Below are 72,089 nucleotides of genomic sequence, written 5' to 3'. Positions count from 1 at the left end.
CACTACATAGCTAGACTTTAAGAATACTTTGTCTACTTGCGTTACTGCATCTGTACAATTATAAAATGACTTGTTATCTTCTTCATTATTTCTGTAGCATGAGCATCTTCATCTCGATCCCGAAATGTTGCTCATCTTTAACACCTCCTTTTTGGAGCTCATGGAATCTTTATGTTCTCTCGTCTCTGCGTCTCTCTTCTGGGTGCATCAGCTCTGCCTTTCATGACTTCACCAGTCTTCTCTTTTGCTCAGTTTTCACACTCCCTCTGAAATTTCATTGAAATGGCCATCATATTGTCGTGTATGCATGTATGGCTTTTGCAATGGGAATCTTACTTCCAGGATTCTCTTTGGTATAGGTGTTCTTACTGGTAATGCACGTGTCTCACACTCTGGCTCCCAACATACAGGCAACATGGTGGAGGAGTTTTGGATGGGGTACTTGGCTCCACCTCTACACATTACTACGTTGGGATGTGTTACTGAGTAGAGAAATAACAGCCTCCTCTATCTGGCCCACAGTGGACCCTACTTACAGAAGTGCACACAGAAGAGGCGTTGCTGGGTGGGTATTGGGGGTGGGGGCAATAGCCCTGGGTATTTTGGTTGTAGCCCCAGATAGAAGCCAGCCCTGAGTCCTGACAGTCCTGACATCACTGTAGCCCCAGATCTTTTCCAGACCTAGCAACAAAAGTGTAGAAACTTTAACAGGAGAAGACAAACAATGACCAAAATGTTCAGATCTTGTTACCTAAAAGCGAGTAGATGGTACTAATGCTGCCTTTACATGCATCACACATACGTATTACTGTAAACAACTTTATGTGTTGAGTACACCTAAGCTTTTTGTCACAACGCGCCGCTCACAAGCCATGGATTCAGCAGGCTTGAACATTGAGCTGTTGCATGTATTTATTTTTTAAGTACGTTTTGAAATTGTTAAAGGGGAGTGTTAGGCCCTGTCCTGCGTGCTTGGCTGCAGGTGAAATTTACCCTAGTGCCTGGCTGCTGCGCGCCCTCAGATGGAATGTTGCCGTGTGTTCTGCCCTCACTATTCCCCAAGTGTCAGTTGGTCAATGTCAGCTATCTTCCTTATGGCGTTTGGAGGCCCGGTGTCTCTGTCCTCTACTTATCTGCACTTACCTGCCACTGCTAGATTACCTTAGTGGCATACAATAAAGGACACTTACCTTGGACCTCCTTCTGCCTCCTGTCCTCCTTGACCACAGAACGTCTATTATGACAGAGCCGTATTAAGCATCGTTTTCTTTTAATACATTTAAGTAATCATCAGCGGACGGCGGTACCAATGTGAACGACAGTAGACTATGGGCCTCATTACGACCCTGGCGCTAAGTGGTTAACGGCGCCGTAAAAGGCTGCGGCGCCGTTAACCACTTAGTGCCTTACTACGAGGTCCCTTCGCGGGACCCGACCTTAAAGGCTGATCTAGACAAGCCGTTAAAGTAGGGACCCACAAAGGGACTCTCGAGGTAAGTACGGTACCGCAATTTGCGGTACCGTACTTACCCCCTTCCCCAGTCCCATTGAGCCCTATGGGGCAAAAATGGGAATGGGGAAGGGCCAATGTTCAATGGGGAATTACCGCCCCGCCAACCTTGGAATGGGGTGGGAATTCCCCATTGAACATTGGCGGACTCGTTACGATACCGGCACCAACCATGGTGCTAATAGCGCCATGGTTTAGCGCCAGTATCGTAATGAGGGCCAATATGTAAATATCTAAATTAGCCCCCATATGAACACTCAGATTAACATCTGTTGGCATCCATTTTAGAATTAATTTTGCAACTGTTACAAAGTATTCTAAAATGGCTGCCGGCAGGAGTCAATCGCAGTGCTAACCTGCGCTCTCATATTTGCATGTAAGCTACTGCTCTATCACCAAGGTGACATGGATGACTAAACGATGCTTTGATTGGAAACATGCCCACAGTGCCATCCCGATTGTACATATTGTTGCTTTAGAATACTGTGCATCATAAGATACAAGAAGAAAATCGAGCCCTTTCTTGAGCAAATGAAATGACTGCTGTTATAAATAGGTTATAACAGCGCTGAGGGTTGCAAGTAAATTGCCAACTCATGACTAAAATAATGTAAGCAAATAATGAATCTTATAAACATCCTTTGCCGGGGGACTTCCTCAATCAGAAACATGCCAGTAAGAATTAAACAGAATGGATTTGGGTCGTCAACAGGAAAGTAAATTACCTTTACTGTGACTTCGACCTTAAAAGTTAAGGAAGAAAAAACTGTTTCTCACAAAAACAGTCTGAGTGTAGCACAAATGGTGCTAAGGAGAAATCTTCTCAGGCTGGATTGCGAAATTATGAGGGTGCCCATCACACCACACGTATAAGCGCAGCTATCGAAATGAGGGGCTCGGCAAGGTTCGGGCAAACATGTAATACAGGCCAGCCTTTTTCTCCCGGCAAGTGCCCTGCTGCTGCACTTGAATCAAGGATTGGCCGGCAGCCTTCTTGCTCTAGACACTAAAGCATGGCTAATGGAGGCAATGAATGGGGTCACTGTCAGCAATCCTGGAGCATCTCTGTCCATAGGGTCAGGGCTCAGGTCAATGCATCTTGCACAAGAAGGCCTTCACTCGCCGTCACAAAGTCCAAGCTATAGGTCGGAGATCTTGTGGGAGCAAATTGCCAGAGTCTCTACTGCTTTTAGATTAGGTTTTGCCCTTATCACTTTCTCATGGTGTCGCTCGTTACAAGATGGATCTGGAACACATTGGAGTCCCTTTAAGCGCAACCCGTCATGTTCAAAAATAGTATCAACTTATCTTAGTTTACAACTCAAACGTACAGGGCATTTTTGGATGGAATTATAGGAATGGAGACCACGCTATTCAATTTCTTCTAACCTGATGCTCTCTTCTCCCCCAGTTGGTATCCAAAGGCCGAAGAGTTGGGGCTACCTAAGAGTCAGAACAGGGTATGGGCTTACTGAAGCGTTACATCATTCTGACGTAATAGAGTGCATCAACTCTACTGAGTGAAGAAGGGAGTTATGTCACAATTTTCCTTCTCACTTCTTTTGTTTCCAATCTCCCCACTTGGCGAGAGTGAGGATCGGGTTTGGGATTAGCCAAAAAACCTTACCACTGGGCTTGTAGCAATGAAGGACGCCAGTCATAAACTGCTGCCCTCGATGGGGAATTACATTCACAGGAAAACCAGCCGGGGTAAGATCTGCAGAAGTCTGCCGTGGTCTTCTTACTGGTTGATCTTTGCTCTATACCTCTAGATGTCAAGAGTCGGAGTGCTTGGCCACCTGGGTGAGCTCCTTGCACTGTCCCTGGACAGCTTCATCACGCCATTATAGGCTGTCCCTCTAGATATCAAGTGGCGGAGTGCTTGGCCACCTGGTTGAGCGCCTTACACTGTCCCTGGACAGCTTCATCACGCCATTATAGGCTGTCCCTAGCTGCAAAGTGGGTGCCACTTTTCTTCATTGTAATTTAGTCTCCCTACTGACTTTCCAATCAGCTGGCAAACTTTGTTAATGCCAAAAAGCCTTGGGGGATTGGGGCCAAAAGAAATTCCGGGGAACTTTTCATAAATCTCGGGTGGCTTGCTAATGGAATTTGATACGTCTGTCAGATTATTTTTCCCCAGCTAACAGGAAGCCACCTACCTATGGGTGGGACCCACACTTCTGTGTTGTACGCTGGCAAGGGTTACAACTGGACAGAGCAGCCCAATGGTTGGACTGGTTGAGATTTTGAGTTCTCTGTGACTTGATTCACCTCTGCATGGCCTCATTGGAAATGCCTTAACAGTGTGGCCAGGCAGAGAGGAGTGCTTGTTGCTCAATGTAGTCAACCGACATTAGTCTCAGAGGATCATATGCCCACCCGGTATCCATCTTATGCCCTAAAATCCACCGAAGACAAAACTAAGGGTGCTGTTTCCAAACAGCAGGAGAAAAGTTCCTCATAGCCAAGGACAACAATGGAAGCGAATGCTTCCCATAAACACCAGCACTGTACGCTGCCACGCTTTGGGGACCGACATATTAATTCACCTGCATGCTACATAGCACTGTACCTTGATGTCTCCTAACACCCTGAACATTGGAGAGAACACATCAGACTCCTCAACGGGTAGTCCCTTCTACCTTTGACACGCTCTGCGCTCCCCAACATGTGACTCCGCCTTCAAAATCACAGGGATGTTTCAATGCCCGACCTGCCCACTCCCTAGGACAGAACTAAGGACCGATCCTTTATCATGTACATTATTTTGCGTGGGTTTGACTAGATTTCTGCAGCCATGGAAAATATATTTCTGTTAGTGACAGTAGTAGTGTTGGGTGAGGGACCTGATGTCCAATGTCTTCCATGACAACGTAAGTACCTCACAGTGTCCAAATGTCAGTGGGAGGGTGCCTAGGTGCTAGAGGCTTCACAAATGCTGCCCATTTCCCTACAAACACCCTATAGAACTATTCGCAAATATAGGGGGGGCAAAGGTCCCCCTATTGGCTCACCTGTGTCATAGGCAGAGCACAAGACTCAGCACTTTGCTAGGGAGACAGGCATCAAACAATCGCTCCTCAGTATAATTAGGAGTTAAATACCCTACAATGCAAAAAAAGGAAGTTATGATATGATAGGTTATTTATAACGTGCTTAATATCCAGAGGTTTCACAGTGCGGACCCGGGGATCGAACTTGTGTCCATGCTCAGTGTCCTCTTGTTTCCTAGGCAAGCATGTTGCCCCTGAGCTAAAAAAAACTGAACATGCTGAAAATGATTGGAGCAGCAATAAGCCCAGGAATGGAATTGGGACAAGCTCGTAAAACATTGTTTGATTCGGATAATAGACGCTGCACCCTTTCACTACATGCATTTAAAAGCTGAGTCTCACAACATAGAAAAAAAGGTGCAACACATTGAAGTGCTCATCTGAGCCAGCCAGTCCCCCGTGAAAGGCCGGAAGGGCCAGAACTGTCTGATAACAAAGTGCACCTTGGGGGCGGTAGTCAGCCTTCTGGGTGGCGCAGTTGTGACATTCAGGCCAACCAATAATGAGGAAGAAAATGCACTTCAGATGTAAAGCCCAGAAAGACCAATTCAGGTTACTTCTGGCTGAATCTGTCCCCAGAACGCAGGGTTGCCTGGCTTTGGAATCATGCAGTTCGTGGTACTAATTGGAGGGAGCAACATATTAGCAGTGATTTGAAAGTGGGAATGGCAAAGGTCAAACTACCTACTCTTGCACCAACTGAGCAACTGCAAAAGGAAATCGGCTAAAAGTGAGCTTAAGTAGGGAAGGAAAGGGCCGGGGCTAAGAAAACAAGTCACCAAAATAAGGAAGCAACACATTAGCAGCGATTAGCAGGCAGGTGGGTGGGGCAGAGTACACGCAACATGGATCCATTTGCACCAGATAACCAACTGCAAAAGAGGCTATAAAGCATCTTAAGTAGCAGAGGATAGAGGCGCTGAAAAGGAAAAGTGCACCAAAAAAGGCACCAAAAGGGTAGCAGTGGTTTTCATGTGGATGGTGCAGAGGTCACATTACCTAGGACCCCTTGCACCAGCTGACCAACTGCAACAAAAAACAGAGGCATAAAGGCAGCTTAAATGGTTAGCTGCTGCAATTGGATCTAGGTTGTGTTACCGCTTCCCCGCCAACCTTCTAATCACTGTTAATCTGTTGGTGCCCTCTTGGTGCTCGTTTTCTTAGTCTCACTGCTTGCTTTCCCCAACTAAACTGCCATCAAGCCTTTTTTCTTTTGCATTTGGTCAGTTGATGCAAGTTGATCTCAGTCATGTGATTTATGCTCCACCCACCAGCTTAGCCCCACCCCTTCCTTTCATTTCTTAACTATTAGATCACTGGGCATCTCTTGTCTGGACACCTGAAGCAAAGGGCACATGAAGAAAAGGTCAGTTCCTGTTTAGTTATGTTAGTGTCTGGAAAGGGCCAGCATTCCTTTCCCCTGCATCCCATTAAAAGCCAGGAGCGTGTGCATCACACCTCACTCACCCCTTCCCATCCTAACATGCAAGCAATCAGTTAGCACCGCGCTCCACGCACTTCCATCTCCCTCTCATCAACACCCGCACGCCAACTCAAACACACACACCCTCATTCTCATCAATGCTCATTCTGCATCTCTACCTGCAGCAGACATTGCTGACTTCACCAGATCTCACATCCTAGATACACTCTTTATCACAGAGACATGGCTCACCCCAACTTCCACACCCATCCTGGACGTCCTTATCATCCCAGGCTTCAGCATCTAAAACAAGGACCACCAATGCAAGACTGGCGGAGGGCTTGCTGTTATCGACAAGTCCTAATGGACATGCACCTGCCAGGAGCTAACCACACATGCATCTATGGACCGCCTCGCTTTCCACTTGCCACTCACCCCTGCTCAGATAGCTACCTTCCACCTCAGCTTCCCATGGCTGCAAAGCAACAAGGCCTTTCTCAGTGAAATCATAGAGCTTTTCACAACAGCCTCACCAACAGCACAACTAACATCTTTCTCTCAGACCTCAAACTGCCCGGACTTCAAGCCCCCAAGAAAAGCAGAGCAGCTCTACTCAAACCTGTGAACTCCATGGCCATAAAGTAAGTCATCACAGAACCAATCCACACCAAACAAGGACAACACATAAAACCTGTTATTTGCCACCTTTCCAGCCATTGCATATCTTCACCTGCTACATTTAGACTGGGCAGTCCATGCAGTCATAGCCATCGTATTCTATCACACACCTCTCCCCATCGGGACTTTGCCAAATTGGCCATTACACTCCACCAATCGTTCAAGAGTTTTCATATGGATGCACTGGAAGTAACCCTCATTACATTGACCTCTACATCCGACCACTGGGAGAATGTCAACACCTAGCTCAGTGCACTCAACCGCACCCTAACTGAGACCACCAACACTCATGCACTACTGAGACTTTGACTCAACAAACATAAGCACGGCACACTTTAGTACACACAGGTACTCATCTACAGTGAGAGTACCATTTGCAGAAAAGAAAAGCTATGGAGAAAATTCCACCAACGGGAACACCTCATCGCCCTGAGTATGCACCATTCAGCATCCAGGACACTCATTAACATAGCCAAAGCAAACATCTGAGAAGCATCCAACATAACCAAATTGCTCTTACAAGTCATGAAGCACTGCCTCAATGCGCTAAAGACCCTGCAATACCACAATTCACTGAAAAAGGCAACACCATCAACAGTTTCTTCACAGACAAGATAGGCCAGATAAGGAAACGCTTTGACAGCTCCAAACCTACCATAGACATCCCTTCCATATCAGCCCACAACATAGCAAAACTGAATTCAGGACAGCTACTCAATGAGACCTCAAAACTTTTGTAGCCCTCAAACCCGCCAAGTACAAAGACAACATTCTCCCCTCAATTTTGAAGTGCATGAAAGGTGACAAACACACACCTCTTCTAAATGCCATCAACGCATCCCTCACACATGGCAACTTCCCAGATGCACTGAAAATGTAACGCTCACCTGATTCCCGTAGAGGCGCCGGTCTTGACTGGGCGTATACCGTATCTGCAAAGGTGATGTGTAACACATGGCTGGCTCTTTGGGCTGGACCTCTGTGCACTGTATGTCTGACTTGAAGGGTAAGATGTCTGCAGATAGAAAAGGGATTAAGGAACTGGGTTATTGAATGTCTCTCTCTTCTTCCCTTTCTCTTCTCCTGTAGAACCCCAAAGGTTAACGCTCTCACCTTAGGTAAGTGAACGCCGTGCTCTTCATCTGCCTCGGGGCAGGGTGCTGTAACCAGTTTCTTCACTGGATAAGGGGAGCAGGCCTCTTGACTTCAGAGGACTGCTGTCCGTCGTTTACTGCACGAACGGTAAGTTTCGAGTAATTCTAATGTCTTTAAAGTCTTTAGTAATGATGTTTCTTGTTTTGCAGGGTTCCGGCGATGGCGGATGACGGGCTGAAGTGAGTTGAAGATGGAGCCCGTGTGATGAATAGAAGCGCCTGGAAGCACGTAAGTAAGCGCTTGTTGCCTGCTTCACGATGCGCTCTAACTGTCTTTTTATTTTGCAGGTACAAGTTCGGAGCGGCTGCAGGGTGCCGGAATACCCACTGGGTTAGATGTGGAAAGGAGTAATGGCACGTGAGTATTAAAGTTCCCCAATGTCTTTAAACGCACCTTGTTTTGTCTTTCAGATGCGGGATGCAGCGCCGAAGGCCTCCGGAGCGTGCGAAGAGTTGGTAAGCTTTTGTCTTTCAGATGCCGGAATGCAGTGTGAAGACCTCCGGAGCGCACGAAGAGTAGGTAAGCCTTTGTCTTTCAGATGCTGGAATGCAGCGCGAGGCGTTGGTGACAGCCGATGGACCAGGTAAGTGAAGAGCTGTCACTGAAGACCGTAATGCTAACCTGTTCTTTCTTGTCTTTATAGGTGTTGCTGAAGACTGGATTCAGGATGGTAAGCCTTTTTCCTTAGGCCCAGGATCAGATGCAGAAGACACGATGAGCGTTCTGCTGCAGAGGATGCAGAATAACGCAAAGCAAGATTCATCCATCGGGTGGGGTTTAAATAGCCTCCTGTAGTGCTTAGGTGTCTCCTTCCACAGCCACGCCTAGGTAAAAAAAGAGTTCCTGCTTTCCAGAAGAGTTCCAGTGTTCTGAATCTAGGGAGTGGCTCCTGCCCCACCCAACAGGAAAAGTAGTTCCAAACAGAAGAGGATCAGAGGCTCAACTGGCAGGCAAGTAAGCAGCATGGTCTGCTGCAGGTAAGTCCACCCAAGCATTATGAGCCCGGCGCTTCCAGCGCTGGGACTGGGCATATTTATGAGCCTGGTGCCACTGGCGCCAGGACTGGGTCCAAAAGGTCCCAATTGGGACTGGTTGGCACTCGGAACCTGGGTTATGGATCTGCTTCCAAGGGAGTTGGGAAAACCCTGACCTTTTGGAAGCAGAGATCATGACAGTACCCCCCCTCAAGGCCCCTCCCAAACCGGGCTTCTCCGGGGGTTTTGGCTTGTCAGGAAATGTTCGGTGGAATCTTTTGATTAGGCGAGGAGCGTGGACATATTCAGCAGGTTCCCAGGATCTCTCTTGGGGGCCGTAGCCTTTCCAGTCAATAAGGTAAAATAGTTTAGATTTGGAGATCTTGGAGTCCAGAATGCTTTTGATTTCAAACTCGAGTTCTCCATCAACTAGGATAGGTTTTGGAGATTTAGTTAGTCGGGTTTGAGGTTGCACAGGTTTTAATAGAGAGACGTGGAAGACCGGATGTATCTTCATGTGCGGGGGCAAGTCCAACTTGACCGCTACTGGGTTTACTATGGTAGTGATGGAATAGGGACCAAGGTATCTTGGGTTGAATGTGCGTGGCCCTTTTAGAGGTAGATATTTGGTGGATAACCAGACTTGATCCCCTACTTGATATTGAGGGGCTTCCTTCCGATGTTGATCTGCTCCTTTCTTGTATTGTTCTTTAGCCCTTTGAAGGTGAGAAACAGCTTCTTTAAAGGCTTGGGTGATTGTAGAATGCAGGCAGTCTACTGCTGGTGTTTCAAGATCTTGGAGGGGATCCAACTCCGAGGTTCGAGGGTGACTGCCGTACAAAAGAAAAAACAGGGTTTTCCCAGTTCCCGAATGGACAGAGTTATTGTAGGCATATTCGGCTATCCAAAGGATGTCTTTCCAAGTTTTTTCAGTTTGTTGCAGCATGCAGCGTAAATACTGTTGCAGAGTTTGATTGGTCCTCTCGGTTTGTCCGTCGGTCTGAGGGTGGTGACTGGTCGATAGTCTCACATCAATTTGAGCCGACCGACAGCAACTTTGCCAAAAATGAGAAATAAATTGACTACCTCGATCCGAAATTAGAACCGAAGGAAAACCGTGCAGTCGGACGATGTTTTCGAGAAATTCTCGGGCCAGAGTTGCTGCTGTTGGCAAGCCTTTGAGCGGAATGAAATGCGCCATCTTGGAGAATAAGTCCACGATTACTAGAATCGTATTGTATCCGGAGCATGGAGGTAGATCGGTGATGAAGTCCATAGAAAGCGTATGCCAAGGGCGAGGTGGGATGTCAATAGGGCGTAAGAGGCCTGCTGGTCTTTCCTTTTGACTCTTGTTTTGGGCGCATACTCCACAGGACATTATAAAGTCTCTGATATCTTTTTTCCAAGACGGCCACCAGAAGTAGCGCTTGATCTTTTCTGAGGTCTTGGCCATACCGGGATGTCCTTCCATTAAAGAATCGTGATAACAAGAGATTACTTTTTTCTGTAAATCTGTGCTGGGTAGGTATAATCGTTCTTGGAAATACAATAAGTTGTCCTTTACTGCAAAGTCCTTTCCCTGCAGATGCCAATTCTGTATGTCTGCTGGAGTTACAAGTTGCCTGGCCTTATCCTTAACTTCCTCTATGGATTCTGTGGCGATTACACCCAGAATTCTTTGTTCGGGAATGATTGGTACAGGTTTAGGATTGATCAAGTGTTCTTCCACTCCCATCCGAGAAAGGGCATCAGCTTTACCGTTCTTTGTACCAGGTCGATAGGTAATTATGAAGTCAAACTCGGCAAAGAATAATGCCCAACGGAGTTGTCTAGAGGATTGGGCTTTTGCGGTTTTCAAATATTGCAGGTTTCGGTGATCCGTAATCACAGTAACGGTGTGTCGGGCCCCCAGCAGATAATGCCGCCAAGCCTTAAAGGCAGACTTGATAGCCAGAAGTTCCTTGTCAGTAATCGTGTAATTGATTTCAGGAGGCGAGAATTTGCGGGACCAAAATGCCACGGGATGCAACTGATTGGTTACCGGGTCCTTTTGTGATAGAACTGCCCCCATGGCAAGGCTTGAAGCATCAGTTTCCACGATGTAGGGGAGTTCGGGGCGAGGGTGTTTTAAGATTGGTGCAGAGATAAATTTAGTCTTCAAATCCTGGAAAGCTTGTTCCGCCTCGGTAGACCATTCAAAACGTTTGTTTTTCTTTAACAAGGCAGTGATGGGCTGGACTATTCGAGAGAATTCGGGGATAAACCTGCGGTAAAAGTTAGCGAAGCCTAACATGCTTTGCACACCTTTTACGGAGGATGGTGATGGCCATTTGAGAACTGCATCGACCTTCTTTGAATCCATACGCACTCCGCCAGGTGATAATATGAATCCCAAGAATTCAACTTCAGTCACGTTGAAAACACATTTTTCCAACTTAGCGAAATGTTTGTGTTGACGCAATCTTTCGAGGACCATTTTCACGTGTTTCCGATGTTCAGATTCCGATGAAGAATAAACGAGGATGTCGTCAATGTAAACAACAACACACACATCTATGAGCTCTCTGAGGACATCGTTCATAAAATATTGAAAGGCGGCCGGGGCATTGCAAAGTCCGAAGGGCATGACCTGATATTCAAATAGCCCATACTTGGTGCGGAAGGCCGTCTTCCATTCATCTCCCTCTTTTACTCGTACCAAGTGGTAAGCTCCTCTAAGATCCAGCTTTGTATATATGCATGCTTTTCTGACTTGGTCCAGGAGTTCAGGGATCAAAGGTAACGGATATCTATTCTTAACGGTGATCTGGTTCAGGGAGCGATAATCTATACAAGTTCTAAGGTCTCCTTCCTTTTTTGGAACGAAGAACAAAGCTGAAGAAGCAGGGGACTTGGAAGGACGAATAAACCCATTTGCCAGGTATTGTCGAAGGTGAAGGTTCTCAGGCTCGGTGAGGGCATAAATTATACTACAAGGAGGAGTAGATCCAGGTATCAGGTCTATCTGGCAGTCATAAGACCTATGAGGAGGTAGAGAGTTAGCCTGATCCTTCCGGAAAACATCTTGGTATTCTAGGTATTCGGGAGGTAACTGGGGAGTCTCTAAAGAAGTTGCTGCCAGTGCAACACCAGGTGGAGGGTGACAAGTAGAGACACATTCTGGAAACTGGACCGTTCTTGCTCGCCAATCGATCAGAGGATTGTGTTTCTCTAACCAAGGTATTCCTAGAATAATCTGAAACTGAGGGGCCTTGATCACATTGAACACGATCTTCTCATGGTGTCCATCTTGACTTACTAGCGTCACCTCTTGAGTGGTATGCGTTACTGGCCCGGAGGCTATCTCCGTACCATCCACCGTAGTAATGACGTCCTTTACAGCCTTGGGACAAAGAGTTAGATTCATCCTCAAAACCATTTCATGATCCACATAATTGCCGATGGCACCGCTGTCGACGTAAGCTTCAATTGCATGTAATCGATCCGGATTATCAGGGCTAATGAGGACCATAGGTGTCACGAAATGCGAGGTCACGGAACTGGTTTTCACGCTCGGCAAGAGGACCTCTATTCTTGTCGGGCGAGGTCGTTTCCCTGCTCAGAGTTTGTAACTTTGGTAACTGCAGCTCCTACTGCCTTCTTGGCAGGTTTCACCGGACAGTCTCGAAGAAAGTGCCCTGAGTTTCCGCAATAGAGGCATAATTGCAACTGTTTTCTCCTTTCCCGCTCCTTTTGTGTTAGAGGACCTTTCAGACCCCCTATTTGCATGGGTTCCCCGGAGTCTACTCCTTTGGAAGGAGTTGGCGGTTTGGAAAATACTCGAGCATCAAACTTGGAACGATCGGCCTTCCTGTTCTGCAGTCTGTGATCTATTTGAACGACTAAGTCTATATAGTGCGAACAATCTTGTGGGGGATTCACTACTTGGGCTAACACATCTTTGAGCTCTCCACGTAGACCTCTATAAAACAGCGTAATCCTTTTGTCCTCAGGCCATTGAGTTTCCACTATCAGTCTGTTGAAAGACGCAATATAAGCCAAAAGGTCTTGATTACCTTGTTGCAACGAAAGAAGCTCATTGTCCAAGGCCTGCCCCTGTGAATGTCTTGCGAACAGTTTTTCCATACTGAGCTGAAAAGCTTGAAAATCATGGAGGACCGGATCATCTTGATTTACTAGAGGGATCGACCAGTCTGCCGCATTGCCACTAAGGTACGAAAGCACGAAAGCTACTTTAGCTTGATCAGTTGGAAAGGCTGCTGGCCGGCATAAGAAATGCAACCGGCACTGATTGATAAATACTGCAAACCTCTTTGGGTCACCAGAAAATCGTTCGGGCGGAGCCAGAGGTACATTCCCAGGTAGGTTGATCTGCACTGGATTCATAGAGGATGTAGAAGGAAGATTTCCCCCAGATGCGGGTAACGGGGTCTGTCCGGCTTGTGACTGTAGCAATTGTCTAGCGAGATCATCTGTTCGCTCCTTGGAAATAATCAGTTCCCTTCTTAGAGCGTTCGTTTCCTGACGGGCTGCATGCACTTCTGCCCTTAGTTCCCCAAGTAACTGGGCTAGCCGGTCGGTATCCGAGGTTTCCATAGCGCCTGGACGGGAGTTTTGTGGTAGGCTTTGCGTTCTGTAACGCTCACCTGATTCCCGTAGAGGCGCCGGTCTTGACTGGGCGTATACCGTATCTGCAAAGGTGATGTGTAACACACGGCTGGCTCTTTGGGCTGGACCTCTGTGCACTGTATGTCTGACTTGAAGGGTAAGATGTCTGCAGATAGAAAAGGGATTAAGGAACTGGGTTATTGAATGTCTCTCTCTTCTTCCCTTTCTCTTCTCCTGTAGAACCCCAAAGGTTAACGCTCTCACCTTAGGTAAGTGAACGCCGTGCTCTCCATCTGCCTCGGGGCAGGGTGCTGTAACCAGTTTCTTCACTGGATAAGGGGAGCAGGCCTCTTGACTTCAGAGGACTGCTGTCCGTCGTTTACTGCACGAACGGTAAGTTTCAAGTAATTCTAATGTCTTTAAAGTCTTTAGTAATGATGTTTCTTGTTTTGCAGGGTTCCGGCGATGGCGGATGACGGGCTGAAGTGAGTTGAAGATGGAGCCCGTGTGATGAATAGAAGCGCCTGGAAGCACGTAAGTAAGCGCTTGTTGCCTGCTTCACGTTGCGCTCTAACTGTCTTTTTATTTTGCAGGTACAAGTTCGGAGCGGCTGCAGGGTGCCGGAATACCCACTGGGTTAGATGTGGAAAGGAGTAATGGCACGTGAGTATTAAAGTTCCCCAATGTCTTTAAACGCACCTTGTTTTGTCTTTCAGATGCGGGATGCAGCGCCGAAGGCCTCCTGAGCGTGCGAAGAGTTGGTAAGCTTTTGTCTTTCAGATGCCGGAATGCAGTGTGAAGACCTCCGGAGTGCACGAAGAGTAGGTAAGCCTTTGTCTTTCAGATGCCGGAATGCAGCGCGAGGCGTTGGTGACAGCCGATGGACCAGGTAAGTGAAGAGCTGTCACTGAAGACCGTAATGCTAACCTGTTCTTTCTTGTCTTTATAGGTGTTGCTGAAGACTGGATTCAGGATGGTAAGCCTTTTTCCTTAGGCCCAGGATCAGATGCAGAAGACACGATGAGCGTTCTGCTGCAGAGGATGCAGAATAACGCAAAGCAAGATTCATCCATCGGGTGTGGTTTAAATAGCCTCCTGTAGTGCTTAGGTGTCTCCTTCCACAGCCACGCCTAGGTAAAAAAAGAGTTCCTGCTTTCCAGAAGAGTTCCAGTGTTCTGAATCTAGGGAGTGGCTCCTGCCCCACCCAACAGGAAAAGTAGTTCCAAACAGAAGAGGATCAGAGGCTCAACTAGCAGGCAAGTAAGCAGCATGGTCTGCTGCAGGTAAGTCCACCCAAGCATTATGAGCCCGGCGCTTCCAGCGCTGGGACTGGGCATATTTATGAGCCTGGTGCCACTGGCGCCAGGACTGGGTCCAAAAGGTCCCAATTGGGACTGGTTGTCACTGGGAACCTGGGTTATGGATCTGCTTCCAAGGGAGTTGGGAAAACCCTGACCTTTTGGAAGCAGAGATCATGACAGAAAACACATTTTCCCACTGCTGAAAAAGCCCACCCTCAATCCAGCTATCAACCCCTCACACATCTACCCTTCATCAGCAAAGTGATTGAGAAGGCAGTCGCCATCCAATTGCACTGAAGGATAATTTGGCGCAACCTCACATAGAACTACCAATCTGGTTTCCGACCCTGATGAAGCAGAGTCCATCACCACCAAAGTTATGAATATGCTCTACACATCCTGGGCAAAGGTGACCCATGTTTGCTTGTCCTTCTTGAACTCTTTGCTGCTTTCGACACTGTGATCATGAAGTCCTCCTCAAGATCCTTAGCATGCACATGGGCTTCGAGAGAACAGTCCTGAAGTGGGCCACTCCATACCTCTCCAACAGAGACCAACTCATCCAGATGGGCCCAAACAGACAACAGTGCAACTCAGTAACCTGTAGAGTTCCACAAGGTTACATCCTGCCCCCTTTTAACTTCAACCACTAAATAGAACCTCTGGGGGAACTTCACACAGACACCGACATCAAGCTACACCAATATGCAGATGACACACAGCTTTACTTAATGATCGATTGCATCAATGACATCCATGAGTTTACCACTGTCTGTCCCTGTGACGAAATGACCACTGCTCTGCCGGAGTAATGGGATGAGAAGTGGCTAAACTGCCCAGTCAGCCTACAATGGTACTGAACCAGCAGTGTTCCCAATCATAAAAGTGAAACAGGTGCATCCCGAAAGCTATACCTCCTTTGCGTATTTCGGCAGCACAGGCTGAGGGCTGGCTACATCCTCAGAAGTGGTATGAGCTAATAACAGTAGCAATCTAATTAAAAACAGTACAATGGTCCAAAATAAAATAACGTCCAATCACAGTTCCTGAAAATATAGTCTTTTTGTCAAACAATAAAATGAAAAGAACTAATTAGAAAACACTAGTAAAACCCACCACTGTAAAACAAATACAGATAATGCAGACGTTTGTGAAAGGTTACTCTGGGTAGAAGAGCAGGGGTGTTCAGGCAATAGATTGGCAACAATGTCACTGTTCAAGGACATGTTTTTGAAGAAAAAGGTAATGCAGAGAGGATTGAAAGTCACCATGGTTCCATGAAAGGGGTCTTTGGGTGGCAGGTCCTCTTCACAGAACCTTTATTCTTGTTTGTGGTGCTTGATAGTGCCAAGCTGGGCCTGTAGGGTCTTTTGGCATGGTGAACACTCTAATCAATGCGATCCCAATGGTGGCTGGCGTTGATTCAGTTTAAAGGTGTGGGCTCCCGATGGTTCTAGTTGGCATTTGAGATGGCGAGATGATGGCTCTCAATGGTTTGGGGGTAGCGATTGAGTTGTTGGCCAGATGATAGTTCTCCTTGGTCGAGTCAGCATTCGAGCCCAGTGAGTCCCTTGCTTCCAGCAGTCAAATCGCTCTTCAAGTCAGCTCCTCCCATGATGTCAAGCCTACAATCGAGTTTAGATGAGTTGATTCCCCCTCTGATTGGTCAAGATGGTATCTGGAGGCCTTGAAGTGCACCAAGGGGTTCGAAGTTTACCTATAATGCCGAAAGCAGGCCCGAGGGTCCCATGGAGGCATAAAGGTTTAAGTCCAGTGAATCTGGCTCAAGGATGTTTCAAGGCAGTGGAACGAGATTTCACTGCTTCTGGACTTCGAGATTGCTGGGAGGCCCAATCTAGGGGGTCCAGGATGCTTCCACTCCAGGAAGTTGGCTGGGACCTACAGGTAATCCTTCACCTCATGTGCACAGAGGCCTGGTTCCAACGCATAGAGCAGAAAGGCCTTGGTCCACAGCATTGCACAACACACCTCATCTGTTGGGTGGAAATATGCTACGGTGGCACTCCAGAGAGAGTAGTGAAAACCTCCTACTCCCTCAGGCTCAGGTGATGATAGTAGAAGCCATCGCGCTGCCTCTCGACCAGTGGGGAGAAATGGAAAGATTATTATCATCTTCCTAAAATATGTTGTCAATGAAATAGCAGTGAAGGTCTTCCTACTGTCCCCGGCCAGAAGAGAGGAGTAGATGCAATTCCAGATAACAGAAGAGATCTCTCCAGTCTAGGGGCAGCGCAAGCAATTTTACCCCCACCCACCCAGACGAGTAGCACAAGCCATCTTACTATCCACGTCCAGGTGAGGGATGCAACCATTGAACTCCTTCTCCCGGTAAACGCTGGTGGTTGTCCTTGCAGAAGGAGAGCACCTCTGCAGGGCATTGAGTGCACCGAAGTGTCTTCTCTTTGGGGCACACCAAAGATTATGGAATGAATGTTTATGTGAACCAAGGGAGAAATTCCATTCCTCGCCCACTAGAAAAGAATGAAGTAACTCTCAACCATGCTAGAGGGGCCACTGGATGCCATGGCACTCTCCGCTGCCCAGGAGACAGGCGAAGCCATGCTCTGTGAGCTGGGGTACTAGGTACAGTGTGCCCTCCCAGGATGCTGCTAACGGGAGTGAGCCCCTATCAGAACAGTAATTCAACAATTTGGCGAATTATGTAGTGCATCATGTGAGATCTTCTCATTTCTCAGTGCTGCAATAATTAGTGTCACTATTATTACAACTCGCGCAGCTTAATGTACTGACCTCGGTAGGATGCAGGGCTGCGTCGACCTAAGCAGGATATGTAACCCGTGTTGCACAGCATCGTCCTGCCCCCAAGGTCAGCATGTTGCGCACGGTGCTATGGATAACATGCATTGCTAAGGCAGGTGCTATTTGGAGTATGACCCCCCTCTAGCACGTTGACATGGAGAATGGCCCCCTTTGAGCCTGGTGGTCGGGAGGGTGAACTACTTGTAGGCTGCTGGTATGGAGAGTGTACCCTCTTAGGACCTAGAAGGCATGCCTCTCTCAGTTATATGCTATTGGGGTATGCCCCTATTAGGCTAGTGTTATGGAGAGGGTGCCCCTTAGGGTGGCCTGCTGCAAAGGACAGTAGAGCTTGCCAGTCTTAGGCTGGCTCTACAGAGAGTGATCCCTTCCCAGGCTAGCACAATGGAGGCTGTGGAACCCTTAGGTAGTTGCTATACAGTGTGCCCCATTGTGTTGGTGCTATGAGAATGTGCCCCTCCGAGACCAGTCATATGGATCTTGTGCCCCTTTCAGAACAGGCCTGAACTCATCTGGGAGCAGACTCTTTGTAATGATAGTAATGGGGTTTTTGACATTCCCTTATCAGTCTCTAGCTGATAAAAAGCGAAAATGCAAGATTCAAGGACAGTTCATGAAGAATTGCACCCAGAGGCAGCATATAAGTGAAGGCAGCAGTCATTATAATATCACGTTATGATAGATTCCTCTCACTTCGAGGCAAAGTTCTAATAGGTGTCATTACCAAATGTAATGGAACTCAGCCTATAGACCTCATGGGGAAGAAGGGCTGAGTAGAGACCTGCATGGGATCTTCCTTTTCCCTGCAGGCTGAACACAGATGGTTGGCGCGCTCAACTCACTGACCTATCTTGTCTCAGGAGGATAGCTCTGGAGCAAAGCGCTCACCTTGGAAACAGTACCACGCAGAGCAACACAGGTTCGATCCCCCGGTCTGCCCTTAGAAACCTCTGGGTATTAAGCGCGTTATAAATAAACAACTATTCAAAACAATTATAATCTTGCCAGCAAGATGAGATGTATAAACTGACCTATAGAGAAAAGTGCTCCAGTTGCAGATATCTATCCTGGTATGATATAATATGGCATTTACAACGCGCCTATACACAAGTGTTTCAAGTTGCAACAAAGCAAGGAAGGCAGGACAGAGACAACGATCTTACTAGGCCAAGTGACATTGAGATTGCGCAAGTGCAGTGTATAGGATGTGTTGTGTAGGAGGTGACCTCACACCAGGTTGGCAACACGCCCGCTCCTGATGGCACTGGATGGAGAGGGGCACACGTCACACAGCACCCATGTCTCTTTGACAGGCCATTCATGGCTGGAGCAATGGATCAACCATTCACCCCCCTTAGATCGAGCCATGGGTCTGCACTGTTTGTGTTGCAACCAAGTTAAGTGTAGCAAGGTTTTGGCTCAACCAGTTGAGCAACAAGGTGGCACCAACTTCCCCAGACTGTGGATGGGCCTGGTAGGCAGACCCAACCCAAGGTGTTGAGGCCAGTGCTCCAAAGGCATGCCAGAGGATTGTTTGTGACTCTTTCACGACTGGCACAGTTGCCAAGGCTATGCAACAAAGGCCCCTGGTCATCCCTTGAAGTGACCTCCAGCATGGTGGCAGGGGAAAGCAGGTGTTTGGTTCATAAGAGACGCTTCCACCGCGGTTTGACCACCGGTTTAATGATAAAGTGCTGCTTTCAGGCACCCTTTTCAAATTCAAGCCAAGTTGTAGGTCTTACTTTTCTAGGTGTCCAGTTGGGTGGGACAGCCTAGTGGTGGGCCACCCCAACTGCTTCCACAGTTGGAATATTCTGTATCTGTGGCGATACAGGCTGGTTCAGTAGCACTGGTCTGGAAGGACCGGGGCATATATTACCAACAGACCAAGGACCGTCCAAGGTCGTGATGGCTGCCGCAGGTCCTGGAGCATATATGGGGTTAACCCGAGATTCAAAGGGCTCTGCCCCAACTCTACCTTCCTTTCAGGGCACGGGTAAGTCAGGGATCTTGTGCCAACTTTGTTGACGACAGAGGCAGGCTGCAGTGAGCCTCTTGACTGATGCCAGGGGTTGGCGCTCCAAGAGGGCCATCCCTCTGTGGGCGCAGCTGGCATCTGAGTGCTGTACTTTTCCTGCTGCAGACTTGGCAGCTCTCAGGTGACCTCAGGAGACCTCGCTCCTTCAGCACTCTCTTGCATTTGTCAGTGGAAGGAGGGGCAGCTCCTTCAAGGCACACCCTTCCCATCACCAGGAGACTGGTCTGCGTTATCTCCGTGCCCTAAACCCTTCCTGGATCCAGCTCAGTTTAATTTCTCAATTGTGAGCAGTAGCTTATTACAGGGGTGGTGATACTGCTAAAAACATGGAGGGCAATATTTTACCAAACGTGGTCACTGCAAGGTGTTGACTGGATGCATTTGCACTTCCCTGCAAAGATCCCCCCCCCCCCGGTGCATTTCTAAAACATTGTGCATAGCCAAGGCGTTACACTTAATGGTTCAAAGTTATCATATGTATTAATTTATTTATTTTTATTTATTGCATTTGATTATACGCCCTAACCCTGGGGTATCACGGCGTAGGTTACATGATTGAAGTCAAGCTTATCTGGTTACAAGGAAGTTGTGTTAGTACGTGGCAATTAAACTATAGTGGTTGCACACATACATTTTCATTTGGCAGGCATAAAATGATGCTGTTAGTGCATGGCAATTAAACTTAAGCGGTTACATACATACATTTTCACTTGCCATACACAAGATGCTGTTATACAGTACAGTTTATTGAAGTGAGTATGGGAGGGTACGTTCCTAATGTTGTGGGGGAGAGATATTTGTTTTGCAATACGTTTTTTGGAAAAGTGTAAATGCCAACCCCAATTAATAATCGCAGGTAGCCTTTATAATGGAACTCCATGCAATAGCGCCATCATGAAACTGTATGCTGGTGTTAAAGTGTGTGGGGGCTCATTTTCGAATTCCCAGGGGAAATAGGGCAGAGACCTGATCCGTTTGCACTTGTGCGTAACCAAGTCCCTGCCTCTCATTTCCCTCATGTGCACGACAGAGTGGATAAGGGAAGTGTAAAAAGGTGGTGTACACATTTGCATGCAGCCCTTTTGCACTTCACCCTGCAAATGGAGTAAAGGCTGTCTGCCAGGTACGCCCGGTAGGTGGCCTTTACAATGGATTCCTAAGGAGTAAAGCCTGGTGACTCCAACGGAATCCCCAGCATTTGCTCCAGCATGAAAATGTCTTGCTGGTGTTAATGCTGGAGTAATTGCATGGCGGATAGAATCGTAATTTACGATGCACCCCTCCTCTCCACCATGGTTCCATGCCATTTAGATTCCCGAGGTAATTTACTTCTAAGCAATTACTTTGACATTTTGCATCACATGTTTGTTTTTAAGTTGGGGGGCCTCATCACGACCCAGGCGGTAAGTTACCGCCTGGGCCGTGACTTTACCACCATGGCGTAAACTATGTTTACGCCATGGTGGTTGGCGGACTTACCGCCCCATTCCGACCTTGGCGGGGCGGTAAGTCCCCAATCCCCATTTACCCTTCCCCATTCCCATTTTTGCCCCATAGGGCATAATGGGAGTGGGGAAGGCGTTAATTACGCCACCGTAAATTACGGTGGCGTAATTAACTCCATGGTCCCTTAGCGCCATGGATTTTAACACCTGCTAAAAGCAGGTGTTAAATCCGCCATGGCGCTAAGGGACCTCGTACTCAGGCGGTAAGGGTTGGCGCTGTTTACGCTGCCGTAAACCCCTTACCGCCTGAGTTGTAATGAGGGCCGGGGTGTTCCTCCGGTGCCCTCCAATTCCCCTACACTATTACTTCTACCGCAAGCCCCTCCCCACCCCCTTTTTACCTTTTTACCTACAACTTCTTATATTTTGTCGATTCATGTTCAAAGCAATTACATGAAAGTAAATTCATTACTGGCGCTGTAACGATGGGGTACTCTCCGCCGTACAAACGAATGCGCGCTAAAGCCATCGGCAAGGCTTTTACGCATTCTGTTGACAATGCGGGCTCATTTAAAATGAGCGCTGTGGTGTTTCGAGGCAGAGCGTGGACGTGTGGCAGACACGGTTTGTTTGTGCACTACTCTGCGCTCAACCCTCCTCAAAATACCACGCAAATCCCTCAATACCACGAGAATCCCTCGGATCAGAGCAACAAAAGGTGTCATGTGTCATTGTTTCATAGCTGTCAGGTTGTATTGCTTTTGTTCTAACCTTGTGTTTATAATGTATGAATTTCTTTTATGACCTTCTTACATGTAGTTGTTTATGTGCAGACATGTTTCTTTTGTTTTTTTTCTCTTATCTTATAAAAATAACGTATTGTAAAGTTGATTCATATCAGCTAAATCAATAAAAAAATTATAAAAAAGAAAAAAAGACGTGTTATGTCTGGCGTTACCCATATACATAGGTCTGACTTTCTGATGCAAGGAGCCGGAAAAGGACCCACGTGATATATAGGACATGGGGTGCATAGCAAGTATGCACGGCACGCAGTGGTTCTTATGCGCCACCTGCCAGAAGCATTCCATGGCCTCCCAGCTCATAGGAAGCGCTCTTACCAGGAATGCTACACACAGCCTCATATCTACATCTATATGTTGGAGAAAAAAGACTGAAACCTAAACTATGGCAAGCGCTGAAATGACAAAACAGCGCCCCCTCTCCCCCGCAAACATGTGCAGATAGAAAAAAAGTGTTAACAAGGATAGTGTTACAAAACTTCGGAAGAATATTACACAGTCACGCAGTGAGAACGCGCCCATATTCACGAGACAGGTACTGGCAGGTTGCTGTATGTTTCCATGCAATGAAATCAGTTTGAAATACGCTAAGAGTATAGTTTTACATTTGCTAATACATATGTATGTACATTCCAATGACTCAACTCTGTGACAATTCATTAGAGCGCATGGCCAGGTGACATTTTGTTTAGTAGCCTGCTTTTAATTAGGTGGTACTTTAAAGATAAAGGGGTATCATTATGAGTTTGGTAGTTAGCGTTGGTGGTGAATATCTATGACTGCCTGTTTTCGAGTTAGGGTTATGCCCCATTTTTTGGAGTCACATTTTAATCGATTGGGGATAGGCAGTATTGCCACACACCACCAACCATTACTTTCAACATGGCTGCCTGTTTTACCTTCATTCACAAGCAGTTGATTGTATTGGGTTTTAATTCCCAAACCCTAAATCAGGCAAAGTTGCAAAACAGGCAGAATTTCCAAATACCTTCTGTTTTAACACCCACAGCAGCCCCTTAATAAGGCCCACGAAGTATTTAAAATACACGTGCTTTTCCTGTTACGCCTAAACTTACAATGATGCTCAAAATGCAGGGGGGGGTCTGCTGATGTGTTGTATTAATTATTAATGACCTCGATAACCTCACAAACATGCATAAGGCTTTTACGGATGTTTTCTTGAATCACGCCCCATTTTCCATCATTTGTATAGCGCAGAGAAGGGGTGGAATACAACATGCGTTTCCGTACATTAGTTCCTCTCTGCAATACAAATGCTCCAGCATTGGCGCCTACACACACACACACACACCCCCCCCCCCCGTAAACCGTAATTATGCCGTGCACATTTACCACATAAACACCCAGGCAACATGAGAAGACATCAGTCAATGAACAAAATGCAACACACATGAAAGCTATAAATGGTTAATTAGCAAAGGGATCCTATTGCACTGCCAACGCATCAGTTCCAGGAAATACATGGGCATATTGAAGAAACAATGTACATCTCGAAATGTCACAAGCAAAATGGCACAGAACACAGTCAATGTGGCCATGTCCCTTCTGCACATGAGACAATGTGCATCAGTGACCTCACAGCATCAAGTAAACCGTCACCAGACACACATCACAAATAAACACCTGCACGTGACGTGTTATCCACTCCACTCATGAATGTCTGCAAGGCAGTGTGGGAAGTCACAGGGGAGCGAAAGCAAAACGTGGCAAAATATGTTACTTTCCCACGATGGCCACGGACCATCTGCACCAACAAAGAGGCCCTATGACACTTCCAAGTTCCCCTTGGTCGTCACTGCTCCATAACTGACCTATCGCCGGGGCATTTGCCTACTATAATCTGAAAGGCTAAACCAGCCTCAGACTACACCTAGGGGGTCATTAGGAGTAAATAAAGTGCTGGTATTTCCATCTACTGGCACGTTTCCGGACCGGCATACTCCAGGTTTGTCGGTGTGGTTTGACTGACTTACCTCCAGCCAAGAGCTGGAGGTAAATCAGGGCCCCACCAGCAAAAATCAGTGCCTGAAATAACGGCAATTCCCCCCATGGAATCTTATGGGAGCCCATGGAATGGGGAATGACCACCGTTGCAGGCACCTGTAATACCGGGACATCAGGTGCCGGACAGGGTAGGTCTGTTTGGTATCCCGCCAGTAATTCCGGCAGGGTACCAGCAAACTTGTAATGAGCACCCTAGTGTTTGATGCACACCTAAGGTTGCCCGCTTACTCAAAATGTTTCCCAGGATCATGGCATGACGCACGCCTATTGGAGGCCAGTCAGGTGTCAAGGGGCATGCAGAAAAATCAATACCAACACAGTGCCCTGTTGGGTAAGTCACAGCCCAAACACATGTGTATGGGTCATCACATCGATTCCACACATCAACATCCTCCTTGATACCTAGGTGCCTACTTACAGACATACAAGACTTGTGATGCAAAGTGAAACTACTTTCCTCTTCTCCTTAAAGGTGACACAGGATATCCACTGCAGACATGGCTCATGACACCAAGCAACAAGAGAGACAAGGTATTCCAACAGTGCCAACTGTGCCAGCACACACACACACACACACACACCAGATGAATCATTGGGAGAACCATTGGCATCCTAAAGCAATGCTCCATGTGTCTGTGCCAAGTCACATTCCGAAGCCAGGTTAGTCTAATGAAGACTTAAGACCTAGTGTAAGTCTGTTTCCGGCCCACCTACCATACTCTACCTGTATGGATAGCCAATGCTGGGAATGCCACTGGAGAAAATGTGTGGAGCCCTGCCAACACAACCCCCACAATAACAGCATCCAGGTGCAGCTGGTTGAGGAAAAAAGAAAAAGTTGAGGTGACCTCAGAAAAAAGCGTAAACCCTGGCTAGTCCCTTGGCCAGCCCTGGTAGAGGCATTTCCATACCTACATGGCCACCCACATCCCTGCCCCATGCAGACATCCCCAGCAGCCGTGTTTGCCCTCAAATCAATAGTTACTATCATGTGGTTGCCACAAGGCCATCTGCTGGCATCCCTTCCACTGACCTCAAGATCAGGATAAATGCCTCAATACTGAATTCTCCTGCTATTGATGGTGGACTTTCCTCTTCACTATTCAGGAGTAGGTGAAAGGTTCCAGGGCTACTGTATCTGATGCTTCTCAAGCTCGCAAGCACCTGTAGGCACCTGCTGTGCATAGAATAAGTAGAACATAGACAGACTCTCCTTCTGTACTGATAAGAGTGCGGACATGAGCAGGGTGTTGGTAACCATTCTCTTTCTCGCCAGTACCATTTCATCCCTGAATTCCAGATGGTCCCTTCATTGTCCTGTCATGCTCTGCCGCCTCTTCAGCCTGTGTGACACGTCCCTCAAACACCCGCTCTCTCCCATGTATGGTACTCAAAATGTTCTCTACATTATCCATCCCCTACACCTGATAATTCCCCATTCCCTGATGGTATCACCATCATTTACCCCAGACTGTAGCAGCTGTGCCATCAAAATCTCTGTCTCCCTGGTCCAGAACATTGCCTGGCATATCAATGGTGGTTGGGTCAGCATTGCTGTAACCATCACCAATAACTGTGATGGTGCCGTTGTTCTCCGGCTCTTTGGCACGCTCCTCTGCTGGACCCAGCCCACAAGAGATTCGCAGCCCTATTGTCCAGGTCAAATTTGCCCCTAGGACCCTGCACTCACATTGCTGATACTGTTTCCCTTCTGAGGCAGGATTTCCTCCTGGGACACCATTGACGTTCATTCGGGGGAGTTACTGCCTGTTGCCCCTGATTCGGTTTGGCTGGCCTAGCAAGTATTCAACAGCATATCAGCTACAAGGATATGGTGAGACACCAATTCCTAGATAGCAATTACAATCCCTGAACAATATATTTATTCGGTGTCCAGTGATTCAGGGGGGCAACATTTCCCCCAAAATGCACCCTCAGTAAAATCAAACACTTTCCCCAATAATTCTAGGATTGGATTTAGAATATAAAATGATATCCCTCCTATAATATTTGGGGAAATTATTTTAGGGGTCAGGCTATTTTAGGGGTACATCTATCTTGTTTATGGTAGTGCACAGAGCAATGGCACAGTTAGTCATAGACATGCAAAGATGGGCCCGGCCTAGCAAAAGATAAAGCGCATGGGGTACACAGTGCCTGAAGCACCGCCCTCCGTCCCGTTCCATTGCCACACTACACCCCCACATAACTCAGTACTGTTGCAAGGGCATGTAGGTCGCCATGCTTGTATTTGGGTTGCCTGCAACTGTGCAGAAGAGATGTGCATGGAGATTTACTGTGTTCCTAACTGTCTGCATGTGCCACCCTGAACAGCTGTTCTCTAGTCAGGCCAATGGCGATGATGTCTTCCCATTTGGGGCTTTCACAAGACATATGTGTGCCTCCAGTGATAGCGGACCTGTCTGTGGGCCTTTTTCGCCATCTGACGCTTGGCAGGTAGACGCATCTGACTACATTTTCTCTTGAGTTGTGCAACACTCATAGGGACATGGATGTGAGGGCAGACGTGCCTACTCATCTTTTCCCAGGTTTACTTCTTTTGTTTTTGCGTCATTATACACCATGGTGAAGCAACACGAGATGAGGCAGTCCTTCTCAGGTCAATATCAGCCATTCACTAAGCTGTATTCTGCATTCTCTGGCTCCTCCACCAGCGTTGCACCTTGAAAGGGTATCAGGTACTATTATCCCCACCAATAGTATCACCATATATATGGTCGTGGGGTAACGCCATAGACAATATTATTGGTGGGCATAATTTATGGGGTAAATGGGACCGGGGGTTGTGGGGGTGTCCTACTCTCCCTTTAAAAAAATATGAGGGTTGCGGGGGTGTCCCCCGCAGGTACCATGGCTTAATATTGGTGCAAATATATGTCAATATTTCTGTATAGCGATATTTTTGCAGGGATATTAACACATAGAACCCTTGAACGGCATTCTAGTTGATCTGGTATCTGCTTTGGAGCCCTTTGTGGATGTTGTGTGGCTTTTGGGTGCCGCAGGTTCAGTCGGAACGGCTGAGGGTCCGCTTGGAGGGGTATTGTCATTGGTGGGTGAGGGATCTGAAGAGGTGCCCTCCTGTGTCTGTGCCATGGCCAGACAAGGCCTCCATGGTTCATCGCCCTCTGAGCTGCTGGAATCATGGTTTGCTGTCCTGGGCAAGGCTCTTCAGCACATCTTCATTTCTGCATGAACTCCAGGTCTGGATGGAAATGCTCTGCTCCACCAATTCTCAATGTATATGTTCCGGAGCAAGTGCAACACATTAGGGTTTATTGGGATGGTGCACAGGTGTGGCTGGCTGCTGTCCTCGTAGAAGATGCTAGCGGATTGTTCTGGGGCTATTGTGCAGGTCCATGTAGGTCAATTGAGGGCAACCAAGATCCGCAGGTTGGCCATGAACGCGTGAGTTGGATGCTGAGGAGATTGTTGCTTGGCAGATTCAGGGCAAATGATTTTCATTTTCTCTGCTGACTTGTCCAGGATGCATGCTGCAGGTGCTATGTGCCAAAGGTTCTGCGTCCTCCGAGGGTCTTGGTAGGCTGTACAGGCTGGCTTGCAGAGCATGCTCTATCATTACTGCTTCTGGTTTGAGGGATACAACCCTGTTACTCTGCGGGGAAGAGGGAGTGGTATTGTGGGAGTGTGCAAGCTGCACAAAAGGGTTGGCCCTTCCTGACTCTTGTCACAGGACCAGGGGCTTTCATAGTGATGCGTATTTGCAGATCAATCTCAACTGTGGTACTTTTCCATTTGCGCCCATGACTGTTGTTTTCGGTGGAAGGAAAATCGTCCTAAGAGCCTTGAACAACTTTGATGGGCATACGGGTAACTGTTTTTTTGTCCTGCTGCGATATCTGCTGCTCCATGTGGTGTGTTGCAATTCATGAGTCACCCGGCCCTCATTGACCTTCACCGGCTCACACTGCACGCACAAATCACCCTCAAGTCTTGCTGCATCATCTATAAGGCAGTCACCCTCAAGTCACGAGCTACCTCGTGGAGAACTCTGCATCTCCGGCCGACAGCACACAGCCAGGAGCTAGGACACGTGCAGACTTGACATCTGCTGCTGCAAAAAGGAACGGACCAGAAAACAAGCCTTCTCTGCCTACACCCTAAGACTATGGAACCATCTCTCTGTCGGGATCAGACTCACCCCCCACCTCTTCAAGGAGTCTCTCTTCCTCAACAACTAGGCCAACACGTTGCCCCTTGTGCTCCCGACTCGCTAGACGCCACCCTCCCATTTCCTCCCCGCCGCCGAGTACAGCTGTACCCCATCTCTATCCCCCCTGTATCCTACCCCCCACTGTATATCTGTTCTGTTGAACACCTCTGTAAAGCGCTCTGTTATGTATCTGTATTGGTGTACACCTCTGTAAAGCGCTCTGTTATGTATCTGCATTGGTGTACACCTCTGTAAAGCGCTCTGTTATGTATCTGCATTGGTGTACACCTCTGTAAAGCGCTCTGTTATGTATCTGTATTGGTGTACACCTCTGTAAAGCGCTCTGTTATATATCTGTATTGGTGTACACCTCTGTAAAGCGCTCTGTTATGTATCTGTATTGGTGTACACCTCTGTAAAGCACTCTGTTATGTATCTGTATTGGTGTACACCTCTGTAAAGCGCTCTGTTATGTATCTGTATTGGTGTACACCTCTGTAAAGCGCTCTGTTATGTATCTGTATTGGTGTATACCTCTATAAAGTGCTCCGTTGCTTCTCTAAGCCAGATCTGCGCTCAATAAATGCCATAAAAATAATAATAATAATAATAATAGTAATAATAATAATATAATAGTAATAATAATAATAATAGTAATAATAGTAATAATAATAATAATGAGTCTGCACCTGGTGGAGTGAATGGCTCGTGTTTGAGCCTGGGAGCCGTGGAATCATCCTTACATATGTTGGAGTGAGCTGGGCACTGCGGCTCCCCATGGAACTAAGTTTCCTCTTTTACACTTGGGCAATGTGTTATTTGTGTTGTGGTGCATAACATTGAAGCCATATTGCCTGTATATATGGCATGTTGTGAAGGGGCGATTCGTTTCTGGATGTATTCACATAGGTGTGTTGGTATAAGTGTGCAATCACCTTGCTGTTTGGAGCAACATCCAGTATTCTGAGGGTGTTTGCTCTTTGCCCTCTGGTGCCGATTTCCCTCTGTGACCGATTTACCTTGACTGGTGTAGACAAAGTGTGTAGCGCAATGTGTGGATGTTTGGTCAAAGTAGGGCTAATACTTGACGCCACCTTCAAAGCCAACCCTTGTAGGATTCCCAGAGCACTCCTAACAGCAGCCATATAGTACATGAGGTACACACTTACCTCACAATACTAAGGTGCACTCACCACCTTTAAAGCAGCACATTTTGCTGTCTCCCAATAAAATGGTTTAGACTTATTATTATCTATATATTTGTGAAAGTGTGGTTGTATATTCAGGGTTGGCTCCAGCCCCATAAAAGTTGGTGGGCTGAACATTTGGCAGAAGGTCGGCATACCAGTCTGGGGTATACTGGCGATAGTGAAATTTGATCAACCCAACCCATTCACCGGCCCTGTGCTATCAGTATGGGTGATTTCGGGAGAATGCTGATTTTGCGATTGTTGGCTCCAGGCCCATAACAGTTGATGGGCTGAAGTTTGGGCCTGAGTTTGGCACACCAGTCTGGGGTGTACTGACGATAGTGAAAGCCAACCAACCCCATCAATTCGCTCTGCACAGGGTTGGGTCCGGCCTTGTGCTATCAAATTTGTGAAAGTTTGTTTGTATGTTCGGGGTTGGCTCCAGTCCCGTAACAGTTGGTGGCCGGGGCCGGACCCTGCCCTGTGCAGGGCGAATGGGTGTAATTGGTCAAATTTCACTATCGCCAGTAAACCCCAGACGTGTATGCCAAACTTGTATCCTAACTTCCTATTTTTGAATAAGTCCCAAAATCTTCAGTCTCCCGAAATCGCCCCGACTGATAGCACAGGGACAGACCCCGCCCTGTGCAGGGCGAATGGGCAGGGTTGGTCAAATGTCAGTATCACAAGTACAACATTTCAGCCCACCAACTGTTATGGGGCTGGAGCCAACCCTGAACAAACAAACTTTCCCAAAAATATAATTATAGATTAGAGTCTTTATTTAGCACAGACCAAGGTTCGGGAAGTGACAGAGCACTTTGCAAATCATAGCGTGAAGGGCAACCAGGGGAGGAAAAATGGGAAGCAGACTGCCCAGTGTCAGGTAAGTAGGGAGATGAGGGTGTGTGTACCTATGTGTTAAGGAGCAGCCATTCCTTGAAGTGGAGGGCCTTTTGCTCCTTCCCGAATTTTGAGAAGCTAGTGGGGGGAAGTCTGTCGTTGATGGGGAGGAATTTCCAGAGTCTGGGGCATAGTCAGAGAAGGCCAGTCTTCTGTTTTTTTCCTTCCTGCGCTGCAGAATTCAAGTCTGCCCATGTCCTTAATTCTGGTGGATCGTAGGCCCCCACAGATGCCGAGTTTCTCAGCGAGGTAGCTCGGGGACTTTAGGGCGCCATCCTTGTAGATGACACAGCACGATTTAAATTGAATTGGTGATCATCATCAAAATACCTTTTAAACATGTTTTTGGGCAGTCAGGAATTGGTGAGATCTGGTTTCCAGGCACACCACAGCGGTTGCTGTGCATCAGTCACTATGTCCGGAGGTCCCAGCACAATCATCTCTTGCACTTATTTCAGTTCAGTCTCAATTTCCGGGAGGTCCCAATAACCACATACATGTGTGGGTCACTTGGGTCTCCTGAATCCTACCACAAGCACGTGTTAAATTTGAGAAGCCATTGGGAGATCACCCGTCCCACACAACCCATCCTAGAAATATTTTCCCCATCTATCGACTAGGGCAATTTCTAGGGTAGGTCAGGTGGGAACATTTCAAGATATAAATCATGATCCTCTGCCCCTTGGTAGAAATAGTGTTTGTTTAGTTATTAATTACCTTGTAAAATCATGCGGCTCTGCGCTCAGCGCTTCCACCTTCTGGTGGCCACGACCCCTCCCCGCCCCCCTCGAAGGCTCTGCCCCCCGCTGGTAGCTTTAAAACATCTGCTTCCAGGCAAAGCCCTGTAGAAATATGGCCAAGTGCCACCTGGCTCCCTGCGGCTGTGGCCTTCGGCTGACCTGGGACTGTGCGTGTGCACACTCAGCCTGCTGCTGGCTTTGCCTAGCTTTTCTTGCCTCTTATGCTGCCGGGCCCTGTGCCATCATTCTCACCAACCCAGCTGGCATTGTTGCTTGCTTACCATCTGCGACTGCCCCGCTCCTGCCTCCTGTCACCTGGGCTGCGAGATTGCTCGACCCTTCCACCTTCTGATGACCATGCCTGCACCGTCTTTATTCTTTACATGCATGTGCGGCCATAACGAGGCTCGCGCATGCACACATGCATTACGGACGTAACATCCTTTTTTTTCTTTAAACAAAAGAAACAACAAATTACAACTGCAACATATTGACATGTCAACCATGAACGTTACCAACATTACATTTCTGAATAGTGAATCATTGACCAAGGACAGTCACCTGTTCAGTCTCCTGAGTCTAGAATGTAGTCCTTGAGCCGAACAGGTATGGCGCGGCCTTGTCGCGCCGGGTACCGCCGTTCCGCCTGCGAGCTGAGTGGTGGGGTCCCGACTGTCAGTGGTGGACCCACGGATGGGTCATCTTCTGGAACCTCTGCATCGTTCTCCTGTTTTGCGGGCCTCGTCGGATCAGCGTCTGGTGGCCGGCTGTCAAATTTTTTGGTTGCGGGTGATGGTTCCCCTTGCATTCGCCACAGTAATCATAGATCCTTTGACATGGGTGACGACCCACAGTTGGAGTTCATATGGCAGTGACAGTTTTCCCTCTGGCCTGCGGTTGCATACCAGTACCGAGTCTCCAACCGCTATCTCCTTTTCTCACAGTCCTCTCCTTTCGTTCTCCTCGGCATTGTGGGCTTCTCGTTCCCTTGTCACCCGGTCATTGTCTATGATCCCCGTCTCATGACCTTCCACTTCCGGGAGGAGTCCTCTCAGGCATCTCCCAAACAGAGCCTCGGCCGGAGCCACACCTGTAGATTGATGCAGTGTCGACCTATATTCTCGAAGAAACTCAAATAGGGTCCTCTTTAGTTCCACCCCACTGTTGGCCGCTATGCGGAATACCTTATTAAGTGTTCTCATGAGCCTTTCGGCCTCTCCATTCGCCCTGGGCCACAGTGGCGACACCTTCCAATGTTGTATGCCCCTTTCTCTCAGATATTGTGCAAATTGGTTCCCAGTGAATGGCGGCCCATTGTCCGAGCAGAGGATTTCAGGGAGGCCATGCGTGGCAAACATCTTTTCCAACGCAAGGATTGTATGATCTGTGGCATGTGAGTCAACAAGTTCCACTTCCGGATACCTCGACCATTGGTCTACTGCCACTAAAAAGTACATGCCCCTTCCAGTTGACCCAAAGTCAGTTTGGACTGTGCCCCACGGCTTCTCGCTCCGTTCCATAGAATTGATCGGGGGTGCTCTTTATACGGGGCTGGTAGCCTGGCACGACAAACATCCTTTCACATGCAGCTCAACTAGGGCCTCCAGATCTGGGAACCAAACTTTTGTGCGCAGCCTCGCCTTCGTCTTTGCCACTCCCTGATGTCCGGTGTGAGCCAGTTCCATGGCTCGGGCTCTTAGCGACCGAGGTAACACTATCTGCCGACCTCTTAGTAGCAATCGATCCTCCGAAGTGGAGTGGAGCGTTCATCGTGGATTTTCCATAGTGCTTGAAGATCCCTCTGGGCTCTGTCCTCCCTCCTTGTGTTATTCTGCAGAATACTTCTCCAGTCACCATTCTGAATTGCAGCTCTGATGATTTTAAACACCTCGTCGTCTGCCAACTCTTGTGCCATCTGATTTCTGTCCAATGCCAACTGCCACGACATTGTGTATGAACTCTTTGCACTCTGCCACATCTCCCTGATCACCTTCCCTCTCCATATTGGGATGACGGGACAAGTAGTCCGCCGGATTGTTCATCCCTGGCCGGTACACCAACTTGACCCCGTATTCAATGAGGGCGAGCATCCACCGTTCTATCCTGGGAGGAGGTTTCGAGGATACACCCGCTAGGATTGGAAGAAGCGGTTTGTGATCCGTGATGACAGTTACCGGTTTCCCAAGAATGTACAACCAGAAATGTCTGCAGCCCCATAAGATGGCCAGGGCCTCCCTCTCTATCTGAGAGTAGCGACGTTCAGTCTCCGTGAGGGCTTTACTCGCATATGCGATCAGTAGCATTTCGCCTCTTGCATCCTTCTGCATCAGCACAGCTCCTAAACCCACCTGACTTGCATCTACAACCACCTCAGATTCGGCTGCGGGATCAAAATACGCCACTGTGTCCTGATCTGACAATACCTTCTTGATCTCATCGAACGCATCTTGTTCTTTGGTACCCCAGACCCAAATAGCGTCATTTTTCGTGAGGGCCCGGAGGGGTTCAGAGAGGGATGCCAGCCCCTTGATGAAGCGGCCACAGTAATTCACCATCCCCAGAAAACTGCGGACTTCTGTCGGCGATTGGGGGGGTACAGCTTTGCGGATGTCTCTGACCTTTTCCGGATCCGGGGATACACCGTTGCCATGAAACACAAAGCCAAAAAACCCAATGCAATCCCTGAAGAACTCACATTTCTCCCGATGTAAGGTGAGTCCAAGATCTTTCAGTCTCTGTAGGGTTGCTTCTAGACGCTTCAAGTGCTCGGCATGTGTAGTGGCAAAGACCAAAATATAGTCACTCATATTTATTACTCCCCTTAGACCTGCCAAAGCACCCATAATGGCATTCTGAAACACCTCAGCTGCTGAGGATATCTCGAAGCTGAGGCGCTTAAACTGGTACAGATCCTTGTGCGTTGTAAAAGTAGTAATGTACCTTGAGTCCGCACGCAACTCCAGCTGGTGATATCCCGCTCTTAAATCTAGTTTCGAGAATATCTTTGCACCCTGCAGTTCATTGATGATATCATCTATAGTGGGGGTTAAGTGGCGTTCTCTCTTAATAGCAGCATTGGGCAACCGCATGTCCACGCAGATGCGAACCTTGCCCGGTTGTATGGGTTTAGGTGCCACCACGATTGGCGAGACCCATGGAGTCGGCCCTTCCACCCTTTCCATGATATCCATACTGATCAGTGCTTTGAGTTCTTCCTCGACCTGGGACCGAAGATGGAACGGAATTCGTCGGTGTTTCAATGCCGTTGGGCGGATCGTTTCATCTATGTGCAGTCGTACTGGTTCTGCTTTCAGTCGGCCAATCCCGTGAAACCTACTCTCAAATTTCTCCAAAAATGAGTCTATGTCCCATTGGTAAACTGCACACGCAAAATGGACCAAATCTAGTGCTTCCGAGGCCGCACAACTCAACAGGGGCCACGGGCTCACATCCGTGACGAAAAACCTTGCCTTTATCGTCTTTCCTTCCCGGGCTACAGGAGCTAGAAACACCCCTTTGATTGGTAGGGGAGTGTCACCCCCGAACGTGAAGATCTTCGCCCTCGATTGGTCCAATGGAGGGGGGCCTGGGATGGCTTCGTAATATTCGGTGGTCAACACACATACTGAGGCACCAGTGTCTATTAGTACCTGCGTAGGGACCCCTTGAATGTTAACAACACACATCGGTTGTCTGCGTTTCCTCACCCCGGTAGCCAAGTTTCAGTTGAAAAAGACCTCTTCATCCTCTTCCTCCTCCTCTGCGATGTTGAGTCTTTGGACATCCTGGTCCACTGTAGCGACACTGCGTTGTTTTCTATATCCGCTGCTTAACCTCGCGGGTCCCCGCTGTGTGGCAACTGGGGCAGTAGCTCTGCACATTCTGGCATAGTGCCCTGGCGTGTTGCATCTTCCGCAGGTCCTCGATTTGGCTGGACAGTCCTCCAAATGCAGCAAATCGTATCCAAAATACTGACAAATGACCGCATTACCTTGTGGAGATGTAGGTTCCTGCCTCTTCTGGCTCCACCTCGACTTTGTCTGGGACTGTCTCCCAACAGCAAAAGCTTCCTCGAGCTTGCCTGGGCATGCAGCAGCATCCATCTTAGCCCCTCTACTCTCGGCAAGTTCGTATACCCTTCCACTGTCCAGAATCTGCGCCAGCGACATACCTGGCTCTCTGAAGACCTGCCTCTGCAGCTTCCCTGAGCTGCACCCTTGGATCAGTTGGTGGCGGACCATTAACTCAGCATCCGTCCATCTGCACGTGGTGGCTAGCTGTCTAAAACGGCACAGAATTGATCTAATGACTCCTCATCGTGCTGCTTTTCTCCACACATGACAAACCTGTCAAAATCCACATTGGATAAGGGGATAAAATGATCCCTTAGTGCGGTTTTGACCGCATCGTAATTTATCACAGGTAAGGTGAGAAACTCATAAATGCGCAGTACCTCTGTGCCCGCCGAGTACAACAGCGTCGCCACTTTGGCATCATCATCTGTTTCTCCGGTGGCGGCGAAAAACATGTCAAGTTTTTTTATCTAGAGGAGCCATCTCGGGCCCAGTTTCGAGGGGGGACCCGAGGTGTCAAATTCTTGCATTGGTTGTAATGAGCCATGCTGCCTTCTCACCACCCTCACCGTTCCAGAGGCCTCTCCGTCGCTGTCCGTCATGTTCACAGGTCGCACCTCAGACCGTGTTAGAGGCCGCAAACCTGGCTATATCAATGTCCGACGTTCCTGACTTGGCAGAGAGGGCAGTCTTCCTTCCTAGGAAGACTGCAGAGTGTCCAAAAATCTAGGGATTGTCTACCTCAGTGTTTAGACAGCGCACGCGCACCCTCGCAGGCCGCAACCGCCTTAAACACCATAAACAAAATGGCCGCCGTCACTCGTGTGAGGATCGTGACACACATTAGATGAAATGCCCATAACGACACATTTGTACGTGCCGAGCGTTTCTCTCCCCGTATCCCATCCTTGTCGCCAGTGTGATGGGGCTTCCCATGCCTCGGGCCGCCCTGTACTAGCATCAAAACATACGCACACAATAAGACTCGCACACACACGTCTGATCGTTCCAGGGTCCCGGCGGCATCTGCCCCACGGACCGTCTTTATTCTTTACGCGCATGCATGACCATAAAGAGGCTCGCGATTGCGCACATGCATTATGGACGTAACAACACCCACAGTCCTTCGGGTCGTGCAGGTGGTGTCAGTACTCTCTACCGTTCTTCCTATGCTCTTGCTCCTACTCTCCCTAACCTTCCTCTTTTTCGTCTTTCCAATAACAGTTCTCCTGCTCTACTAAACCTTTTCCTATTTCTTTTCTACTACTCAATTGTCCTCCTGGCCCTCCTAACTCCTTTTGTAGTGACCTTGGCCTCCTTATATCCTCTCTTCTTCCACTTGATACACCACATCTTCCTCTGGGTGACTTCAACCTCTATCTGGATATCACCCACTCTTCAGTTCCACTTCATGTTGTTCTCGATTCTTATCTCCTCTCACCAGTCCCCACCCCTCCTCCTCACATTTCAGGCTCATCCTGGACCTGATCTTCCCTTCCCCTCGATATCTTACTTCTGGCTCAGCTCTTCCCTCCTATTCCTCTGATCATTCATTCCTTTACCTCTCGCTTATCTCCCCTCTCCTCCCTCTTCAGCCTCTGCTTTCTTTCGTAGGGACCTGCAGTCCTTCAATGCTTTGTTATTCATTTCCTACTTTACCTCCACTCTCCCTTCTCTCAATACTCTTTCCTCTCTTACTGTTAACTCCTTTGCTTCCATTTTTTTGACTTCAATTCTCAAGATTCTTGATTTCATCTATCCTTACTCCTCTTTCGGCCTTCAAACAAGCCACCTCAGCCTTGGGTTACCCCGGCTCTTCGTTCCTCTCCTTGCATTCTGCATCAAGCTGAATGTCGCTGGTGAAAGTTCCAATTTCTTTCTGGTCTTCTACATCTCTCCTCTCTTCACTATGACTTTGACACTGCTTTTCTTCTCGCTAAACAACATTTCCTCACTGAAATACTAGCCTCTCTTTACTCCTATCCTCACTGACTCTTTCAAATCTCAAATCATATTCTTTCTCCCGCTCCCCGATACCTCTTTTTCTCACCTCTCTTTGCTTCTGACTTTGCTTCCTATTTCCCCCCCTAAATTCACTCTTCTCCGTTGCTCTATTGTCCCGCTACCTTGTCCACTATTCTCCCTATTCTCAAGAAACCTTTTCTGGACCCTCTCTTCCTTCTAATTACCATTCCATCTCGTTCTTACCTTTTTACTTTCCAAACTTTTGGAGCATACCGTCTATTCCCAAGTCTCCTCTCACACTAACACTGCCTCTCTTCTTCCACTCTATCAATCTCGTTTCCGCCATTTTCACTCAACTGAAACTGCTCTCCTATTTTACGTGACTCACTTCTCTATGATCGCCACTCTAGGTAGTCTTCAATCCTGGTCCTGCTCGATTTATCATCTGCCTGTGAATCAGTCGACCAGCCCCTTCTTCTTTGCTCCCTCTCTTGTCTTGGTTTTCGTGTTCCTGTCCTAACCTGGTTTTAATCTTACCTTACAGATCACACTTTCTCAGTTTCCTAGGGTGGTTCAATCTCTCCTGTTCTCCCTCTTCACTACGGTGTACCTCAGGGCTCTGTTCTTGACCCACTCCTCTTTGCTCTATACACCATTCCGCTCGCCTCACTTATCTCTTCTTTTTGTCTTTCTCATCACTTTTATGCTAATGATACCTAGCTTTTTCTTTCTTTCTCCTCATTCTCCTCCACTATACATTAGACTCTATCCTCTTGCTTTCTTTATATTCAGTCTTGAATGATGACTCACTGGTCCTCATTATGAGTTTGGCGTTTCTGTTACTGTTACTGCCACTTAGTCTGTCGGAATTACCACCGGATAACAAGTTGCGGCATGGCAGTGTTAGTCCCCATTTAGGACTCCATGTTTCTTTTGGGAAAAAGTACTGCCGGTGGTAGTTCTGCCGCGGTAATTCCACCAAAAATGTACGGTAGGGTGGCCGATTCCCCTCCAGCTATGTGCTGGATGTAAATCCTCCATCTCACTGCCAATCTTGTAGTTCAGTGGTGCAGGAATGCGGCAGGAATATGTCAGTAACGGAATTACTGCTGCATTTCCGCCAACTTTTTCCGCACCGCCCACCTCATAATGAGGAACACTATCTCCATCAAAATCCCTCCAAGGCTGAAGTTCTTTTCTTTCTGGCCTCCACTATTCCTCCTCCCATGCCTACCCCTTCTAGCTCTTTTCCTCCTTCCTCTCTTCCCATCTCTTCTTCTGCCCGAAATCTTGGTGTCATTCTCGAGCCTTCTCTCTCATTCTCCTCCCACATCTCTGCTCTTGCTCACTCCTGTGGATTCCATCTCTATAATATTCGCACGGCTAGACCTTTTCTTTCCTTTAATGCCTCTAAAATTCTTGTCTCCTCCCTGGTTTTTCTTGTCTGTTCTTCTGTTCCTTTCTTCCCGCTACACATCTTGCTCCTCTTCGCTCTATCTATAATGTATCTATAATTCATCTTCTCTCTCATGACTATATCTCTTTGGCAATAGTGTCTCTGCACTGGCTCCCCTTTGAGTCACGTGTGTCATTTCATTTTTGCTGCTCAGTCTTTAAATGCCTCATGGTCGGGCCCCTCCCTACTTTTCTTCTCTCATTTCTTTCTATGTTCTGCCTCGTTCTCTTCTTTCACAATCCCTCTTTCTTCTCATTGTTCCACATCCCCTATGCTAAATCTCGTTTCCAATCTTTTTCTCTTCGTGCCCCTAAACACTGAGCGCTCTTCCTCTTCGCTCCCTTTCCTACCTTCCTGACATTCGTTTGCAGCTTAAAATTCACTTGCTTACGTCTTGATGTTACCTGTTCATTTTTGATGATTTCATAATGGTTCTACTTTGATTGTACCGTCCTTTGGTTTCTGTATGGTGCTTTGGCAAATAGTGCTGTCTAAATAAAATTCATAACTGTAACAAAAATTCAAATAAAATCTTGTATAGGAGGCTTGGTGCCGGTTGCAGGTGGACTGGTCAGAAATAAGCTGGGGCAGGAACCGGGGCTCTCTAAACTATCTCTGCCCTACTCAGGATACAAACAGGCTCTTATTTTCCCTCTTTTCTAGACAGTCTTGTCTTGTTCCCTTCTTCCTCTTGTATCCTGGCTTGCAACATTATGTGTTACTACTGACTTCTGCAATTGTATTCACTCTCCCCTCTTGCTTCTCCACTCTTTCTGACTGCTTACTCTCTGTTCTCTCCTCCTTTCCCTTCTCCCTTTTCCTTTCTCTTCCCCTTTTTTCATCTATGCACTTACTGTATCAGAATTGTCCCTGGACCTAATATGATAGCAAGCTCATCTGTTTCCTCCACCCTCCCATTACTGTTTTGTTCCTCCCGACACACCTTCCAGCACTATCTGAAATGTCGTCAGGCCTAGTATGATAGTCGCTTTTTTTGTTCCTCCCTTCCCTTTCTGCACCGCTCTCCCTCACCTTTTGTTTTTCACCGGTTCTACCAGAAATGTCGTCAGGCCTAGTACGATAGTCTCCTGTCTGTTTCCATTTCCTTCCCACTCTGCCCCTCCCTTCCTTATCTATGTCTTAGCTCTTGCACTATCTGAAATGTTGTCAGGCTGAGTACGATAGTTAATTTCACATCCTTACTGTTCATGGCCTGTAAGAATGTCATTGTATTTTCCCTTGTTCCCTCCCTTGCCTTGAAGCGCTTTGAAACACGTTGTGTATAGGCGCTATATAAATAAACTATCATATCATATCTTATCACAGTCGAAAGGATCTCATATCCTCCCTTGAATGCTCCCTTGATAAGCTCAGGGTGTCGGCCTTCTCACAGTGCATCTTGTTTTGCGACTGCTTGCTTTTTTGTTACGACAAAGCCTGGGGTGGAGGTGGTAGAGAGGCAGAGCCAGTTCTCTATCTTTTGTCAATCCATTGTTTGCCAACTGCTACTCGGGCCGCTCCACACATACCAATTCCCGAATTCCGCATCTCTAGCATTCGAACCAGCATTCCTATTGAATGCCGCTGCAGAAATGCTGCTTCCTTTTCCCCTTTTCGGGGATCCCCTTTCAAGCCACTAACATGTGCCTCCTCCCTCTTGCACCTCTTCCCCGACAGTCTGTCCTCTCCTACAAAGCCCTTCTGGGTTACGTTTTTAATGTTCCCGCATTTAACACAATGTTTGATGATTTATTCAAGCTGGAATCGTCAGGAAAATTAGGTCATTCATGGTTGAACCAAATTAGTTTGCCCAGGTCTAATTGAACAAACCGGGTGTTGAAATATTTGTGAGGCCCTACCATACTTTGAGGTTTACCATGAATAAGGAAATTGAGACTTCCAGTACTCAGATACATGTTTTTCCAATTGTCTGCCAAAACCCCCAACCCTTCCTCCAATCCTCCACCAGACAGTGTTTTGTCTTCCTCTACTTCCTTTCTATTAATGTGGGACACGTTTCCCTTTGTCTGCCACATATGTTTTGGGGTCCAGAAGGCTCATGTTCTACCTAAAACCAAGCAGCTCAGGTTGTAGAGGACCTCTGCCTCAGCACCTCGCCCATGGGAGTACACAGTGATGTGTGTAGTGTTGATCTATGGAAGTTTGCAGTTAGTCAGCAACCCCCTACAGAACCTGCTTGTTTGAGAGATAACTGTAACCACACCCTTGTCACTTGGTGGTTTTGACATCAGCAAGTAGGTATTGCTAATACAGAAGGATAGGAGTAGGACCAGCCGCTACCTCACTGGTCCACTGGACATAGGGTACCCTTGGCATGGAGCAAGCAGAGAAATCCACATGACCCATCTCCTGAACTGTGAGACATCTGGAATCAGGAGATGGAACAAGGAATCCATTTTGTAGAATCTTCTCAAGAATGTCCGTACGTGTTTCCTTTTCAATCTCAGAGATACTAGGTGCACGACGCAGAGTAACCCAGGCATCAATTATTAATTCTATATCGTAATTATATTCCCTGTGAGCAGGTAAAGCTCTACTCTCACACATTTGAAAAGTATTTAGAAATTCATTGCACTAAGGTGGTATACTGAAATCATTAACAACCCCCTCCACAGAATGTTCCACCTATTCCTGGAGCCTATGTTCTGTTTACTGCAAAACAATTCTACACACAAAAGACCAACCCCATACTGAATGGATGCTCCAATTGATGTAGGGTTTTGTGGGCCAAATTTTGAGCTTGGCAGTGTGGTAAAAAACTACCAGTCAATCCTCTACAGCCAATTTTTTGGGGCATTCAGGAATTACTGGCACTTTTACAGCACTGACAAATTACAAGTTTGAGGGCAAAATGCTGGAGGTAAATCCTTCATTTTACCACCAAAAATTGACGAATTTCCCAGGCGGAATTACCACTAGTGGTGAATTCGCCAAACATCTCCACAGAGTTCTATGGACTCTAAAAGTGTGGATTTACTCTGCTATACCACCACTTGTAATCCTGTAGTAATGCCACAGGACCGAGCGGTAGTAACAGTAGACAATGTTGATAGTAAATGAGGCCATTAGTCTCTGTTGCCAAGGTTGTAAACATGTATGCAATGCTTGGGGGTGCAATAAGATCAAAATACGCCAATATGGATCCATCAACCACATGCTGCATATCAGCCACAATCTTAGATACAGTAGGCCCCAAAATCTCTTTGGACCACCTCTTCTCCATAACCATGCCAGAAGTGCTACATTCCAACAAGGCTCAAGCTTCCAAACTCTTGCCATAAAAAAGATAAATTACATTTTACATAAGCAAGGATTCTGCACTGGCAGTAAGCCAAATAGACCCACTCAACTCCCTGCTTCTTCAAACATGCAAACTCATTTGCCGAAAGCCCTCCATGATGAACTTCATAATCCTCAATCAAATAATCCTTACATTATACATTTTTGTATTTGCATTTGTATTTGAAGAACAAGGATGTACATTTCAAACAGACATGACTTGCAATAACACATTAACACATGGGGTAGGCATTCCCCAGAATGACTTCTGTACAACAACACAACGATGTAAAAAGAGAACTATGGACAAAACATAACAGATAAAAATAACAGGTGACTTACAAAGATAGCATTAATCGTGGGGTAAGGGGTCTGGGAAATTGCTGCAAACTAAAGAAAAGTATGGTACATATATAAAATTGACCTTATTAAATGGCACTTGGGGAGTGGTGGGTTTGGTAAGGAGGAGGAGGGTCTAGGGGGGAAGCTCCCTCTTTGACGAGTAGGTTAAGCTTTCAAGAAAACCACTTCCAAACTGGCTTTAGTTGTGATGGTCAGAAGTTCCAGAGGTGCGACTATGGAGAAAGACCAGAAGCGAGAAGAGGCACAGGGGCAGGGAACAGTTAGATTATGTGCAGATGAGAAGCTAAGGGAACAAGATGGTGAGTAGACACAAATACAGATAGCCAGTTACTGTGGAGCAAGACCATTGATAGCTTTCTGGACTAGGAGAAGGAAACTGAATATCGGTTGCGCACGGAAAGCCAACCAGAATAGAGGAGGTGGTGGGGGATCTAGGTAGATTGTAGAGAGTGTGTGTACCAAAGTTGAGGGCTTTGTCTACAGGGAAGAAGAACTATAGAGAAGGACCAATGAGTAGGCATGACCAGTAGTTGAGGTTGCTGAACACAAGAGAGAAGATTAGAGTTTTCATTGACTGGTGAATAAGACACATTTTCCGAATGTTAAGAAGGTTGTTACGAGCAGCATAGGCAGTGGCAGTGACGATTTGTTGTCAGAGGTCATTATCAAAGAGGACCCCAAGTTTATGAGCCTTGGTCAAGGGAGCAAGAAGGTCAGAAGGGAAGGATATTGGAGAGGAGATGGTAGGTATGGTGTTGGAAGCCGGTGAGAAAGATGACTTTTGTTTTTGAAGAGTTCAGACTGCAGCAGCAGTGAACTATCCCGTGACGGAATGCAATGAGTTGATTCTGTTCCAAGGTGGCTGGCATGAAGAAAGGAAAGGAGAAAATGATTTGAATATTGTCAACAAAAAGATCATAGTGTAATCCGAAGGATGAGATAGGTCTACCTAGGGTAGAGGTATAGTGGGTGAAGAGAAGAGGTACAAGGACTGATCCTTGGGGGACACCAACAGGGAGAGGGCTTGAGGACAGAGTTTTGTGAGCTCAATGAGATTTCAAAAGAGCAACCTTTTAGGTAGGAGGAAAACCAGGCGTGCTTACCGGGTCCGCGAGGGGAAGAGGGAGCAAACAACGGGCCATCTCGTGATGGCCCGTTGTTTGCTCCCTCTCCCATTCCCATTTCAGCCCTATTGGGGCTGAAATGGGAATGGGGAAGGACCGTGTCCGGGTCCTTGGAGGGAGGAATTACCGGGCCTTCCGAACTCGGAACGGCCCGGTAAGTCCTCATTCCGGGGACCTGGACTCCGACGCGATTTCGGCGGCAGCCATGCTGCCAATAGTGGCGTGGTTACCGCCGAACTCGTAATGAGGGCCAATGAGTTTGTGTTAAATATAACAAAACAATTACAATGCACCCAAACTGAAGCTCCATGTCAGACTCTGCATACAAAGAAATGTGTGTGCTATGCAATTCTGAGCTGAACCAATGCCGCAAGCTTCTAAACTAGGCCCAACATCAGCTGCTGTAAATAGTGGATAACTGACACCAGGGAGACCAAATGCCTTGGGCTGCTGTGAAGATGATTTTGAGACACACAGGCAGGTCCTTCTTTTAGGTTTATCAGACAAGCCGCAGGTAAGTAGCCTCCTTTAATGGGTTTTTCCACAAATGTCAGGAGCAGATAACTTAGCAAATGGAATCAAGTAAAGTCTAAGGGGCTCATTAAGAGTTAGGCATGTTAATGTACAGCAATACCATCAGAGGTAAACACAACCTCTACCAGTGATATTCCTGAAAATCTTACCCAACTCAGCGATAGAACCAGGCCCAGTGCTAATGCAGTGGTATTGCGGGAATACCGCCAGAGACATCAGAAATACCTCATGTTTCTTTTCATAATTGATTGATCAAATTGATGGTGGAAATGGATACTATACAGTATTGGTTTAGACCCCTACCGTATATGTTTAAATTGCACACCTGGGTACATTGTGACCCTTTTATGCATTAGAATAGAGCTTTACAGTAACAAAAATGTATAAATCCATTTGGGTCCAAGCTACATTCTTTGCCTCCACCACTAAGGTGCTAAGTTTCAATTTTACCAATCCAACTTGAAATACTTCCGGCGATGTTACACCAGGGTATATCCCTATTTGACTCAGAATTGGTGGGGTGGCAAAAATGGGATATTTTCCAAATAAGACAATTTTTACAATTACCGCCCAACTCCAACTCATAATGGCCCCCTAAGTCTTTAGTTCCTCTGAAGGCAGCTGGGACCAAGGCCTGAATCACAATTGGTACAGAGGCCCACTGAAATCAAATCTCCTCTTCTGGGGATTGTGCATCCTCTTGGCATCCAAACTGAATTCAAATGCTTTAGCTTCAACTCACCACAGTCATGTGCAGAGGACCATTCTGTGATAGTGGCAAGGGAACCGTTACCAATGTCCCCGTCTACATACAAGAGGAGCAGGGCCGTGGATACCCCCTGCCACAAGAACAGAAGACCCAGCCATAGGACAAAGTCACAGTCTTTATTAACAATTACAGGGATTGCATCATGAGCAATGCAATATTCTCCAAGCGCTCTCAATCTCTAGGTGCTTGTTAACTAGTTTTGTCAAAGTCCAACATCACAAAAATTAGGTTACATATGAAAATCCTAACAGGGAAGGGGATTGGTTAGCGGTGTAAACTGCATATATTTTCTATAATGCGATCATTGGGTAAGCCATATCTGGTGGCTCCTCCTGAGATCACCTCTATGTGTTACAAATACAGAGTTGCAGGTTAGCTTAAGGTGGTTGGCCAGTGCAACATAGTGTAAGCTTAACGTTGAAGGTGATTAGGGATTGGGCAGAAAGGGTCTTCTCAGCCTTGAAGCGTTGGACCGTTACCAGGCAAACTGAAACTATTCAAGGTAATGGGAATGATCCAGAAGGTGCTGCACATTCCCAATAAGTTACCACCTCCGATCTCCTAGGCCCTGAGACAGACAATTCAGCTTTCAACCTGTGTTACGTTTGTATTTTCCTCTCTTGGGTTCGATGGGAACAGACACCGGCTCGAATGAATAGGCTCTGTCTACCTGGTTCAGATCACGTCTGTAGAGACCATAAAATGGATTTCTCTTGTTTGCAATTATGAGGATTTTCGGTTTGTGTTCTCTGCAGCTGTTAGCTTGAAACCTTTCTCTCTCAGTGTTCTTGTTGAGGCTGTGCATGGTGTCGTACTGGAAGCCTGGTCTGCGTGCTTCAGAGGGATCAGCCTGTCCACCTTCTGTGTGTGCTGGAGCTCGTCCTGCTTTTCTCATTCACTCCGATTTACCTATGGCATCCAACTTTGTTCTCATGGCCATCTATGTTTATTGCATTTAAGCGTCAGCAAGCAGTTCATGTGTTTTCGTATGCGTCTTGCGCTTCTGTGTAGCGAAAGGGTATACGTGTGTCAGTCCTCTAACTATGTGAGTCATAAGCGTATTCTTTGTGTTTATCAGCAATAAAGCTAAACGTGTCTGTGTAACTTTGTGCATGGATGTCCATGAGCTTCATGTCTAACATATCTATGTCATGATGTCAGTCGTGATGTCATCAGAGTTCTTCGAGGTTGCAGTCAGTCAACCTGTTCAATTGATGACAACTGTATCTCTTCAATAAATACTGTCAACCGGGTATGGTATGAATGGTTGTCTGAGTGAGTAGTACTTCTCACACCTGCAGCACATCACTGATGGGGATGAAGGGCCCAGAAGTGATGTACATTTCTCATTCCTCTGTCGTCGGGCTGAGAATGGGGATGGGCATAATGAGGGCCACGTTTGAGTCTCCCTCTTCAATTCTTTGTGAGATGAGGAGTTGGCCTGTAAGCCAAGGGGGATTTGAGAAGGTGGTCTTCCGTAGCGTCCCTCTGACTATGGGAAATTTATTGATTAAAATGAAGTCAAGTAAGTGGCCTACGAGAACACCTGTTTCTCAGGTTGTTCTGTGTAGAAGGTGGATGTGATGCATTGTCACAGTAGAAGGTTATCATAAGCATCAATTCACACAGTTTACTTAGTACTCTCCCCCCTTCTCAATTCATGTTGTTTTACTGTATGTTCACATAGGGTGAGGGATCAGGAAAAAACACTGTTTCATACAGGTCAGAAACTAAATTTCTCACAGAGACTGATCCACCAGATTATTTTTTCATCATGCACATTTTGTGGCGAGTACTGCAACACTTGTATCTGTGTTTGAGCAGATACAATACTGTAGCTGTGATAGTGACTTTTTCTTATGGTTCACTTGTCTCAGGTCATATTCTTGGTAATGTTCTGTGGACATGCTCTGATGCTTTCATTATGGAGACTGACTAATGCAGGTTTCAGGCTTGCCTATTGCCCCAAAACCATTCCTCCAGCCTTGCAAAGTGGCTCAAATGTGGCTAACCACTGCTTATCTATCCCGCACCCTACAAGCAATTTTAGAAGTAATACTCTGCAGCATCCCTTCTGTGAGCCCAACCAGCAGGGAGATTGATATGAATAATGGTGGGCCCCCGATGCCTGTACATGAAGGCTCTGCGCACACGGCTGCTCCATTTTCCAGCACATAACCACTCAGGCATGTGTCCTTAGCAGAGCATTGGCAGACTAGAGCTAAGAAACATCTCTCAAGAGAAACAAGCAGCAATGAGTTCTGTGTTCTGTGTTCGAGCCTCGCCACTATTTCTTTAGTTCAGCTGTTGCACACAGTTTAAGGAGGGCAAATGCTGTATATATAAACAGCTTTGTTTAAGCAGATACAATACCACAATTGTGATATTGACTTAATTTCATGTTTCATTCCTTTGACTCAGCACTCTATCTGAAAAAGTTCTATCTAGTGCAGGAACGTATTAGACTGCAGTATTTCATATTGTTAACACGTATTGTAGCTACCTGTGTTCATATTTAGTCCTGGCATTTGTAGACTACAGTAACAGCTTCTGCCCATAGAAGGTCTTCATGCAGTGGAATTCATGCATAGCTGTCTTAGTTCCGTTCCCTCTGGTCAACCAATGCTCTTTTATTGTATGCCTAGTCTGCAGCATCACATTTTAGTTTGATGGCCTTCCTACCATACAGTAAGTGAACAATTAGTTCCAGGTTTGTATATGTCTTCCAAATCATACTCACACCCCCTTTGTACAATGACTCAAATGTGGTTAGCCAATGCTCATCGGTCTTCACCTACACGAAAGACAATTTCAGAAGCAAGATCACTTGACTCAGCCTAGCTATAAGCGCAACCATCAAAGTGCAATGTTTGATAAATTGCGACCACTTGGCTAGCGCTTTTGCATTTCAAGTAGATAAGAAGGGCTTGTCTTTAAGGTGTGAATGCATGGGCGACAGCACAATATTAGAAATCTCTTACTGTGTAATCTGTTATTGTGCAAAAGAAATTACTCTTGCACCATGGGGTTGCTGCAAAAAGAGAGCAAATGACTATGATAGAATAAGCAGCAGCGTGACACCGGAAATGCTGCAGGGTAAAGTCTCAGTCACAGTACTGGCAAATATCCGAGCAGGTGACAATACCAAGCACTGAACAAAAGCAACAAAGATGACAATGCCCCGCTGAGGTTCTCGTGGATGGGCAGGCGCGGTCTGAGTGCGAGGCACCTAGTATCAAAAGGAAGTGAGTTCAAAAACACAAAAGCCAAAGATATTGCTCCTCCCGCGAGAACGAATGAAAGGGCATCATTACGAGTTTGACTGTAAACCGCCAGTAAATCTGCCAATTTACTACCAACCTCATTTACCGGTACCGCCACTCAGTCCCGTGGCATTACCATGGGATTACGAGTGGCGGCATGGCAGTATAAATCCCCATTTTTGGAATCCATAGGACTCCAGAGAGTTTTGGTAGATTTACCGTAAGCGGTAAAACCTCTATGTAAAATACGTAAGCCTGCCGATTTTAAAGGTACTGCTAAAAAAAAGGGGCAGTAACAGAATTACTGTCACCTTTTTAAAGCACCCCCACTCGCTATGCGGGCCAAATCATCACTTTTGATCACTGAGTTCAATGAGTGTGCCACTCCTCCGTCTCCCTCTCTCTCTTTCTGTCACTCTCAGCATTCAATACCTTACAGTACAGTATAGCTCAAGGAAATTAATGTTGATGGGTTGAACAATAAGATTTGTATGCTGCTTAATCTGATCACGACAATTGTAACTTGTGTGCAGTCTCAATGTTTGGGCAACAACACCCATCAGGGTAATAGCGCGATAAATTAATTTTTGGCCCCCATCACTGCCAATGTGCCTCATTCCCCTAGTAGGACATGGATCGGCCATACCACCCTGCATAACCTGCACCAAATACACACATAATGAAACTAACACTGTGATTTCTGTGCTCTAAATAAGGGGAAGGAATGTGAGACACACCATAGCAAAGACAAGTGTCAATAGCAAGGCAAGGGAGAGTGCTACTAGAAATGATCATGTTGATGCTTATTACGTTTATATAGCGCTTTAATCCAAAGCGCTTTACAATATAACAACAAGATACAATAATGGAAGAAGCAAGTCAACATTCATGAGACAAACCAGCCAATCAATATGTAGAACAGCTTCTTTGCATATTGGAGGTGAGGGAAAGGTGACAAGGAAGGGAGAAGGGGTAGTGAAGGGAAGGGGAAGAAGATTCAATTATGTGATGTACCGTCTAGTGGATGTTAGAGGAAGGGAAGGTAAGGTATGGGGACAGGGGAGAAGGGGAGGAGAGAAGGTAGGAGGTCAAGGGGGAATGAAGAAGGGCTTTCAAGGAGGTGCGGAAGGAGGTGTATGTGGGGATGAAGCGGATAGAGAGAGGTAAGGAGTTCCAGTGTAGGGGGCCAAGAGCTGAAAGGAACGGAAGCGAGGAGCGGCACAAGGAGACAGGGGTACAAAACAGTGAGTAAAAAGAGGTCAGCAGAGCAGAGAGAATAAGAGGGAGTTTAGAAAGAGAGGAGAGAAGAGAGATAGGGGGGAGAAAGGTCATGGAGAGATTTGAAGACCAAACAGAGGAATTGAAATTTAAGTTGGGAGGGGAAGGGAAGCCCTTCGAGTTGGTAGAGTGAGGAGGAAATAAAGTTGCGAGGGCCGAGGAGGGAGAGAGTACGGATAGAGGAGTGGTAGATGGATGTAGTTACAGTCCACTATCACAATAGCGGGCACACCTTTTCTGCACTGACATAAGATGTTGGTTGACACAGGGTGGTGGTATTGAGAGTCGAGGTATAAGGATGCCCTCATCCCCCTGAAAACCATCATATGACACAGGTTTGGAGAATAGCCCACTGTCCGACTTGCCAGTAATAACGGAAGAGGGGTAAGGGTGCTGTTTGAACTATTACAGTACATCCCCTTACTGTATAGTAACTCCCACCATGTACACACAGCACCGTCTGACAATTCCAGCCAAGAGAACTCTTAGTATGGTATATTACTTGACTGCAGACTTCAATCGGGTCAATCCAAGATGCCGAAAACGACTAGGACATAGGGGCTCATTACAAGTGCAGGAATAAATTGGCGGTGACAGAATTACTGCCACTTTTCCTGCACCGCCATACTACGAGTATGGCCCTGGAGTGAGGGATTTACCTCCAGCATTATACTGGAGGTAAATCCTCCCGCGGTCCGATGAAAAATCTGCAAAATCGGCAGAATTACAGAGGTAGTAATTCTGCCAAAAAAGCCCCATAGAGTCCAATGAGGATTTACTCTGCCACCGCCACTTGTAATTTGGCGGTAATTCTGCCAGACCAAGTGGAAATGGAAAAACTGATGCGACCAAATCTATCAATAAGAGCAAAATTCAAATATGCAATAACAGGCAAGAAAGCATAACACCGAAAATAGTGCCAGATGGCAGAAGCACTGCTCTCAAAGGAAATGTCACTTTGGAAATAACAGATGATGACCTATTATCAAACACAGCTGAGATGATTGACACCCAAAAAACAAATCTAACCTCAGAAAATCCTAGCTCTAACATCGTAAATGCAGAAAAAATTTCAAATGAAACAATTCAAAAAGAAGGCTCGCAAAATGTGGAGGAGATACAAAATGAATCATGGGCTCCTAAACAGCCACGGATACATTCACCCACACAGAGCACATCAAAAAACATACAGTGCAAACTCCCAGATCCTGTAGTACAAGTTGTATCGACAGCCAAAACCACAAATAAAAATAGTACTGAACTAGAAAGCCAAAGACCAAGGTCATTTGAAGAGGGAGAGATAAACAGAGAACGTGCCCTAGAAATAAAAGCATTACAAGAACAAATCAAAAATGTTCTGCCACATACAAACAGTCACTCAAAGGAGACTATACCATCGGATAACAATACCTCCTCATCATCAGAGTATAGTTCAAATGAGAGTAACATAGACAAAGGAATAATTCACAAAAACTTAAAAACGTCACACTTACACTCTATTCTGCTTTTACATCGAAGATCTGCAATACTGCTTGGAAAACCGTAGAACCTTTCCACCAAGACTAAATGGCAGACCGGTCAACCATCTATTATATGCAGACGACCTGATAATATTAGACCAAACACAAATTGGTCTACAAAGAGCCTTAAATCAGGTTGACAAATATATAGAAAAAAAGGGCCTAGAAATAAATGCAGACGAGACAGAAACACTGATATTTGGTGACAAAAGGTGGGAAAAAAGCAAGAAAGAGGAATGGTCAGTGAACAAAACGCAAATAAAACCATGAAATGAAATGAAATACCTGGGGATCCAATTAAGTGAGACAAAAAATGAAGAGCCCTGGAAAAGGATGTTAAAGACAAAAACAAAACAACTAACAGCGCAAGCGAATATCATCAATAAAAGATACGGAAAATGTTCCCTCCGACCTGTAATAACATTGTACAGGCTCAAAGTAAAACCAACTCTAACATATGGAGGAGAAACCTGTATGAATATTCCAGAGGAGTTCTGGAATACCTTGGAAGGGCTATTCTTGAAAAATACCCTACCAACACCGAAAGTGACACCAATGACGGTAATTCGTCATGAACTTGGCCTGACTGCTCTATATGCATACATACGCTATAATAAGCTGATGTTGTACAGAAAAACAATGACCAACTTGATGCCACCCCAATTTGAAATATTCTGTGAAAACAACAACTTCGAAGAAAAGGTAGTTGAAGATTGGAAAAGAGAAAATGAACAAATTTTAAAAGAGGCAAGCCTAGAGAATCAAACTCTGGCAGAAAACCCAATAGCCGTCAAAAGAATGTTATGGGCAGAGGACTGGTCAAACACTGAAACAAAAAGAGCATTGTCAAAAACTCACACACTCCTGAAAACAAATTGCGGTGTAATGTCCATTATACCGGAGTACTTGAGAAAATTTCCAAATCGTAAGCAAAGAGATCTATTATTACGTTTTAGACTGAATGTTCTCCAAAACAAAACCAACAAAGGCAAGATATACCAAAGAAAAGACATGTACAAGGTGCAGATTGTGCAAAAGAAGTGAAGAGTCTCTCAGCCACTTGCTGCTATTCTGCTCAAAGCTAAGAGATCTCCGAAATCTGTACCTAAACACCAGCATCGCAGATCTACGTGGGTTAGACTCCGAGAAATGGTGGAGTCTAATATATGATTGTCGAACCCCAAGAATAAACTTTGCAACGGTCAAATGGCAGGTTCAGCCTCGCAGGTGCCTCTTTGACAGCTGCAGTGACAGCCAAGTCTCTGCGGTGCAGGGGCTGCATTTAAGGCATGCACCCTTGTACAGAAAACCCACAATTATGAGTTTACTGTTCTGGTGGCAGTTGCATCTTTAAATATAAGCCATACCTGAGTTATGGTATTTCTTATTATTATTACAGACACATAAATTTCATATCACACATGTGTCAGCCCTGTGAGCCCAGCTATGAAATAATTATGTGTATTCTCTCCAGGTAGGTCGGACCTTGCCCCTGATGGCAGGACCGTAGCCTTGTGGATTGTCTTTCTTTGTTCTTTTATGAGGACAAGTATCACCCTCTCCACAAAGATAGCCACTCCATAGGAAGCTGTTCTGATAACAGGAATCAATGGGCACACCCATTCACAACAGGAGTATCCCCTCACCAGAGTACTGCACATCTAAAGGCCTTTCATTCTATTGAGAGATGAAGGGAGACAGCTTATTGTAGGCAGATGGAGCTATGTACAGCTGCTGGAGGAAGGTTCCGCCGTCGTGCCTCTCTCTTCTTCTATTGTTGCTTCTTGTCCTCTCTACTTCATGTAGCACAAAGCACTTTGGGTGTGATATCAGAAGGCAAAGTCCAATTTTTCTAAGATCACAAAAGCAAGCTATCTTTGTGGGCTTTTGCCATTAAAAGAAGGGGTCTATCAGTCCTTCTTTGATTAACTCTTGCACAAAAACCTGAGAGAGAATTAATTAGACCTCTGTTGGAAAAATTGATCTTTCTAATGTCCCCGGCACTTAGGTGAATACTGAGTGTCCAAGGCAGAGGGACGCTCCATCCCCTAACGATCCCCAGTGACCAGTCAGGGTGAACTGCTTTTGGGACATGACCTGTCTCTCTGCCAGCCACAATGGTACCCAGTACTGTGCCGTGTTGAAGGGCCCCTGCAGTTGTGTGCCAGCCTCCCCCATGTGTAGGAGCCAGAGAACATGGACCAATCTGCTCCTTGAGCCCCTGAATTGGGACTCACAGCATTCTGAGAGCAAAGCTAGCCAAGACCGCGGCATTCATCACATTGCACTGCTTTCTAACTGCTTCACCGCATCTCGAACCACAAGACCTGGTGCTGCATTTGCCACTCAACAGAATTCTTTAAACTAGCATACCTTGCATCTTGAGCCAATCTTGACACTGCATCATGCCTTTGCGCTACCTCCCACCTGTTTGGCTCAAATAAACTGCTTATCACTGGAACACGGCTCGAACCGCTAGAGTGCCACTCGCTGACTAAATGAGCAGTTACACAAACGACTTGACCCAGCTCGACCTCTAACTTCTGCTTTGTCGAACGGCACTCCGAAGCATCAGAAACACTGCTTCAAACCATTGCTGACCCTGGACTCATACCAGAGTAGAATCACTTGCTGACCCTACTTAGAGGTTGTAACCCCGACTCAAAATGGCTTGACCTCGAACCGACTCTTGTAAGCGCTCCAATCTGCATCACTTGAGAGCCACTTTTGAACCTCTCTGAGCACCTTATTCACCCCAGCTTGACACCAGCTTGCTACTTGGATCAACATAACATGCTGCACACAAACTCGAACCGCTTACACAACAGCTCGAAGCCTGGTTCCATGCTGTCGAACTTCTAAGAACTACACAAAGGTACCAGTGACTGCTAACCGCCTCCTTGGTCCATTTTTGCACTATAGAGACTGGTTAGGTCTTTTTGATCCCTTTTACACCCAAGAACCTATCCTTTTAAAGATCATTGTGGCTTTTACTTGCCTTTCCCCCTGATTCATTACCCAGAGTGTTGTATCTTTCTATCTTAGCTTATTCTGTGTCCTTTTCTCAGGGGTGGGTTTTGTGTAGTGTTTTCTATCTTAGTTATCATTGCATTTGGTATGTTTAATTAAAGTATATGTTTTTATAGAATCTTGATTGAACATTCCTTTATCTTTGACTGTTGTACTTCGCTGTTTGGGTTGCTACTGAACCACATTTACACCCGTTTTATGAGTATAGCCTTGACTTGGCCCATGTTACCACAAAAGGCAAAGGCGGTATATTTCTTAACTGTACCTCTTTTACCTTTATGATTGTGTTGGCTCTTTGTTTGTAGAAGTGTGAAGGGTGAGTGGGTTCTTTTGCCTCTACTCATCCTTGTACTCCTGCAGGGCGAAAGCCTATTTGTCATAAATATATACCGCACCACTGCTTCAGGCCCAATCATGCCCCTATTACAGATCAGAGAACTGCCCTAGTGCCCTCACAATGCTCTGTGAAATGACTGAGTGAAATTGTCCACCGAGTCACACCATCCTTCTCTTTTACTTTCCTCTGGTTGACTTTTGGATGCTGGTATGAGATCAATGATTCTGTTTTGCATGAAGATGATGAAAAGAGGGCCTCATTATGAGTTGGGCAGTATTCCGGTGGTAAATTCACCAGAATACCACCCAATGTAATTACTGTTCCACTTGGTCTGGCAGAATTAAAATGCCACCTCAGTGTTCCGATCTCGGAACTAGAGTGACAGCTTTTTTTTGCATGTTTCATCTGGCTTTGTATTACAGATAGCTCTAGATCTTTTGATCGCGCACCATCTATGCAAGTGTTCTTGTTTTTTGCACTGACATTTTTTAATTGCTTGCTGATGGTGCTTTCTTTTTGTATTTGCATGCTTTCGGGTTCGTATTCACACATGTTTAAAGGTTCAGGAGTGGGCGTGTTATCAGATTTTTGTAAATGTTCAAACTGAAACACCGTTGATTTTGATATTTCAGGTATGTGCGTGGGTTTATGGTTTAGCGCGTTGGCAGTCAGCAGGGCGGTGTCAGACCTGCTGCAGAGGTCCCTCGATCCCTGCCTCTCTGAGACAGAGCACCTGCCAGCAGCAGCGCCAGGCAGCAGAGAAACGCCCCCGCTCTCTGCGCCTGCATCTGCCGGAGGCTGGGTCGGCTCGCTCTCATTGCAGGCTCCGCCCACACAAGGAAGCGGATCACATTGCAGGGGCTCAGCCGCCGCTCCCTCCTCTCAGCACCCTCCCTCCCGCCCACAGCACGCCGCAGCGAGAGGGCACCTTGATGCGCTCACCAAACTCGCGGCAAAAGCGGGCACATTCCCACCCCCACCCGCAGCGACTCCGCCGCACCCAACTTCATGCTGGGCAAGCAACTCGCCCCCATCTTCACCTGTACACGCTGCGCAGCTGGGGCTGCCGGAGTTACAGAGGCCATGCAACACCTCCTCGCAGCATGCCATTGACCCCCCAGGTGTTAGGCAAACGTCAATCATCGGTGAGGAACAGTTTTTGGGTGAAATTGGTGACGGCGTGTGATTTGTGTCTAGTTCACAGACTTTGTTAGAATATAAGTTTGTAGTTGACTTTTTGATTTGTTTTGAAGTAATTTTTATGGCAGACTTTATGGCAGATGTGATCAGTGTGAAGCTAATGGTGTAGCAAAAATCTGTTTTTCAACAGTCGCATCTAGTACACATACCTTGCTCCGGGTTCGTGAGTACATTTCTCCTGATGTTTCAGGGTCCATTTGCTCGCACATCGGCGAACAATCGTCAAACACTCTGCTACGCTCCGCGTGTGTGAGTAGACTTTATGGTTTCCAGTTTTAGAAACAAAGGACAGACAACAGACTCCAACAGGGGGCTTCTTTCTTTCAGGGAATAGGTAACAGAGCTTCTCCTTCTCCACTGCCAAACACTCGGCAAACACTCCGCTACGCTCCGCGTCTGTGAGTAGACTTTATGGTTTCCAGTAGTAGAAACAAAGGACAGACTCCAACTGAGGGCTTCCTTCTTTCAGGGAATAGGTAACAGAGCTTCTCCTTCTCCACTGCCAACCACTCGGCAAACACTCCGCTACGCTCCGCGTCTGTGAGTAGACTTATGGTCCAGTAGTAGAAACAAAGGACTCCAAAAGACTCCAACAGGGGGTTTCCTTCTTTCAGGGAATAGGTAACAGAGCTTCTCCTGCTCCACTGCCAAACACTCGGCAAACACTCCGCATCATTTTATTAATTAATCAAAATCAAAAAGCCAGGGCAATTCCTCAGCATATTGGCAAGTGAAATCTTGCCCCTTAAACATTGCACTTTCGTGGGACACACTACATGGGAGTCTCAAACTGACAGACAATAGTGGAAGATAAAGTCTGATGAACAATAGTGATAGAATTCTGGTGCATGCTGTACAGAGGTGGCACAGTACAGTAGTAGGGATCCAACAATGGGGCACATACATTTGCAATAAAGAGCTACAGGCAAGTTCCTCAGGCAGGTCCCTTTATTAACGTATATGTTAGTAAGAACAAAGAACATGCAAATAGAGGAGGACCCAACCACAGCGCGATCACACGCACACACACAGAAAAGGGCAAGACTGCAGATGCAGCAAAAAGGAGATGTCATCACTTTACTTTACTCACTTGTTTGGGTGCCTGTTAATCCTCTTCTCTGGGGAAGCTTTACCTTGGTGCAGTGCTTTATAGCTGACCATGACAGTGAAATCCCGAGCATTAAGAGCCACTACTTTATTCCATGGATCATATAAACAGCTGATAAAAGCATATTCAGCTTGGCAACAAGCTCGGGTTCTATTATTTGGGTAAGTTTAGAGTATACTAGCTGCACCCAGCACACAGTATGCCACTTTAGCTCTCCCATTCTCTCTCTCTCACTCTCTCTCTCTCTCTCTCTTTCTCTCTCTCTCTCTCTCTCTCCCTCTCTCTCTCCTCCCTCCCTATCTCTCTCTTTCTCATTCTATCTGGTTGAGAGCTGCTTCTCAGGTGCATGTGTGCTCAGCTGTTGTTGATAGCCGTGCACAACCAGATAAAACAAACTCAGATATTTCGAAGGATGGGTTGCCGTGTTTTTTTAGGGTTAAAAGTATAATGAAAGCAGCAGCAACTGAGGCATCCTCTAAAGTGTGGCCTGGCCTGGGCTTTAGAGACAGACATTGTACTACATGTGTCATTTAGGAATGTTCCCCTCATACCAAGGGCTCATTGTCCATACAGAAGGAGGTGACGAGGGCTTGGCTAGTCTCTGCAGGGGTGCTGTGGTTCAGACAGAGGACCAGGCTTCAGGGCCTACAACTGCATTTGTTATTTTCTATTTTTTGTAAATTATTGGTGTTTGTGCATATTGTAACACATGCATGGGTTTGTACGTCTGTGATAACAGTGCTGTGTGCTTGAATCTTTAAGGACAGAAGGCACACTGGGCTTGCTGCTTGTTTCCTTTTCCAGAAAACTCATCCCATCATAAAAGCGTTTGTAACCATGAACCATACATACTCACTTGAACAGACTCAGAATTTGGATGCAAGGACAAAAGGACTGTGACACCTATCACTCTATAGAGTTCCTAGGGCCACCCCGCTTCTCGTTTCCTTTCCCCAAATTTCAGTAAATAGAGCCCCATTCCAACTTCAGGATATGTGCCTTACAGAATTTTAGAATGGGGTTGAGAGGGGAAGCTGGATCTCATGGTAAGGATGTTTGTGCAGGCACATGTCTAGTAGACCAGGCACAGGCATTCTTAGGGAATCACGTACAGACATATGCATCTCTCCTCGCTTCCAATCTTTCTCCCTACTCGTCCCGCTCCATTTGAACACTCTGCTCATGCCAAAGCCAGACCTCTTTTTTTTTTTTTTTTTATTATTACTTGTACATAATCAACTAGAAAAGCATGATTTTTACAAGGGGTATCAGTTCATAGTTTCAATAAAATTCGGAAACCCACACAGGTGCAGAAGGCGGCGATCAGACGAGGCGTTGAGAATTTGTGATCAGGTCAAGGTTGGAGTTTTACAGAATAAAGGGGGATGTTCAGCCGACGCCTGGTTCGCCTGTTGAGACTTCATGTCGTGCATCTGTGTGGTCATGTTGGTATCCACCGTGCACCTCCGGTAAAGAATTCGAGCTTTGGTTCGCAATTTTGAGGAAGGCCTCCTGAATTATTTTTGCCGTAGCCGTTGCCCAGCGGGGTTTTTCACCAGAAATCAGACGGCACCACCATGTGTTTTCTTCAATCAGGGTTGAGTCGTGCCATAGTGGAGGAAGATAGGCCATGCGTTCTCGGTTCAGCGAGGGGCAGTTCAACAAGAGATGGCGTATTGACTCCGTTGAGTCAGGATCACTACATAGCCTGCAGGTAGTTATGGCAGTTAAAGATCTAATCCCCAAAATTTCTCTTGTGTGGAGTAGGTTGAGACGTGCTCGCAAAAATATTCCTCTAAGTTTTTTATCTGGGAATTTAACACAGTAATTTAGGGGCGATTTCACCTTGTTAAATGTTGGCGGGAGATGTCTTAAGCATTTCGCTGCTGCCGCTTTTTCTATGGTGGAGATCCAGTCTTGGGTCTTTAATTTGTCGCTTACCCTTTGGGGGTTTGAAATTAGGTCAAGTTTGGAACATAACACTTCCTCCAGTGTGTGTTCTTGCCGACGCACCCAAAGCAGAACGGCTTTGGAGGACGTGGATGACAGCTCTTGGCTGATGAAGTTGCAGATTTGAAGGCCATCTTTTATTAAGGTCTTTCTAAACAAGGCAAGCGAGGCCACACTGACAGTCGTGCCTAGCGAGATCAGCCCCAGTTCTCTTCTGACTGCTTCGATGGGAATTGCATTTGGTAAACCCAAAAGTGATTTCCAGATGTGGCCCTCTAGCCTTCGCCATAGTTGGTGTGGAATCGTGAACATTGCGTCCATGCCGTATGTTAACGCTGGCACTATTTTCCCTTTGTAGAAGGCAATGGCCGGGGAGAGTGAGTATTTGCCAAATTTCCTGTCGATCGCTTTAAGTTGAGAAGTCAAAAGCTTTGTTTTTGTCCAGAGGTGAGCTTGCATTTTCTGTTCCTTGGTTGAACCATCAATTACTACTCCCAGGTATTTGAAGTGGGAAACCACCTCAATTCTGGTGTTGTTTACTGTCCACGATGTTGGTTTTTTGTGAGGACGAATGTCTTTTGAAAAAATCATGATTTTGGTTTTGGCCTGGTTTATTAGTAAATTGTTGGTTGACATATAGGCTGCGAGATTGTCGAGCTGCCGTTGCAAGCCGATTGGCGTCTGATCGAACAAAATCATGTCATCCGCGTAGAGGAGTCGTGACAGAACCGTATTTCCAAGCTTTGGCGGAAAGGAGCGGACATGCCGCTCAGAGTCTTTATAGTCACCAAGAAATGCGACAAAAAGGGCTGGAGCCAGTGGGCAGCCTTGCTTGACCCCTCTGTTTGCACTAATTTCCCTAGAAAGAGTGCCTTGTCTGTTCAGCCTGACCTTGAGAGTGGTGTTGGTATGCAAGGCCATTAGTGGATTTAGGACCGATTCTGGGCAATTCCAGTTTTTTAACTTGCTCCATAATTTCCTTCTGTCGACTTTGTCAAAAGCCTGTGAAAGGTCGATAAAGGCAGCGTAGACAGGCTGAGAGGTTTCTTTCGTTTTTGCTTTCAGCAGGGATAGTATGAATATATTCAGTGTAGTGCTCCCTTGCTTTTTAAAGCCTGTTTGAAGAGGGTCATTGCAAGGGGCTGTTTTGACCCATTGTTGAAAGTGGCCTAGGAGGAGAGACGCGAAGATCTTGCCCATGATGTCCAGCAAGGCTATCGGGCGATAGTTGCCCGGGATGTCTCTGGGTCCCTGTTTGTAAATGGGAATAATGATGGATGTGCACCACGAGAGTGGGATCTTTCTCGTTTGTCTGCAATGGCTGAACAAATTAGAAATGAAGGTGGACCATTCGTCGTGGTGTTTTTTTAAGTCTATGTTAGACAGCCCATCCGGACCTGGCGCTCTGGACGATTTAAGCCTTTTGATTGCGAGAGATATGTCAGATACGGCTGAAAGGTCCACCCATGGGGAGTCTGGCATGGTGATACACTGAGATTTTACTGCCGATGGGCTCGCATAAAGGTCAGTAAAGAAAGTAACCCAGGCTTGCTCCGGAACAGCGTTACTCAGGTTTGAGGAGGTTGCCGCTTGCGTGCGGTTTATTAGAGACCAAAAGTCTGCTGTCTTTTTAGTTGTTAGGACTCGGAGCATAAGTTCAGCATCCCTCTGGTAGATGTCTACCCGTCTGGCTCTTAACCATGCCTTATACATTCGAAATTCGTTGGCCCACTTATTCCATGCTTCGACGGTTTTGACAGCTTTGACTTGTCTTTTTAGCTTTCTCAATGCCGTTTTTTTGAGTGCTATTTGTTTGTCGAAGTGATGAGTGTGGATCTTTTGGGCTTTTGGACCCAACGTCGAAGAATACTTGTAGGATAGGAGGAGTGGGAGGTAGTTTGGTCTACCAGGAGATTCCAGGGGTGCCTCCGCGTTTTGGTTTGTCACGTATTGAGAGGTGATTGCCCTTATGTTTGCGGCAGACAGACGATAGCGCGTTTGTTGTGGATCGAGCTCCACCTCGGGGAGGTAGCTGCCGTTCGGGCGCGCTGTTGAGGCCCAGGAGAGGCACAAAAGGTTATGGTCGCTTGACGTGGTTTCCAGCACTTGGAAGTCTTGGACTTGTGCACACAGGGCTGGAGAGGCAAAAATATAGTCCAAAGTGGCCGACCAGTGGCCTCTTTTCCATGTTGGTAGGAGAGGCTGGCCTTCTCTGATCTTGGCGGCGTTATGTAAGTTCCTAGAGGACATGAGTGCCATCCATACTTCGCCTCTTCGTTCGGCTTGCGTGGGTTCCGTGTCCTTCGAAGAGATCTCTTTCGGCTGGTCGCACTTAGCGTTGAGGTCACCACAAATAATGATCCATGGCGTCTCCCATTCTATACAAATGTCGTCGATTGTTTCCTCCATAGTTTGGCAAAAAAGAGATGTGGAGGTTCTCTGTGGGTTCCAATAGGTGGTGATCAATGCAAGGGGGGGCGACAGGCTTGGTTTAGAAGATGGTTTGAGGGAGTCCGCCGGGCTGTTCCATGCCAACAGGACCGCCAGAACCCCGTAGGAGTTAGCAGTAGTTTTGAGAATTTTTAAATTTTGGTCCGATCTCACCGCTATTAAGAGACCCCCTGAGGGACGACCCAGAGGGCCCTTTACCGCCGGTGATGTCACAATTTCGTATCCATCCAACACAGGTTTGTCTAGCAGCCATGTTTCCTGGAGGCAGAGGATGTCAAACTCTTGTAAGTCTATGCAGTTTTGAGTCGTTAAGTGAGTATGTCCCCTTGTGTTCCAGGAGGCCAGCGTTAGAAGTTTTAGATGTAGGGGGACGTCGGCTTCCTCTAGTGATTGCTATTTTGCCTTGTTTGGAGCTAGAACTTCTTTAATCCAGTGCCAAGGTCCTGTTGGCCTTGTAGTGGATTTCGCTGGTGATGAAGCAGAAGTTGGGTGTCGATGTTGAGACCTGTAGGCACGACTATCACTTTGAGGTGAGTAGTGTCTCCGGGCATGCGCTGGTCTATCCGTGCGTTGCCTGTCTTGGTGGTACTGAGACAAGCCGCGGGTAGGTGTGGCTTGCCTGTGTTCACTGTGGCAGAGGGGCCTTTGGGGTGATGCGTCTACCCAGACCGCTTTCGATGAGGTTCTATATTGAAAGAAGTGGTCCCGGGTAGGGTCTGCCCGATGTTCATGGGTCTGATCAGAGATTGACTTTTTTCTTGATGGAACATTGAAATGGGACCTTAACTTGTCTCTGCGCTCATGGAGGCGTCTAGATGGGCTCTGGTCGTTAATTTCCTTCTTTGAGTATACCCCAGAAGGGGTTGGTCTGTCGGCGTAGGCTTTTATTTCTGAGAGGAGGAACCCTATTGCCTTTAGGTCTTCGCCTGCTTGTTTACAGATATCTTGTATTGCCGAGCTGTAGATGTAAAGGAGCGCCTTGGCCTTGCTGTCTCTGTGGTAAGGTTCGACCCGCTGAAAGTGGTCCGATTTCAGATGTTTTAAGGCAGGTATTGACGATGATATTTTCAGCACTGTTCTTCTGTTGAGGATTATGTATTTATCTTTGCTTGAGATCTGTTCAATTTTGAACAGGGTTATGGTTCTAGTTGGCTTACCGTTGGACGGGTTCAGTTCCGTTGGCTTGGGGGTCTTGGGCGGCTTTGGTGGTCTTGTTTTATCTACCACACTATTTTGAACGTGGTTAGTGTTTCGTTTGGTCGACGTGGTTGGAGCAGGCGTGGGCAGAGGGTGAATCTCGAGATGCTTCCCAGCCGGCTCCCGTGTTGAGGTGGATGGAGCCTCAGGGAGCGCCTGTAGAGTGGGCAGCCGGCAAGGGGTTTGTCCAGCATCTTGAGTAGATGAAGGTGCCATAGGTAAGTCGGCCACTTCTTGGGCTGCAGATGGAGGTAGAGAACTTGAAACGAAAGATTCTTCAGAGGTTTTCGAAGACTGGGCCAAGGATATTGTGGTTTGAGGCCGTGGCCTGGGCAGATCCAAGGTGTCCGTTGAGATAGGATGGTCGGAGTTTGTTAGGCCGCGTTCTAACAGAAGATTGTGGGGATGGATCGGCGAGGAGGATTGATGATCACTTAGCGCTAGATTTAATGTCTTTTTGCCTTGAAGTCTCCGTTGGGTCCGGTCCTGGTTTTGAGCAGTAGTCGGGTGGAGACTGGAAGTGGGCGTTAGAGCCACTGACGTGGGCTTTGGTTTGCTCGAAAATATTGGAGCAAGGTCAATGAGGGAGGTAGTGTTGGACGTCTGTGTAGAGCTGTCAGCACAGAACTTTTGAGGAAGGATCGTCGTCCTTAACGCGTGTGAGTGTGGTTGCTGTGGGGCCAACAGTGTTGGGTCTTTTGAGGTGTTAAATATGTCGTGTTTCAAGTCGATAGCAGTGATGTAGCCTTCGAGGAAGGTGAGTTTAGACTGAATGGAGGCCAAGATGGCCGTGTTGTCTCTTGATGCATCTCCTAATGATTCATAGAGTTTGCAGAAAGGGGCCATTGCGATGGTTATTGCCGACATAATTGTCGTTAAATCTTTTCTGTTGCCCGATGTGTCTTTTTGAGGTGTAGAGGCAGGATCCAAGAGTGGTCTGTTGTTTCTTGGGAAATCTCTGGGTCCTAAAGATGCAGAGTTCGCCAGGGAATGCCTGCGCCTTACTGATCTTCTTTCGAATTCTGCGTCGTTTGAATGTCTCTCTGTGACCGGGCTCTGGTGTTGGTCGCTGTCGTCTTGTATGATGACGCTGGGTGGTGAATCTGCCGGCGACGCCAGGGGGGGAAGTATGGGTAGGTGGGCTGTCGGCCACGAGTGTGTGGGCTTTGCTTTGTATGAAGAGACGGGCTTGGGCTGTAATAAGTCTAGAATGCCCGGAAGGCCCTGGTTAGCCGGGCAATCTTTGAATATTAAGTGAGGAGATGAGCTGGATTCCGGATTTCTAGAAAGGTGTTTCTCAGCTTGGATGTCTGGGGCAGTGATGAGTGGAGCGGAAAGTATCCGCTCAGGGGTCAACGCGACTGGTGTCTGCAGGTCTTGTAGGTTGTCTTTGGGATCTGTAGGACAAATGGGTGGGTGGGAGCTTTCAGTATCTACAATTTTTCTGGTTTTTAAGGCAGGCGCGGCTTCGTCAAGCGCTTCTAGAATTTCCGCATCAGACAGCTCAGAGTCGGTCGATAGTTTTCTTTTCCCTTGGATCTTGAAGAAGTTCAGCAAGGCGGATGACAAGAGAGGTGTGGGTAAAGAAAATTTAGAATCACCTCTCTTTTTCCGAGGCTGGGGTCGGGCCTCTCTTGGTGGGTGCTTGGAAGATTTTGCTGACGCAGACGCCAGAACTTGGTGTTTTTTTTTTTTTTGTTGGTGCCGACAATTTGAGCGCTTGTGTCGTTGGCACGGGTTTCGTTCTTGTATTAGTTTGGTTTTTGTGCGGTGGTCTTGTTTGGGCGCACAGTTTTTTGTGCGAAGCGATGTTCGGAGAGGTGGGATCCTCATCTGAATCTGTGTCAGTTATTGATTCCAAGAAGGAATTCATCGATGTGTCTTTGGGTTTGTTTTGAGATTGAGATTGTGAATCTGAAGGAGGTTTGAGAAGAGAAATCTCAGCTGTAGATATGTTGTCTTGCAGAATGCTCAGCTCGATATCGGATGTTTGTGTGAGATTGACTGAGGTCAGGTCCGGTGCCATGCAAAGCGCCACTGGGGCTTGAGCGGAGGATGATTGTTTTTTTAGCGTCTCACGTCTAGCCATATCCGATAAGGTCCTGGGATCGTCCATAGTTATATGAATCATCGCCTCGATGGTTATGTTGGACATGCATGGCTGGGACTCAGAACGAGGCTCAGAGACCGATGACGGCGTGTGGGCCGGAGTCGAGTTGCAAGAAGTGTTTGGTGGTGCCGCTATGTTGTTCAGCTCAGCCGTATCGGCTGATACAGCGGGATCTGGCCGGGCTGTGCCGGGTGAGTCAACTGACGCGGGCGCCCTCAGACCCACTGGCGGGGACCCTCCGGTCCCTGCACAGAATGGGTCACTCGCCGAAGCGGTGAGAGGGCAGGTCGCGTCAGGAGCTGGCACCAGACAGCTGGCCGGCGCTGTGGCGTTAGCTGGTCCACCTTTATGCATTGTAAGGTGCGTATGAACGGTCCGGGACTCAGGCCCAGGGGGGGCGCCCAGCTTCACAGGCTCCATGGGTGCCGATGACTGTGTCCCAGAAGTTGTGGTAGTTCCATGAGTTTGGCTCGCCTTAGGAAAGGGAAGATCTCCTCGAGGAGTCAAGGCAGGCGACGGCAGCGCAGCGGTCGCCGTCAAAGGCCTCAGAAGATGTAAAGAGGTTAGGGCCGAGGCGGCCGATGGTGCGTGTAGGTTCTTACGCACTTTGCTTCTGAGTCTGCGCTGATCTGAATCTTCCTCCATGGGAGGGGGAATTAGGAAGGGGGGGTGGGGGGGGAAGGGAAAGGGGGACAGTGAGGTAGGTGGAAGAGGGAAGAGAAAGAGGGAAAGGGGGACACAGTAGGAAGTGATTGGCGGGTAGGAAAGGGGAAAGAAGAAGGAGGGTGAGAGAACAGGAGTGGGTAGCCGGTAGGGAAAGATGTAAAAAGGAGGATAGTTGGAAGTTGGTATTTGGTAGTTGGTGGGTTTCGATGGATTCCGCGGACAGGTTTAGTTGTAAAAGTTACCTTAGGGCTCTTAGACCGTCTGGAGCCTTGACCCTTGTCCTGGCGCGGACTGGAGCAGACTGGAACTCTGCCCGAACTCCGCGCGCACTCCGCGCGCAGGGCAGGTTTTTGAAGGTGATGCTGGGAAAAAACCTTAAAGGCACAGCAGCGACAGCAGCAGAAAACACGTCCTCACTCGTAGAGCACTGGAGCAGACTGGACCTCTTCAAAGCTCTGTGTAAACTTTACCTACTTCCTAAAAAGACGTTCCCACTGTCCTCTCCGACCTGAAATCACAACTCCCCCTAGTGCCGCGTAATAGTGTAATTTTGTTTATTTGTACAGTACTCCTCTTTAGTTGAAAGATGTTGCTGCCCTAGGTTAATGCTACATTTGTAAGTCTCCTGTTTGTTATCATTTTGTTATGTTTTGTCTCTGATCAATGTCACATTTTGTTTGCATTCTCATAAACTGGTTCATCACTTGTTCTCATGCTGTGCTAATGTACAGGAAGCCTTCAGCGGAATGCCTCACCATCTGTACATGTGTTTATGTAAGTCATTTCTGATTGAAATTGACATCCCTAAATACAAAAATAAAACAATACAAATATGTAGGACTGTATACTGTATTCTGTGGTAGGATGAGCGGGCAAAGCATGAGATTGTTAGCAGGTTTAAAGCTGGTCTTTAGTGTTCATGGCAAAAAGCATACTATAGCCACCCCCACCAGGACTCGCTCTTATTTTTCCATGTGAGCATCAGACAGGGCGCCAGAATACAGGATCTCAAATACAGTTCTATAGTTATACATATAGTACAGAATTGTATGAACTGTGCACTTTCAAAGTACCTGAGGCTTTTGACAATTTGTGTCCCTACTCGGAACTGAACCTGGAGATCCTGCTTGCAAGCTGCTTAGCTCATAAATGCTGGCCGCCATCTTGGAGATGGCATGCAGGAGCCACGCTGCATTAGCTAAGGCAACATTTTGAGACCCGATAAAACTTTGAAGCTGGCCAGCAGTATTTGATTCTACTGCCACACCACTCAAAGAGAGCCTCAAGCATTTAGTTCAGTGTTTGGTAAGCCGCGATAGGGAATGGGAAAAAAGACTGAAGCAGACAGTTTGCCAAGATGGGAGGTATAATGCCAAGGACTGGGGCCCTTCACATATATTTTGAGACTCCTAATGTCCATTAGAGGGATTGTAAAAGGGATAGGATGGGACATGCATAAACTTGTCACCAGCATATAGCAAGCACCAACCAAAGACAGAAGGAGGGTGGTCTACAACTCCAGCCATGTTAGAACAAGTGATACTAATAATCATATTCCCACCGTTGCATCCTGAAGCAGGCTGAAAATATGGCAGACATCTTGGAAAGGATAACGTCCTCTTTTGCATACTGATAACACACAATCTAGAAAGCCCAACCGATATATGAGGACCCTCAAGGCCCATCGTGCTGCATCCAGCCACAATGACATTGGTTCTGATGCCATTGGCAATCAATGGGATCCACTTCACTAAACACCACACTTCCCCTGATGCTGGCGGAGTCGGCACTAATCATGACAACTTGAAATGCCACAATGACCTTGAGAGCCCTGGTTACCTCACTGGACCTGATCCTGTGGCCTAACAAAGGTAGACCTTTGCACAAAGGGGGAAGTGCATGGTTCCCCATTTGTATATGGGCTGCCACATGCCAGCACACCAAGAGGGTGCTACTGGGAAACACTTTTACAAATGTAGGCACAGAGATGTCTCAGAATCAGGGATGCTTCTCATTGTGAAGAAGGGCATCCTTCTTGTATTGTTGATGCTTATGTGTAGTTCCAGACTTGTGACTGGAGATGTATGAGTGGTTCATAGAATCCACCTTCCCTTGATGCCTGCAGTAGGCAGCAATGAAACCTCGATAAGATAAGCTAGCCACTGTAAGCAGTTATGCCCACATCACAGATGGTTTCGAAGGAGATTCTTGTCTTTGAGAAGGTGGTATTAAAGGGCTTTCAAAATATTTTCACTGGAACCTCCTCAGACCACTCTCGGATGTATACCCTTAATAATTAGGAGAGGGAAGGAATCAGAACACTTAGTGATGATGATTCTATTGTCATTAAAAGTGTGGACAAGGGGGGTGGTGTAGTAGTGTTGGATTCTCAGGCCTATGATACTGAATGTTTGATTCTTTTGGGAAATAAAGATCATTATTTTATCCTTAGAGATGATCCCAGCAGTGTGATTAGACAACAACTTCTGATATTACACAGCCAGGTTGGATATGGGTTTTTAAGTAGGAAAGAGTTTGAGTTTCAGAATCCCAACAATATACGCACTCCCCTATTTTATATTCTACCCAAAATACACAAAGACGTAGCAAATCCGGCAGGTAGACCTATTCTCTCTTTGTGTGGGTCGTTGTTGGAGTCCAGTGGCACATTTATTGATAATTTCTTTAAACCATTGGCACCTGAGAATGGACATGTTTTGGCCGATTCCACAGTAGTGATCAGTAGAGTGGAAGGAATGGAGTTTAATCCCACTTCGGATGTTCTAGTGATGCGAGAGGAAGAGGCCTCATCATATACAGAGTGAATTTTTGTTTGACTTATTAGAACTTGCTCTAACAAAAAAATGTTTTTGTTTTAAAGACAATTTGTATATGCAAATAAAGGAACAGCCATGGGTTCAGCATTCATCACACCCATTTTGATAATTTATATTTGGGCAAGTTTGGACAATTTTATATCTTTTCAGCCTTGAATCCATTTCTTTCAGTCATTAGATTATTTAAGTGATATATAGATGCTATTCTGATGGTATGGGATTCTAGAAAGGGTGTTTTAAATTATGTTTTGCCCTGAGTTAACAGATATAATGAACATTTGTGATTTACTCTACATAGCCAGTCTCAAGAAATTGCATTTTGGGATCTTAACATCAAAGAATGCCATGGTGTCCTAGTGACGGATTTGGATCAGAAGAAGACCGATAGGAATACCATATCGCATTCCAGTTCCTTCCATCCGCAAGCATTATGTAACGGCATTCCTTGTGGATTGTTCAAAAAAGCAGGGGCGAGGCGCGCACTCCAATTCCTGCCCAACATATTACCTGAACAAGTATCCAAAAACAATCACGGGGTTAAATCCCAAAGTGTCCAAAATATTCACAGGGTTAAATCCCAATAAAGTTCACAGGGTTAATTCCCTTCTTGCACTGTTGTACTCCTCCAAGTGCTTTTGTATCTGCAATACTCATCAGGGAGGCTGAGTTGCCATTCAGTTCAGGTGAAACCAATATAAATGCAGTTGCAGTCCTTGTAGACAATATTTGAGAGCGAGACATTATTGCTAAAAAGTGGAAGACTATTATGAACAAGCGAGAATAATAACTCAAAGATTGAGTAAAAGAGGCTATCCTAGTAGGTTATTGAGGCAATCGGCAAAACGAGCTTGGTTTCAGAATAGGAACAATTTGTTATTTTCCAAATCACACAGTCAGCCAGACCAGTTAGTATGTACCACCAACTTTAATAGTGACAGCAATGTAATTAGGAGACTGATTCTCAAAAATTGGCATTTGTTAGAACTTCAGGATGCTGTTGTCCCTCCTCCTTTATTTGCCTTCAAGAGAGGAAAGAATTTCAAGCAATTGCTCACAAAGGTGAACAGAAGGAGAATTATACGACCCGTCATCATTAGTCAGCTATGGGGAATGGGCCCAGTTCAGGGTCATTTTCCATGTGAGGGATGTAATGTGTGCAAATACACAACCCTGATTAAGTAATTCTTAATTCCGAAGACCCACACTATCTGTGAAAGCATTAATGTGGTCTATCTTAGACAATGCCCTCGCAAGAAAGTGTATGTGTGCAAGACAACTAGACAAGTTAAAATCACATTTTTGCGCATTGTTCACGCATCAGAACACAAGCCCTCACAGTACCATTTGTTGCACATTTCTTGGCTGCATGGCATATCCCAGATGACATTGAATGGGGGCAATAGAAAAAGTGGTGGATCATAGTACAGCAGCTGTTGAAGCACAGTTGATTAATCGTGAACAATTGTGGGTATACTATCTTGAGAGTTATATAGATGGTTTGAATTTACAGGATGAGTGGCACGGTTTGGGATTGTAGAGTGAGGATGAAGCTCGCAGTTGGGGTATTGCCGCACACATCTTGGATCTGCTTATTCAATTAACCAAGGGTACGGTGATCAAAGTAAGACTGAATCAGAAGGGAGATGTTTCTGCACCAATTAGTACCTACTGAGGCCTACGTCAGGTGTGTGTACTAGAGGCGTGCCTTTTTAACTGGTATATGGCCGATTAGTGGGATTATGTACTGAGAGTGGCTTTCATTTCACCCAAATTTAAGGGAGAGAGTTGCTTCTGTATTACCTACACTGACGACATATTGCTATTAGATAGAACTTAGGTAGGTCTACAGAGGTTGCTCTCCTGGTTTGAAAAATATGCAAAACTAAAGATTGACAATTTACTCAAAGAAGTCTTGCATAATGGGTTTTAAAGGCAGCAGAAACAAATCAAATACATTTTGCTGGTCACTAGATGGTCAACATGTCCTAGTAGTGAGCATTACCAAATATCTAGGTTTTCTGCTAGTGAGACCGATGGAAACCAAAATATACAAAGAGGCACTGTGGTCTAAGGGTCGGCAATTAGTAGCGCAAATGTCCTACATTGCGAAAAGGTACTGTCGCTTTTCTATCATACCATCCGTACAGTTTTATAGATCTAAGGTCATTCCGGTATTCATTTATGGCTTAAGACATATTCTTCAGGACTGAGAGACTGGAATTGAACAAAGTCAATGGTATGATATGGAGAAAAGTGCTAAGGTTGCCAAATTGTGTCCCCATAACTCGGGTCCGCTGTGAGCTAGAGTTGAATTCCCTCACATCCGTTGTACAATTAAGAACTATCTTGCTATTTTGCAAGTTACTAGTTGGTGGGAAGAAGTCTATCTATAGCCAACTGGCCAGACAAATGACAATTGGGTGTGAGGGAGGCTTCCTTATAGACTTTAAGCGAAAATGTGAATTCATTATCAAACAATATAAGCTTCTCTAGAATTACTGTACGTAAATCCTGGGCAAGTAAAGTGTTGCAGTAGAGTCTAAGCAGGGAAATAAATACTGAATGCAAAAAGAAGGGAACGCTTAAGAGATATCTCATGCAGTGCCCTGACAGTCGCTATAGGGACATCTTCTTAAGATTCCGATACAACTTGCTCTTAACTGGAGAGATTAAATTGGTACGAGGCATTCAGGAATCAGCGTAGTGTCGCTTAATGGGGAACAATTGTAGAATCCCTCAAACACTTAATGATAGAGTGTGGGGTGCTCCAGAACCTAAGAGAAGAATATTTCTGTAAATGTGTCCACTCTATAGAGTCGCTGAATACAGTAAACCTCGGTGATATATTATCCAAGGCTCTTGCCTCCTCGGCGATTGCGATAGTAAACCTTTTGAAAATATTAATTCCTCCTGAGTGAAAGAAAGTAGGGAAATTAGTATAAGAGAGTGAGAGAGAACGAAGGAAACATGGAATTTTAACACACCGCTTACAGATTTGTTCGAACTATAAGGAACAAGTAAAGTGTTTTTGCTTAGCGAATTGTAAGGAAGGATTTTAACAATGTATAATTTTCTAGGAACCGTTTTCGTTGTATGAATTGTTTACATTTCTTTTTTCTTTTTTTGTCTTGGATCAACTTGTTTATGTCTGCAAATATTTATGGTTATATTTATATGAGAATGTTGTATAAGGTTTGTAATGAACCAATTTACAATAACAAAAATAAAAAATAAAAATTGTACAGTGTGTCACTGCTTTGGTATTAATGCAAGCATACATCATGTAGTTTAATCCCTATATTTGGAGCATCTAGGGTTAAATACAATAGGTGACTTATGGAGGAAATGTTATGACTATGAGTCCAATGATGTCATTTTATGAAATTGAACACAGATTGCATTTTTGAATGTGTGTAAGTGGGCTTTAAGGCTATTGGTCTATTCCTCTGATGGTTAGATGATGGCTCACTGTATTTTTAATCAGGTGTCGTTTGAGTGTCCTTCCTCTGTAGGGGTTTGGGCTTCATTGGACAGAGGCGGTTGCCGTCATTTGGAAAAAGTCCATTATTATTTTCCCTAAAGGGTTTATTAACTGGAGAAGGGTCGAGGGCATGGATGCCGACGCTGTCGAGGTTTGGCTATGCCATCTGGCAAACACTGTTGGCATTAGTAAGCCTAAACCGTCATTGGCAAGTAAAAATAGGTTGGGCAAAGTTTACGATCCTCAAATTCGGGATGGGAAACGCAAGCTAAGGAGGGAAATTCGAGCATTAACATGGTGGCACTTTCATCAAGGCCCCTTGCCTCGAGCCCAAAGTGCACTTAAAACAGCTCAAAGGGAATATTGTACATGGCTAAAACGACATCACTTATCAGCTAGGAAAACAGAATGGCAGCATTTTGTGCGTGCACTAATTAGTTGTGACAATGGTACCATCTGGAAGATCTTAAACCCTATTTCTGAAGCAGTATGGAAGAGTCAAATTTCCTCCACATTCATTGACCCTGCCGTTCCTACAAATGCTGATTGTCAAGCAAGGTTCTTGGCCTCTGAAGTTTACCAGTAGGATACTGGTTGAGGCAATTATCAAATTGAAGAATTCTAACGCCCCGCCCTGATTGTCATGATGCCTACCCCCGGGGAACCAGACCAAGTCCAGCAACCCCGGAAGCAGGCATCAAGTTATCCCAAGCAAGCCCAACAACCCCTGCTAGGGGCTATTTGGGTGCAGTCCTGGCGTCTATGGCGCCAGGCTCATATGGAGAGTCAGTCCTGGCGCCATAGGCGCCAGCCTTACCTGATGCAGACCATGCTGCAAATTTACCTGATGCAGACCATGCTGCAAGAGCTCCAAGCCAAAAGAGGCTTGGAAGGGACTACTTTACCTAGGGACTATTTTTTACTCGGGTGGGGCTGGGGAGGAATACTTACCTGGGACTACTTTGGAGGCTATTTAAACCATGCCTGAAGAGCAGCACATGCTTCACGTTATTCTGCATCCAGCAGCGTAACGCTCACCGTGCCTGCAAGTCTGCATCCAGTCTTCTGCCACACCCGCCTCGAGTCTGGAGCTCCTAGAAAGAGGGAGAAAGATGGAGAAAAGGTTAGAACAAGAGCAATACCTTTGATCCTTACCTGAATTCCCGATCCATCGCGCCTTCGAGCTGGAAGAAAGAAGTTATTTTATGCGCGTCGCCTCGCCTGCTACAGTGCC

The sequence above is a fragment of the Ambystoma mexicanum genome, chromosome 10, assembly GCF_040938575.1.
Source record: "Ambystoma mexicanum isolate Mex_15411 chromosome 10, UKY_AmexF1_1, whole genome shotgun sequence".
NCBI classification, from domain to species: domain Eukaryota; kingdom Metazoa; phylum Chordata; class Amphibia; order Caudata; family Ambystomatidae; genus Ambystoma; species Ambystoma mexicanum.
This window is presented reverse-complemented; position numbering follows the sequence as displayed.